The sequence below is a fragment of the Martes martes genome (assembly GCF_963455335.1).
Source record: "Martes martes genome assembly, chromosome: 15".
NCBI lineage: Eukaryota > Metazoa > Chordata > Mammalia > Carnivora > Mustelidae > Martes > Martes martes.
The window spans coordinates 25,049,110-25,118,612 of NC_137903.1; the positions used below are offsets into that span (position 1 = coordinate 25,049,110).

At 55.9% G+C, this 69,503-nt stretch overlaps 1 protein-coding gene and 1 long non-coding RNA gene across 4 annotated transcripts; one reads left to right on the forward strand and one right to left on the reverse strand.

Moving 5' to 3' along the window:
* Positions 1-16,955: 16,955 nt before the first annotated feature.
* CDK18 (cyclin dependent kinase 18) lies at positions 16,956-42,150 on the reverse strand. 3 transcript variants are annotated; one of them, XM_080824571.1, is made up of 17 exons: positions 41,956-42,150; positions 29,594-29,776; positions 26,359-26,508; positions 26,075-26,205; positions 25,375-25,500; positions 24,473-24,529; positions 23,521-23,635; positions 23,237-23,331; positions 22,952-23,014; positions 22,159-22,282; positions 21,907-22,027; positions 21,013-21,110; positions 20,679-20,784; positions 20,505-20,547; positions 19,692-19,782; positions 19,287-19,364; positions 16,956-18,486 (listed from the first exon to the last, which is right to left on the reverse strand). In XM_080824571.1, exons 3-17 carry the CDS (start codon positions 26,480-26,482, stop codon positions 18,452-18,454), a joined length of 1,407 nt encoding a protein of 468 aa, XP_080680697.1. In that variant the 5' UTR covers positions 26,483-26,508; positions 29,594-29,776; positions 41,956-42,150; the 3' UTR covers positions 16,956-18,451. The 3 variants fall into 3 exon arrangements, with proteins under 3 accessions (XP_080680697.1, XP_080680696.1, XP_080680698.1); XM_080824570.1 differs by lacking the exon at positions 29,594-29,776; XM_080824572.1 differs by lacking the exons at positions 29,594-29,776; positions 41,956-42,150 and adding an exon at positions 27,689-27,784.
* LOC308355988 lies at positions 41,945-44,631 on the forward strand. The gene is made up of 3 exons (XR_013968029.1): positions 41,945-42,080; positions 42,407-42,539; positions 43,263-44,631. It is a non-coding gene; the product is annotated as an uncharacterized lncRNA (long non-coding RNA).
* The last annotated feature ends 24,872 nt before the right edge of the window (positions 44,632-69,503 follow it).

Genomic DNA, 69,503 nt, shown 5'->3' on the forward strand with positions numbered 1-69,503 from the left:
CTATAGGAAGATACCCAGGAGAGATTCCTGCCGGGCATCCGTACCAAGAAAAACTGCGATTCTCCTGAATATCCAGTTCTTTTTTATTTTGTGGATGCTGGGAATCATTTGATTAACACCCTTTCCAAGCTGATAGAAGCTGTTGGAAATCTCATGGCTGAAGTCATGGCCCACCTTGATCGCCTGTACAGAATCATATAGTATATGTATCCTGTGCTAACTTGGTTCCTTTTTATTTTCTGTCCTTTTATTCCCCTTTACTCATTCCCCTCCTTTTTCTTTTCTTTTTTTTTTTTTTTTAGTTGAGGTATAATCCCCATACCATAAAATTCACTCTTTTAAAGTGAATGACTCAGGGGTGCCTCACTGACTCGGTTATAAGAGCAAGCGACTCTTGATCTCAAGGTTGTGAGTTTGAGCCCCATGTTGGGTGTAGAAGATTACTTAAATAATTTATTTAAAAAAACAAAGTGTATGAGTCCGTGGTTTTTAGTACACCCACAAGATTGTGTGATCATCACCACTACCTAATTCCAGAACATTTTCATCACCCTAAAGGAAACTCTACCCCATTAGCAGCCACATCCCCTTCCCCTGTCTTCTCAGCCTTTGGCAACCACTGTCTACCATCTTTCCTTATAGATTTACTTACTCTGGACAATTCATAGAAAGGGACTCATATCATATGTGGCCTTTTGGGTCTGGCTTCCCTCATTTAGCATGTTTCCGAGATTCCTCCATGTTGTGACACACCTCTAGTACCCTTTTCATGGCTGAACAAGAAATTCCATCACAGGGCTGTGCCACAATTTGCTTTTCCATTCATCCATCGATGGACATGGGTTTCCACTTTTCTGCCGTCACGAATAACGCTGCTGTGAGCACTCACATACGAGTTTTCACGAGAACGAGGTTCAGGTCTTTCGGGCGCTTACCCACAGCGGATTTACTGGGTCACATAGCAATGCTGTGGTTAACTTTCTGAGACTCTTTCCTCACGGAAAATTATTATTTTTTTTTTATCTTGTTGTACTGTTCGCCTCTCTGTAAGCCTCTACAAATCCGTCTTTCTGGAACAAGGCAGAGTATAAATAAATAAATAAATCCCCAAACACTCCCAAGCCATCTGTTTGGTAATCTGTGCTAGAATTTTGCCAGGATTCTATATTGAGTCGTTTGGTCCGTTGTTTCCAGAAATACCGTCTGTCTCTTTGCGAAAATCAGAACATTGTCTCATCGCCAACGTCCTCTTCGTTTAACCTGGGTTGCTTTTCAGTCTTACCTGCAAGGGATTTCATGACTCGGGTGTCTGATTCCTTGGAATCTGGCCTCCAGCCCTCACATGCAGGTGCATGAGCCTGCCTTCTTGTCTTCCTTGGGATACAATTAAATGTTTATATCCGAGAACATCCTGCACTTGGTTAAAACTACGGCCGACCGGAGGCGCCTACGGTGAACAGCCCTACCTCATCCTCTCCCCTAGTCTCACTCCTCAGAGGCAAACACTTCTACCTCCATTGTTCTGGGAGTGACTTCCGTTATCTCTAAATAATGTGCTTATGTTGCTGTTTCTAGATTTCTCCTTTCTAGACAGCCTCTATTGATTTGTTAACTGGGGAGCACGGGGATGGAGTTCGCGCACATCATCCGTACAACCCTCTTCCCATCCTCTTCCCAACATGGTCAGAGAGCTGTTTTTATTCAGTTCTTCGCAATAAAATGAAAATAAATCTGTTGATTACCTTTGCTGTTTCAGGTAACATATTTGTATCTTATTTCTCATCTCGTCAGCTCTAGCCAGTCGGGACTCGCCATCTTGTAGGCTGAGCCTACCATCACTCCTGCCTTTCCCTTGGGCTCTCCTTCCCAGCTTCTGTCTTCTGAACATTTCCTTGAAATTCTAACTTTCTAACCATTTTTAGGTCTTCACGTTTTGCCTATAGGTTGGTTCTAAAAGTTGAAGTCCAGTAAATAATGTTTACATTTGTGACAATGTAAACACCGACTGTGGCCGAGCCAGCAATGTCTTAGAATTACCTTTCCTTTTATTTGTTTTAATTTATCCTAGAGTTCAACTGTCCATCTCCTTCTCCTGCTTTCTCCTCGTACCTCTCTTCTTCTCTTCACTCGATATTATCATTTCCTCAAGTTTTGTCTTCCAACGTTTCAGCCTATCGAGGATTCTGTTTATGAGGCCCCCCCTTTTCCTCAGGGACCCCGCACTCTCTTATGTTCTAAGTTGGGCAAGTTGGTTTTGTTGTTGTTGTTGTTGTTTGTTTGCTTATTTATTTATCTAGTAATCTTTATGCCCATTGTGGGGCTCAAACTCACAGCCCTGAGATCAAGAGTCACGAGCTTTTCTGATGAGCCAGGCAGGCGCCCCCGGGGTGTGTTGCTTTTCTGTCACACAGTTGTCCATCAGGGACTTCTTCCTTTCACTGATGCCCTGGCCTGGTCCCATTGTTCTCCCTTCCTTCCTCCTTCTCCTCTTCCCTCCCTCCCTCTCTTTTTCTCCTTTGTTTATGCTATCATTTTCCCACACCCCTTTTTATATCTTTTTTATATTTTATATTTATATATATATTTATTTATATATATATTGTATTTTTTAATATTTTATATTTATATCAAAGTAATTTCTTAAGAGGGGGCTTATGGTACATGGATTTTCTGAGTCCCTCCTTTCTGGAAGTGTCTTGGCTCCACCATCACACCTGAATGGTAATTTGGATGGATATAGACTTCGCATTAAAAATTATTGGGGGGGGGTGCCTGGGTGGCTCAGTGGGTTAAAGCCTCTGCCTTGGGCTCAGGTCATGATCCCAGGGTCCTGGGATCGAGCCCCACATCGGGCTCTCTGCTCAGCAGGGAACCTGCTTCCCCCTCTCTCTCTGCCTGCCCCTCTGCCTACTTGTGATCTCTCTCACTGTCAAACAAATAAATAAAATCTTTAAAAAAAAATTATTTGGGGGGGTACCTGGGGGACTCAGTGTGTTAAGCGTCTTCCTTCGGCTCAGGTCATGATCTCAGGGTCCTGGAATCGAGCCCCGTGTCCAGCTCCCTGCTCAGCAGGTAGTCTGCTTCTCCCTCTGCTCATGCTCTCTCTCTCTCTCTCTCTCTCTCTCTCAAATAAATAAATAAATAATGTTTATTTAAAAATTTAAAATCGCTTTTTTCACACAATGTTAAAGATATTATTCTAGCCTTAACTAATGGGAATCCTGAGGCCAGTCTAATTCTTTTTTTTTTAAGTTTTTTTTTTTAAGATTTTATTTATTTGACAGACAGAGATCACAAGTAGGCAGAGAGGCAGGCAGAGAGAGGAGGAAGCAGGTTCCCTGCTGATCAAAGAGCCCGATGCGGGGCTCGATCCCAGGACCTTGGAATCATGACCCGAGCCGAAGGCAGAGGCTTTAACCCACTGAGCCACCCAGGCACCCCTTAAGATTTTATTTTTAAGTAATCTCTACACCCAACATGGGGCTCGAACTCACAACCCCGAGATCAAGAGTCACATGCTTCACCAACTGAGCCAGCCACGTGCCCCTGGTTCTTATATTTTTAGAGGTAAACTTTTTCCCCTCTAGGGAATCTTTTAGGATCTTGTTTTTATCATTGCTATTTTAAAAGTTCACGACGACAAAACTTATGGTGTCTCATTCACTGGTGATTCTTGGTGTCCACTTTATACTCGAAAATTCTGCTCTTTGGCTCTGGGGAATTATTTTATTTCTTTATTTGAGAATTTCTTTGTACTTTTGTTCTGGATAGACTTTTATCATAATGATTTTCTAATTCTCTACCTTCCAACACCGTTTACTGAAATATTTATTTCTATAATCCTAACTTTAGTTTCTGGTAGCCCACACTATTTTCTTTTCTTTTTTAGATTTTATTTATTTATTTGACAGAGATCACAAGCAGGCAGAGAGGCAGGCAGAGAGAGAGAAGGGGAAGCAGGCTCCCTGCCAAGCAGAGAGCCTGATGCGGGGCTCGATCCTCATGACCTGAGCCGAAGGCAGAGGCTTTAACCCACTGAGCCACCCAGGCACCCCTCAATCTAGTTTTTTAAAAAGCACATATAGAGGCACCTGGCTGTCTCAGTACGAGGAGCACATGACCCTTGATCTCACGGTCATGAGTTTGGGCCCCATGTTGGGTTTAGAGATGACTTAAAAATAAAATCTTTAAAGACACCAAAAAAGTAAAAAGTAAAAAGCATGCATATTATACTAAATTTTTATAAAATGGGACACCTGTGTGGCTCAGTCAGTAGTGTCTGCCTTTGGCTCAAGTACGTCTCAAGGTCCTGGGATCAAGCCCCACATTGTGGGGAGTTGGCATCCGAGTGATTTTAATTTTCTTCTTTCTCCTTTTGCTATTTCTCCCCCAATTTTTATGATAAAGATATATGGCTTCCAATAACCAGGAAAAAGTCCTGTACGTTCCTCCTCCACACTGTTGGCAGGACAAAGCTCAGTCCCTTCCACAGGCCTCTGGAGACCCCTGCCTGCATTTCTATCCTCCTCTGTTGTTCTCCATCCCTCCCGGACACCCCCCCACCCCCCCACCCCGCAGAGGATTTGTGACCCCTGAGCAAGGTCCCTTGGCTGTTGTCCCCTGTCCTTCAGTAACATGACCCAGCCTGTCCAGCTCAAATGTCCCTGCTCCCAGATAGAATCAGGGGCGCCCTCCCCTGTGCCCCAGTAACCCACTGTCTCCCTCCGCACTGAATTCCTCATGTGTGTGGCCTTTGTCTTATGAGTCACTGTTCTTCCGGGTGTAGGCCAGCCCCTGACTCACCGCGAAAGCCAGGAAGGTGTGCGCCTCACAGCAAGCGAGTTCCTCGTGCTCCCTCCACCTTCTGCCCTAAGAGAGTTACCGCTGGCTGCGGTCCCCACTTCGCTTTGGTGTCTCCTTTCTGTGTATCAGAGTTTCTGGGGTGTGAACTCGGTGTTCACTGCCTGATCTGGCTGCTGTCCTAGCTCCCGAAGCAGCGTCCTCAGATAGGGCGGCCTCTTCCATGCCTGCGATGGGTGCTGGACCGACCCGTGGTGGTCCGATGTGAGGAGAGGCCCTCCCAGGATGGCGGGTCTGCAAGAGGCGGGGGAGGCCCTTTTCTCATGTCCTTGGAGCAAGTCGGGCTGGGAGATGAGGTGACATTTAGGGCAGAGATTTGCACACCACCCCTCCCCCCACCCCACTCCAGGAGCCTTCCAGTCTTCCTGCCCTCCCCATCCTGGAGGGACACTGGCCAGAAGGGAGGAGATGGGAGTGGGAGGAGTGAGTGGAGCAGGGCCCCACTGTCCGTCTCCTTGCCCAGAGGACTGGAGTCTTCTGGCCATTTTGCAGATTCCTGCAGAAGAAAGCTGCTGCCAGACAATCCGGCTTGTTCCCTGTTTCCCAGCGTGGACAGACCCAATGTTTCACCAGTGGCCCCGGGTGCCCCCATCTCTCACCAAGCCCTGCCCCCAGTTCACAGGAGAGCTGAACTTGAAAGAAATGGCAGAGGTCAAGTTCCTTTCCCATCCATTTCTGCCCTGGCTTAAGGATATTCTCACAGACTCTCCCCTAATCCAGCCAGCGGTGAGGGTCTCAGGCTGGGACTCATCCTCTCGGGAAATCTCCTCGGGGAAAACCCTGTGACGACAGAACCAGGGCTAAGCCTAGATGCGGCAAGCACACACCCTGGGCAGACAAGGGCACTTATCTATGAAGCCCTGTATTTGAAATCCTTCCATTAATAAGCACTACTGGCTATTATTTACCTAGAGCTTAGTATGTGCCAGATATGTTCTGAGTGCTTTCCCCATGTTAAGGAAGTGGGCACGTTGATGACAACTCTGGTTCTGCACACAAGGAAACTGAGACAGAGAGAGGCAAAGCAGGTGGCCAGGTCGCTTGGCTAGTGGATGGGCTAGCCAGGATTTGAGCCCTTCTGCTCCAGAGGCTGTGCCCCTAACCACAAGGCTAAACTGCCCGGGGAGAGGCCGTCATCAGGCTGACTGTGTCTCTCATTTGCAGCTTCTCATGAAGGGCTCATGTTCCCGGGGAGGGCGCGGGTCTGCCTAGTTCACTCCTGGCCGTGAATTGGCTTAGCAGGTCCGTCCCCAGGAAGGACCTGGCTACCGGCCGGAGGATGGCCCCTGGGTTTCTTGTGGGGTGGGTGGAGAATGGAGACTCTAAAGACGGCGTGAGGGTCAAGGAAGAGATGAGAGGGTCCTCGGAGCTGCCTGAGGATGGCGGGGAGGAGAGGGGAGCAGTGAGTCCCCCCAGCTCAGCAGGGACAGCAGCAGGGAAACAAGACGAGGAAGGGCTCAAGCTGACTCCTCAGAGCCTGTGCTCTGAGGAAGTGGAGTGAAGGGGCTTGAGAATGGACGGACAGGGGAGCGGAGAGCGGGCAACGGCCCTCCAAGTCTGACCGGGGCTTTGGAGTCCGGCCGGCCATAGCCCGAGCCCTGACCGTCCCACGATGCCCCAGGCCACTCCACTGGAGGCGCAATTCTGAATTTCAACGCCCCCATCACGCAACCCAGCTTTTGGCTCCCCAGTGGAATGGAGTGGGTCTGAGCCAGCTGGATGCTGGATGCCGGATGCTGCCGGGAGCCTTCTGTTGGCATCGCCTAAAAACCTAGAATAAGCTTCTGCCACCGCACACCCACGGCTGTCCATTCCGTGCCTACAGTGCCCTCCCTGGTCCGCCAAGTGATGTGGGGAGGTGACCCAGATGAACCTCATCTGGCCTGTGCGGACTTGAGGTCAGGGAGGTTGTCACTTGCCCAGGATACAAACCCAGATATGCACACACCAAGGGTGACACTCCTTCCGCTAACCCACAGCTGCACCCCAGGGCTCCCAGCCCATGCTGTAGCTCTGCGGCTTTCCCAGGTCCCCGAGCCTCAGGAGTTCCTTGCCTTCCAGACAGCCTGGGCACTGCTTCCCAAACCTCTATTTGCTTCAGAATTGCCTGAGGAATGTGTTTTAGATGCAGGGCCCCAGAGTTGCCCCCCAAGCTTCTGACTCTGGAGGTCTGGGTTGGGGCTCAGGACTCCAAATTCTTAGCAAAGCCCCAATAATTCTAAAGCAGGAGGTTCCTGCTTGCGCCCAGCTCTGAGAAACCTGTACCCTTTGCCATCTCAGGTTCTCCGAGGAGTCTGTGCCAAGCTTCTTCCCATGGCAGGGGTCCACAAACATCCCAGGGATGAACAGGGACCCCTTTATCCCTGATTCTGTTACATGGATTCCTCTTGTGGGTTTAAAATGTTACAAAGGGCAACAGGGGACTTCTCTAGACTGTAGACTGGCTGTCTTCTTAGGTTCCAGGCTGCCTCTCCTGGGTTTCACTGCTCAGGTAAGGGATAAGTGAGGTGAGAGGGTCACCCCTTGAGGTCTTGGCAGGGGCTTGGAGCTGCACCCATGTTTTCAGACCAGGTTGGGGGTCCGTTTGGCTAAAGTCATAGAATGGAGCCCAGACCCCAAGGCAGTGTTTCTCAGCCTGTGGCCCAACCGCTTCAGAACCACCTGTGTTATTTGGCAAAAATGCAAATTCCCACCACCCACTCTTGCTTTATTAAATGAGAATGGGGGACGGTGAAGGGGGGAATGTGGGGACAGGGCCCAGAAAGCTGCATTCTTAGCTAGCACACGGTCTATTCTTATGCATATGAGTATTTGGGGAGTCCTGCTATAGAACATGGACTTCGCAGTGTCAGAGACATGGGTTCAAATCTCAGCTGGGCCAAGAAATAGTTGTGTGTGTGTGTGTGTGTGTGTGGTCTGGAACTAACCTTTGTGAGACTCCATTTCCTCATCTATAAGAAGTGGGTTATGGGGGGGCACCTGGGTGGCTCAGTGGTTAAGCCTCTGCCTTCAGCTCGGGTCATGATCACAGGGTCTTGGGATTGAGCCCCGAGTTGGGTTCTCTGCTCAGCGGGGAGCCTGCTTCCCCTTCTCTCTCTACCTGCCTCTCTGCCTACTTGCGATCTCTGTCTGTCAAATAAATAAATAAAATCTTAAAAAAAAAAAGAAGAAGAAGAAGATGTGGGTTACTATGTCTGCCATTGGTTTGGTTTGTTTTTTTTTTTTTTTAAGATTTTATTTATTTGTTAGGGAGAGAGAGAGCACTAGCAGGGGGAGCGGCCAGCAGAGGGTAGGGGAGAAGCAGGCTCCCCGCGGAGCAGGGAGCCCGACGCAGGACTACGTCGCTCCTGGGACTCTGGGATCATGACCTGAGCCGAAGGCCGACACTTCACTGGCTGAGACCCCCCAGGCGCCCCTGCCCATTGGTCTTGCTGTGAGACTTCGATCAGACTGTGAGAGAACTCGGCTACTGGCCGCTGGCAACTGGCCGCTGGCACCGAGGGACATCTCTGGAGGCACACCCGGCCTGGGGGTAGAGAGAGGGATGCGTGAATAAATGCCTGTCCTGGGAGTGGACAGCCGGCATTACTCATCCTCCGCAAACCCTCAGCTACTTTGACACCTTCCTGACCTTGCACTTCCTGTGGGGTGAGATCAATGGGGCTTTTCAAAGGTGTCTAGATGGGTTCCCATCCGCAGGTGTGGGAACTCCAAGTTGGAATCAGGTGACATAAACTAAATGACCATTCAATTTGGCTCCCCCTGACCGAGCCCTCTGTCTGCCTCCACCCTCCCACCCCGTTTCCCCTCCACGTGACATTTGCAACCCCTTGCTCTGTGGGACAAAGCCCTCTTGGCAAATGGCAGGTGGGCCAGGAGACGGGTGTCATCCCGTCTTCCTTGCCTCGCCTCCCCCAGTCTGGCTGATCCAAAGAAATGCCAACGCTTTCGAGAAGCTTCAGTCATTCATAACGGGTCAGTTCCCTCCGGAAATGTTCCCCAGCTCTGCTGAAAGCCTGCCAGGCGACTTGGTGACGTCCAACTCTCAGCCCACACAATGGGCACGGGCAGAACAATGCGGACTAGAAAAAACATCCCGCCTGTCCTTAGGCTCACATCCTCCTGGGGACCCCACCCCACGCCCACCCCAGGGCTCCCAGAGCTAGTTTGGGTGGGTCGGGGGAGGAGAAGGAGGGGTGCAGAGAGGGGCCCAGAGCAGCTGTGGACGAGGGAAGGTGAGGAGCGGCTGCATTCTGAACCCGCTGGGCAAGTCAGATTAGAGTCAAATCTGCTTATTCTGGCTCCCTTGCCGGGGCTAGAGGCCAAAGACTCCACGGCTCAGGGCCGGATGAATTAAAGTCCTAGCAGGCAAACAAAGCAGTTCAGGTGTACCTGGTGGGAGGCCTTGTTGTGTCATTTAATTAACCATGTGCGCAAGGTGTTAAACCTCCTCAGGCCTCAGTTTCCACATCCATGGAATGGAGTCATTGTGCCTGCCCTGTCTACTTCACAGGATGTTTTCAGAGCAAAATGGTCTGCTGTGCATGAAAGTACCACCATTGTTGCCAAGGGACTAACTGGTCACCCACAGGCACCATGACCCCAACAAAGCAGTTGCGATGGGGGTGGCATGCCTGGGGGAGATCACACTGAAGACCGCCCAGGGAACTGAGGATCTGAACCCTAGGAAGAGACCTGACAGACACTGGGAACCTGAGTACAGAATACAGGCTGGGAGGGGCGCCTGGGTGGCTCAGTCTGTTAAGAGGTTAAGTGTCTGCCTTTGGCTTTGATCTTGATCCCCACATCCATCCGTCTGGACTCTCTACTCAGTGGGGAGTCTGCTTCTTCCTCTCCCTCTGCCCCTCCCTGCTCATGCTCTCTCTCTCTCTCTCTCTCTCAAATCAATAAAAAAGAATCTTAAAAAGAAAAGAATGCAGGCTGTTAGACTTTCTAGATAGTCGAGCTTGAGGGTAGGACTGGTGGGAGATGGAGAGTGTTGGAGGACGTACCTAGAGGTCACATTTCCATACTAAGCTCTGTTTTTACTCAGGTTGGGCATATTTGGGTGGCTTTTTGGGCAATGAAGCTTATGAGGGGCTGAAACCCCCTGATGCCCTTGCATCAGCATGGGTGCAGCCTTACTTGGTGCCAATAGAACTGAGAACATAAAGAGTGTTCACGGAATTGATCAAGGAGGGCTTTCTGGAGGAGGAGAGTTTGAGGCAAGCTTGAAAGGAGGAGAGGGAAGTGACTCCTACAAAACACTAAAGTGGAAACAGACAGGTAGGTGTAAAATCTGGAGCAGGGAGGACCCTGCAGGCATCCGGGACCCCCCTTCATGATAGGAACAGGGGCACTGAGTGCCAACAAGGGGAAGGCACCTGCTCAAGGCCCGGTGAGTCTGACTGAGCTGGAGCTACTGAGGGAGGTGGAAGAAGAAGTCCAGGCAGAGGAAACATGGACACATACACTCTGGGGGTGCAAAGACTTGAAGGAGGAAGTGTCTCAGGACATGATGGGTCCTTGGTCTAGCAGCAGAGTACAGAGCCTGCTGTGGGCGATGGGATACAAGCCGGAGAAGGAAGGTCAGAGCTGGGGCTTGGGTTGCAGGAACCTTGCAGGAGAAACGACAGTAGGGCACTCAATGGCATGTTGGAGCTCAACCACGGCCAAGTTCCTCTAAGCATCCTGAGGTGGGGGTGGAGGGAGTAGGGTCTGGAAACACCTAGAAACAAGACTGGCTTTACCTTGTGACTGTGAATGGGCACTTATGCCTAAAGAGGTTCGAGCTCAAGGCAGGGGTGGTGTGGGCATGCTCCCTGCTGCAGGGAAGGGCAGGTGGTTGGACTGGGGAAGAGGGGGTTCCAGCAGTTTCCTGATGTATCAGGTGCTTCATTTTTATGTTAATTCATTTTTATTCACTTCCAGAGCTAAACTGAGGGTACAGGTACAACTCACTTTCCGAGGCTTGCAAAACTCACCGGTACTGCAGAGGCCGAGGAAGGGGAGAGGAGGGAGGCTTACCACCCCCTGCCCTCCCCCAGGCGCTCACACCCTCTGGGCTTATCACGGGGCATCTGTGAGGTCCAGATAACAAAGCTCACTTCGAAGCCATTACTGTGATATATGCAATCGGCTTCTCCTTCCCTGACCAGACGGGAGTTCCTTGGGAGAGCGCACTGTTTACTTATTTCCAAATCTTCAGTGTTTCACAGACTTGCTAGGGCCAAGGAGATTTTTAATAACTGTCTGTTAAAGTACAGAACATTTAGGTGGTTTGTTAAGCTTATAGCACTTTGCGTAACACGGAAACTGTCAGGATACGGGAACATGGCAATTCGCAAACTCTGACGGCAGTTTGGGAGGACGGGTACTCCCTACGGACAGGAGGGGTTTTGTTCATTCCTGAGCCCCCACACAGTCCTACTTCTCTAGTGAGAAAACTCTGGCCTCTGGTCACAGCACCAGAGGTGAAAACAGAGGGGCGGTTGATCCCTGCGGCCATCCGCCATCCAGATGGGACACAGATAAGGACACTAACACTTAATGCTGAACTTCTGATGTGGCCCATACATTGAGTGCTTTCCATGTGCTAACTCATTTCATCTCCACACAACTCCTACGATCAGACTATTTTACAGATGGGGAAACGAGGCCCAGAGCAGCCATGTGATGTGGTCCCATAACCAGGAAGTGGGGGAGCAGGATCCAAGTGGAGGCTGCCAGGCTCTTGACCTCCACACCACACCACTCCTTTGCTCGTCCGTCCCAGCCTTCCCCACCGTCTTGAATAGTGAGCTGGGCAGTCAACTCCATCACCCAGTGGGGCTCTCGGCCCGAAGTGCACAGTCACGGTGGCTGAGGATAACCTCTCAAGGCAGGTGCCCACAGCAGGAAATGGTACTGGCCCCTAACCCCTGGGCCTATCCCCTCCTCCCCAAGACCACGCTCCCACTCATCAGCTCCGGCTTCTGGAATCCCAGGTCTGCTTATTACCCATACTTCAGGGTCACTGCCTGCTCTGGAAAGGCCGGTTGTCTTATTGTGAAGTGAGTGACCTCACGGGGAGAGTGGCCCAGCCTCCTGGAATCCAGGCGGGAAGGGGGTTCACACACCAGCACCACCGTGTGCCACGTTTTCCTCAGCTGCTCTGAGCCCTGCTTCTCACCTGTGGACCATCCCGTGCTGCCCTGCCGGGCAAAGTAGAGAACCAAGGAATACGGTCAGACCAGGTACAGATCCGGCCGACCGAAGAGGGCGCCTTCCTCTGCCAGCTGGTGAGACAGCAGAGCTGGAGCGCGCCCCGGGATTCCCAGGCCTCTGCTTCAGCGCTTCTAGGGACAGAGCACTCACAAGCTCAGAAGGCAGCAGACCCACTCTGAGTGACACCTTGACCCAGTGCTTTGATTGTGAACTGTCTTCCATAATGACTTCCGCAGCTACCTTTAAATCCCAAAACGCTGGGTTGAGGTCGTCTTCTAAAAGTCTTGCAAAACCTTTTAGGTAGAATGTGCTTAATATATTCTTACGAATGATCGAGATCTTATCAAGGGTCAGGAAAGCAAGCAAAGAAAAAGTGCCCAGTCTTCATGCCAGGACTGGGATCCCTGGGGGAGGGAGGGAGCTGGAATTCCTGCTCTCAGAGAAGGGTGTGGGCATGGGTAGGGTCTTGATGCTTCCACATTATGAGCATGAGGTGCCTGACCCCTTGCAGGCACTTGCTCGTGAATCCTCGAAATCCTGCAAAAAAAGGGTGTTGCCGCTATCTCTGTTTTACAGAGAAGAAAACTGAGGCACAGAGGTTGAGTAACATGCCCAAGGTGACCCAGCTTGCAAGGAGCAGAGGTGGGATTTGAATCTGTGTCCATGTATTTTGGAGCTCTGTCTGTGCAAGAGTCCTCCTCAAGAACCCAGGACCCAGCTGACCCCTCCTCCAGGGAAAACGTGGATGGCATAAAAAGGTTTTGTTGTCTCTGAAATGTTAACGGAAAAAAGAAAAAAAGAACTCAGTAAATTTTAAAAGAACGACTAAAAGACAACTCCCTTTCCCCCAAGTAACTGAGATCTCATGAGAGGAAGCCAAGACCACATCCTAACTGACTCTGAGACTCTGAGCTCCCCCAAGTAGGGTCTAAGTCAGGGTCAAGTTTGTATCCCGGGTACTGGAAACAGTCTGGCATGGAGTCAGGAGCCCTCAGATGAATAATGAATGAGGGAAGGAGGGAGGGAGGAGTCAGGAAGATGAGGACAGGGCTGGAAGCTCCAAGCAGGGAGGAGTGCTGACTGTAGCCAGCCCGGGGGCGGGGGGGGGGGGGGCGGGGGGGGGCAGAGCCACACCCCTGCCTGCCCCTACAGCCAGGGCCAGGCCAGGCCGTGGCCCCCCATGTCTGTGTTGGCGTCACCAGAAAACCCATGAGGGCAAGAGACAGGATGACACTTGGCACCCGGAGAATTCACAAGGGTCGGAGGCTTGGGGAGTCTGCAAAATCTTCTCCCTTAGGGAGGAGGCTGGGTCTGATGGCTTCTCCCCAGGTTTAAGGGCCCCCCCCCCCCCCGTGAAGAGGAAGGAGGGGAGGGGCAGGAAGAGGGGGTGGTAGGGGAGAAAGGGGCGAGAGAGGTACAAAGGGGGGAGGGAGGGGGAGGAGAAATGGCTGATGGGCAGGGAAGCTGCCCTCCGCCCGGTCCTTCTGCCCCTGGGAGGGCAGCATCAGAAAGGACAGCAGCCAGAGCGCTGGAGCAGGACACGGCCCCAGGGTCCTACGCTGCCCCTTCGGTTGGTGGATGGTGGGAGGTCCAGAGGGTCCAGAGGAGGGGCTGGGGGAGGGCAGGGGGTGTGTGGTGAGGTCAGGGGACAGTGGTTGTCGGCTAACCCTCTGGTGTCCGTGGTCACCTACGCCTGTAGGTGATGGTGGGGGGAGCCGAGGGTGCTGCCCGCAGTCCCCAGGATCCCAGAAGTGGATCTCCGTGCAGACAAGTGAGGTGAAGTGCCTGCGCTAGCCGCCCACATCTGCCTGGGAGGCAGGTGGTGTAGCACAGAGCATGTGGCCACACAGGTGTGCAGACCTGAGTTCAAGTTCTGACCAGCCCGCTTAGCTCAGTGTGGCCAGGCTCACCCCCAAACCCCAGCTGCCTCACCCTGGGAATGCGATGGCCACCCCCACCTCACAGCAGCCCGCATGAGAGAGGCTCCTACTCCCTCCTTCCTTGGCTCTGGGCTCCGTCCTGCAGGGTGCAGATGTCCTTCCCCTCCCCCTCTCATAGCCCTCCTTCTGGGGCCTCTCTGAGCCTTGGAAAACAGAGATCTGTGACTTCCCATCCACAGTGAAACCCAGAGCTTCCCCCCTTCATGGCCCACAAGACCTCACATGAGGGGCCCACAAGCCTGGCTCCACGTTAGGGTCATCTGGGGAGATTTTTCTGGCTACCGATGCCTGGCCCCACCACCAGTGGATCTTGGCGACTGGATCCGAGACAGACCCAGGCATCGGTCCTTCCTAACCTCACCAGCCTGCCCAGCCTCCGTGCCCCAGCCTGCCTCCTCCTTGTGCACGCGTGTGCATGTGCACACATGCATGCACACATGCACACACGCCTTTCAGGGCCTTTGGGGAAGACTCTGTCCTTGGGGGTCCACATGGCTCCCCACCACTACTCACTGCCCCCCGATCTTATCAGAGAGCCCCCAACCTGGGCCACCACCTCTCTCCCGACCCTGCTTCATTTGGCTTTATCACACCGCTGACCCCTTGATGGGCCATATGTTTATTTGGATGACATCTCTCTAAGCTCTAGGACACTAGGGACGTGCTGGTTTATTCAGTGTCCCATCCTCTGGGCCCAATACAGTGCCTGGCACACAATGGCCGCTTGACCGAAATCTGTGTAAAGGAAGTCCCCCTGCGCCCCAGGCCTGAGCTCCTGGAAGGGGAAGGCAGACTCATGCATCTGGGCGTCCTGGCGCCCGGCACAGGACCAGTCAGTCTGGGGCCAATTCATGGTGCTGCTGGTTTGCTCTGGAAACAGAAGGGCTGGTGGAGTGCCGAGGAGCGTCAAGACCAGAAGGAGGGGTCCGAGCGGATGGAGGTGGGAAGATGAGCCGCAAGGCGCTGTGTGGCTTCAGGGAGGAAAAGGAGGAGGTCGGGTTGAAGTGTTGACCACTTAGCTGGCCTGGGCAGCCGGCAGGTGAAGGCAGTGGTGGCCTGTGGGACAACAGCCCCGACCACCGGACCATGTGTAGGGGCAGGACGACAGGAAGCCCACAGGAAGGGAAGGGTGCGGCAGGGGAAAGCCAGCTCCAGGCCCCACCCCAACCCCTGCAGCCGACATCCGTGAGGATCTTTTGTCAGGCAGCTGTGGGGCTGTTGCAAACCACCAATGTCCCCGGCCAAGGCCAAGTGGGTGTGGTAAAGGGAAAGGCCAGTCGGGACCCGGGGCATCCCTGACCAAGCCCAGGAGCAGATGGCACTGGGGGGGCCGGCAGGAGATAGAAAGGACTCCCCAAGGCGTGCCTTTGCCCAGGGCTCCAGCAAACGGGCAGGTTCCTGCCTGTGAGAGCCGTAAGGCTAAAGGACATGATGGTGCCGGTGCCCAGGGAACACGGGGCTCCAGGACCTGGGCCACGTTGTTTAGTCTGGTCCCCGGAACCCTGGGGCCAGCCCTTGAAACCCATCTGCCCCTACACCTCACAACCAGTCACTGGGCCCTCCCGCCTCCTCCTGAACTACCACTTCTCAGCTGAAAGGTTTTGAGCACTAACTATATACAAGGCCTGGGCGCCCCAGGCTCTTCTAGGGCAGCTCTGGCTGCCTTGCTGCCTCCACAGAGACCTCCAACATCCCCCCAGCCAGGTGAGCCTCCATACCTGTTCTTAAACGGGCAGGCACCTGGGTGAACTGGTGGCCGCCACTGTCTGCAACACAGTGGGGACCCAGTGGCAATCTCTCTCCTGGAGCCCCCGCAAAGCAGCCTCTGCCCCCAGCTCCTTCCTTGTGTGGTTTCCCTGGCTCTCAGGGCCCAGGTCTGCACTCCCCCCTTGTCTCGGCTCCTTCCCCTCCTGCAAGACCAGCGCTGGCAGGACAAACAGACCTGGGATTCTTGTTTGCTACAGGACTCTGGGGAGGTCATTCACACTCACTGTCCTCACCTGCAGTGGGGAGAGAAGTGGGCTGTTGTGAGCGGTCAATGAGATGATCCCGCACCATGCGGGCACGTAGTAGGGAGCCTCGCAGACCTCAGGTCTGTCCTGTCTCCTTCCAAACTCTGATTAAAAGGCCTGACTCCAGTCCCCACCACTGCATTTCCCATCAAGCACTAACTGTCCTACCATTTGGTGACCAGCTGCCTAAAACAGGTGAGGAGGTCTGGGCTGGCAGTGGTCGTGCTGGGCCGAGAACCTAGCCCCGGTCTGCCCCTTACTTTCATGACCTCGGAAGACATCACCCAACCTCCGCATTAGCTTCCTTCCCTGAAAGCAGCCAACCCATGCATGTCTTCAAATTGGAAAGTCCTTATGGCCGGCCAGGAGGCTGCTGGACAGGTAGGGTCAGGAAGAATCGTTGGGGGCCTGGCATTCTCACAGCGCTCTTGGGAAAACAAACCTGGACACTGAACTGGAAAGCAGAGCAAGACATGGGGAGCTCTGAGAGGGAGCAAGGAGGTTGTTTGCCCCCAAGGTAAGAGGCAGTCCGGGCAACAGAAGGTGGAGTCCAAGTTTGTAGAAATTGACGGATTGGATTAGGAGCATGTGCACCCTCGTTCTGGGCCCTGGCCTTGGCCACCCCCCCCACGTCGGCCCTCTCTTAAACCTCCCCTTCTTCCCTCCCAAGAAGTCAGGGAGCTGTTTGGTTCGGGGAGCAAGAGGGCAGGTACAGCAGCCGGCCCCCCAGACCCCTCCCTGGAGACTCCCTCTTGCTCTCCTGGCTGGCCCCACCCCTCAGGCCCTGTCCCTGGTCCCTGGGTGAAGGCCTCCTCCACGCCTCCCCACAACACCCAGAGTGAACTTCCGGTTCTGGAAGAAGCAGCTTCCGGCATACAGCAGGAAGGGTGCGGGCACCCTTCCCATGCCCAGGGTGGGTTCACAGATAGACACAAACCAAACTCTCTGTCCACTTTATACATATACACATACAAGCAAGCCCCACCCACACTCATGGGGCCTGGAGAAGGGTCTTCCGTCCTCCATCTTTGGCATCAATCTGTCAAAAATCAGCTTTTCTGTACAACATGAATTAAATATATTATTTGTCTTTGTGCTGAGTCACGGGACATTCACAGTACAGTGCGGGGAGGAGGGGAAGGACTCGTGCAGAGGCCAAGACCCTCTGGGGTTGCTCCTCAGGCTTAGGGATTGGGCCGGGCAGGGGGGCTTGTGGAGAACAGCCGTGCCCGGCCTCCCCTTGGCCTTGCCATTTGAGATGCAGGCAAGTGTTGAGGAGACCGTGGGAATATAACAGGCGTGCTCGGAAGGGGTGGTGAGGGGCCTTCTTTGGGGCTGCGGCCCCTCATGCTCCCAGCTCCCCAGGGTGGGGCTCTCGGGCTCAAAGCCTGTGCGTGCTGTCCCACCTTCCTCCACGTCAGACTGTGGCATTTATACCCTGCCCTCTGGGGTCATGGGGAGGCTGGTGCCGGGTCGGGGTAGAACATGGACCGGGCTGTGGGGGCTGGGAAGGAGGGAACAGGGGAGGCTGGGTGAGCCCCAAGGAGCTGAGGCTGGTCTGGTACCAGAATCAGGGTGACCCTGCCTATCGGGGTGTCGTCCCCTGGACCCTGGCCCAGGGCTGGGTTATCAGGGCCCAGGCATGTTAAGCAGTAGCCGCTTTTGGGGAAGGGTGGACAGGTAGGAGTTTGGGTCAGGGCTCCAAGGGCAGTGATGCTCTACCTCCTGCCGATTTAAGGCAATCCCATTCAGGCTGGGGGGGCGGGCAGGGGCCAGCTGGTGGGACCAGGCCGCCTCTGGACTCAGCCGGGCAGCCAGCAGCATATGGGGCCTCTGGCCAGGAGAGGGAACGGGGACAGGCTGAGGATGTGGAGAAGGGCTGGGCTGCTCTGGGGACACCTGCCCTCCAGGTAGAGGCTGGGCTTTGGCGCCCACAACAGCACCCAGGATTCCAGGGTCCCAGACAAGTGCCCTGCGCTTCCTGCTCCCAAAGAGGAAGAAAGAGAGTGACGTGTGCCAGGCAGCCCCTGGCGGGAGCTATGGTGGAACCCACATTCAGTGCACCCTGCTCAGCCGGGCACCCGGATTCTCCCGTCCGTGTGGGTCCCACACTGGTGCCCAAGCACCTCGGGGTGGGAAAGGGTCGGAGGTACCTCCCTGCCCCTCATCTGCTCCCAGGAAAGCAGCTCAGGCCCAGCTCCGGGGCCAGCAACAGAGGGGTGGGTGTCGAGGAGAAGGCCACAGGGGAGGCATGTGGGAAGCAGGAAGAGGAAACAGCCGTGGCCAGCAGGGCTGCCAAGAAGTCTTCCGGGCCTGCCATTAGCCCTTGCTTCTCAGTCCTCCCAGGGCCACACAGGCCCCCTCCTGCCCGCCGCCGTGCTCTCAGAGAACTCTCGTCTCTCGTCCCTGGGGCCACAGCAGGGTGGGCCCGGCTCAGAAGATGCTCTGCCGCCGGCTCTTCCCTCGGCCTGGAGAACAGGGGTGGGGGGGTGTGGCTGCAGAGAGGGGGCTGGGCAGCAGGGTGCCCCCGGGGACCAGAGGGAAGGCAATCTCGGGGGCTGCTCTGACAGAGTTAGCAAAAGCATGCTCCCAGAAGCCAGTCGGTTCTGGGTTCAAATCCCATCCCTGCTACTGACCAGCTGTGTGAAACTGTCCTCACCTCCCTGTGTCTCACATTCATTGATGATGAAACGGGGACCATGAATAGTATCTATTTCAGGGCTCCTGGCTGGCTCTGTCAGTAGAGCCCGTGATGTGTGATCTTGGGGTCATGAGTTTGAGCCCCACATCGGGTGTAAAGATTACTTAAAATCACACACACACAAAGTACCTACTTCAAAGGGTGTTTTAGGATGATACGAAATAATGTACTTGTCACATCTGAGGCCATCAGCTGTTCTAGAGACAAGGTATGATTCTCCCAGAATGGAGGTGGGAGAATTCCAGAATGGAATTCTGGAGAATTCCAGAACAGACAGAACCCAGAATGGAAATGGGTTTGCAGACAGAATGTAGCCCAGAGAGCGTGCACCTTCCTCAGGGCTCTGTCAGATGCTGGGTTGGGCTGACAAGGGACACGCTGGGGGAGGAAGCCTGGGCAGGAGATAGGGAAACCAGTCCCTTCCCTGCTCTCCCTGGGCCCCCCAAAGGGAGGCCAATGTTGGGGGGAGGCCATGCTGATTGCCCACTCTGTTCTTCAAGAGGGAGGAGCAGCCTGTCCTGGTCTCTTCTAATAAGGGGCGGGGGCGGGGGAGGCTCGAGCCCCTACCTGGCTGCTGGAAGGCCAGGCCCCGATAGCCCGGGTCCTTCTGGAGCTGGATCTCCTTCAGGGAGAAGATGGACGCCGCTGTGGGGAGAGAGGAGAAAGGTAGGGAGAGGGCCGAGCCCCTGGGGGGTGCCCCCACACCCACAGAGAGCCCCCTGGCTGGGGAACCCCTTCATTCAGGACTGCCCCAGGAGCACCTAACTGAGCCTTTTAGGCAGCTTCTTAGATCCCCCAGTTTTGCCCTTAGTTACAGTCGGGAACCCAAGGAGGGGAAGTCCTGTGCCCAAGCAGCTTGGCTGCGTGGGGGGCCTCCAGCCCCTTTGCTGCACCTCTTCCACCCACACCTGCCGCCCCATTTCTTTGGCTCTGGGGTGACCCTGGTCCCTCCCCCAACCTCCCCACACTCACTGTCTTCAAGCTGGTGCACACGCTCTCCCAGAGACCGGAAGTAGGGGTGGTTCAGGGCTGCCTCTGCTGCCAAGCGACTCTTGGATTCGTACTGAAAGGCACAGGGTGGGCTATGGGGCCCTGGCTGGGGGACTCTGGGGACCCCTCAGTGCAGCAACTCCTACACTGAGTTAGATGGCCAGCATGAGGGGGGCCCGAGTCTAACCCAGGAGCCCACAGGGTCTGCTGCCAGCCTCCCCCTGCAAGCCAGCCTGAGGCAGTCTCCGGGCTCAGCTCCCAGATCTCCGGGCTCAGCTCCCAGATCTCCAGCCACCAAGAGAAAACCAGAAACGGGACTTCCAGAGACTGACCTCCTCTTGGGATGGAAATCCAGAGGCTGAAGCCTCTGTGATCATAACATTAATAACAGCAATACTAACATGTCATACCAACAACTCCCCTTTACTGTGTGCTTCCTTCAAGACAGGTCCCACACTAAGTGTGTTCCATAATCTCAGTGTATCCTTGTGACCAGCTTAGGAAATATGAATTATCAATTCCTCTTTGCAATGGAGGAAATGGAAGCTCAGGAAAGTTCTAGAACTTGCCCAAGGCTACATAGTAAGAGGGTTTGAACTGCGTTTGAGTTCAGAGTGTGCCCACTCCCACCTCTGTGTGGGAACCAGTGCTGGGGAGCAGGGGCTGGGGGTAAGGGGATGGGGTGGAATATGGGGGAGGGTGTGCGCTGTGAGCTCAGAGGCGGGTGGAGGGCCCAGGTGGGGTCTCGGGCCTTCGGGCTGCCTGTCCCTGGGCCCCGCCGGGGGCCACACTCACCAGGAGGAGGCTGGTCAGAAGGTGGATGCCATCAGTGTCCAACCTGCAGGAGGAAGGAACTGGCACAGGCCTGGCCTGGGTGGGGGGTTGGGGGGCTGGGGTCCCCCGTGGCCACCTCCAGGAGGGACAGCCCGGGCCAAGACCAGGAGAGAAGGTGTGGAGTGGCAGGGCTACCTGGGAGCGTGGCTGATGAGTGGCTGCGGGAGGTACCGCGGGAAGTTGTAGGCTCTGAACTCGGACAGGGCCATCACGCCGGGCCACGTCTCTTCCGTAGGGGTCCCTGGGGAAATGAGAAGGCGTGGGAAGGGCACAGTGAGGGGCCAGGGCCACGGGCGACTGGGAAGGGTGCAATGAAGGAGGTGGGGGCAGACAATGGCGGAGGCCACAGGGGTCGCTGCCCCGTGGAGAGCGAGTGGGAGCCCCTCTTCCCAGTCCCTGTGTGAGCCTGGGCTGGACGGAGTTCTGGCGCCCCCTGGTGGCGAGAGGGTGGGAGCGGCCGGAGACTGACCGAGGAGTCGGAAGATGAGGTGCAGCTCCTCCTTGACCGTGGAGCCGGGGAAGAGGGGCCTCCCCGTGGCCATCTCGTAGTGGATGCAGCCCACGCCCCTGCGGGGAGCAATGGGCAGGGGCGGCGTCAGGCTGGGCCTCTTCGCACCCGCCCTTCCTAGGACTGTTCCACCAGGGCACCAAGGACGCCCTGTCATCCTGCCATCGTGGCTCCAATGGTCCCGGCTCTGGGGTGGGCAGCCCAGGACAGCGGAGGCTAGCACAGCCGCATCCGCCCCTGGGGCCTCTCTTTGGGGCTCCTCTGGGCTCTAGGGCGCTTTAACCTCTCCCCTCACCCCACAGAGTTTGGGTCTGCACCCATGTAGCAGTTCCTCAAGCAGCGTTATCTCAAACTCTGTCCCACGAAAGAGGCGAGTCCGTACATCCACTCTCTTGGGGACCCCGGGGCACAGAACACAGTGGCATTCATCAGAAACCTGGGTTTCAGCTTTAAAATTGGGCTGTTTTTTTTTTCCCATTCTACACCAAATCATATGCATGATAATTTTAACACACACACACAAATAATAGATCCCTTCCAAATTTTTCAGTAGAACTGATGCTTGGGGAAGATTCGTCGTATTCACTGTGGCAGCCCTCCCGCACCCTCTGGGAACCTCCCAGGGATCCCTGGGGCAGTATTTCAGAAGCAGAGCCTGGGAGGGTCTACTTAGAGCCAGGGGAACGCTAACGGAGTCCAGACTTAATTCTTTCCCATCCGGTTACTTCAGGAGGATGTCACATGGCTTCTAGTCAAAGGAGGTTGGGCATTTTTTGGCAGAGGGCCTTGAGGCAGCAAAAGGGAATGCGGAGGTGTGGGAACCCCCCTGGCCCTGGTCCCACGGCGCTCACTCACCACATATCAATGGGGGTGGAGTACTCGGTAGACCCCAGCAGCACATCAGGGGGCCTGTACCACAGGGTCACCACCTCATTGGAGTAGGTCTTCGTGGGCACTGACTTGGCCCGCGCCAGTCCTGGAGAACGGACACGTCACTGAGCCTCCCAGCTCCCTGCCCCACACCAGCAACCAGCTCCTGCGAAAACCGGGAGGGACCCGCCCCCTGGCCCAGACCCGCCCCCTGGCCCCGGCGGGCCCCGCCCTCACCGAAGTCAGCCAGCTTCAGCTCCCCCCTTTCGCTAATGAGCAGGTTCTGCGGTTTCAGGTCGCGGTGCAGGATTTTGCGGCGGTGGCAGTAGGCAAGGCCCCGGAGCAGCTGGAACATGAAAATCTGAGGGAGGAGGGGATGAGGAAGGTGACCAGTGGAAGGCAGGTGTGTCTCACCTGGGAGAATCTGTTTCTGCCCCACGGCTGGGGTGGGGTGGGGGTGGTGCGGTGAGGTCCCTGGGGAGCTACGCTGGTTCACCACCCATGCTGCGCCCCCTCCTGGGCTCCGTGCATCCAGGGAGTCCCATCCACAGGGGAGAGCCCCAGGTGTGTGGAGGAGTCAGCAGGGTGCTGGAGGCCAGAGGATTGTCTGGCTGGGAGCTGAGGGGGGGCCACGCAGGGCCAGGAAGCCCACCGGGGAGGGGAGCCATGCACTTGGTTCTCTCACAATGGCCAGAAGGGGTCTTTCCTCCCTTCAAGCTTCTCCACAAGCCTCCTTTCGTCCATATACCCATTTAACAGATGGAAAACTGATGCTCAGAGTTGGAGAGGGAATTTTGTATCATCGGCTAGATGGTGGCAGAGGGTGTGTATCTGCACTGGTGGGGTGCTTAGCACAGTTCCTGGTATTCCCTGAATGACAGTGACTTTGCACGCCCTCATACCTTTGAAGGTCTGAGCAACCTCACAGCTGGGACCCTGGTGGTAAGAACGGTGCCCGTGTTGGGCTTGAGAACAGATGGGGACCGAAACGGGGCGCCCGGGGGTAGGCGGCCCTTACGGAGGCCCTCACCTTGACATTGTGCATGCTCATAAGGTTTCCGCAGTGGTCCAGATACTGCTTCAGGTCACTGTCCTGGAACACAGAGCCTGGCTCAGCCCTGACCTGTCTTGACCTCTGGCCGGAAGCCCCTCCCTGGGCAGGGCCCAGGCTCTGAGCTGCCCTTACACCCCCTGGGCCCACTCCTGCGTGGGAGCATCTGAGAACCTGATTCTAGAACAAGGCCTGGGCTGCCCCCCACCCCGCCCCCGCGCCCCACCGCAGAGGGGAGAAGCCGCTAGCTCCAGCCCAACTCACCAGGTACTCAAACACCAGGGTGAGAGACCGCTCCGTGTGGATGAGGTCATGCAGGGTCACAATATTGGCATGCTTTAGGTTCCTCAGGAGAGACACTGTGGGGTGACAGGCCTGCCTGGGTCCCTGTGGCCCCACACACCCCTCACACCCTCTCTTCCTGGGATCAGCCCTAGGAGACCCCACTCCAGCAATGACCTTCTGCCCCGAGGCTCCCACTGGGGCTCACGTCAATGAAGCCCTCCTCCCAGGAGCCCCCAGGAGCTCAGGACCCTAGGGTGCTGTACCCTCTCGGATGGCCGTGCAAGGTGCCCCCTCCTCGTGCTCCAGCCGGATCTCCTTCAGGGCCACGAGGTTCTCCGTCAACTTGCTGCGCCCTTTGAAGACTGTGGCGTAGGTTCCCTGGGGACAAGAACCCCCACAGCGCCGGCCACACTCAGGGCGCACACTCCTCTGTCCAGCGCCCTCCTCCTTGTGTGTCTGCTTGGGCTGTGCCCTTCCCCCTTCTTCTCCTTTCACTGAAATTCCATGTTTGCTCCAAGGCCCATCTCTCTCTGACTCCGTCCCTCCCTCCTCTCTGTTCCGAATGAAACATCCTTCCCCTGAGCCCCCAGCAGGTGAGGCGCCCTTCTGTTAGAATGCCAGTTTTGTTCTTCCTTATGTTGATGTTTACAGGTAGGTCTCCTCTCTGGGTTCCTGGAGGGAGACGGCTGTGTCTTCCTCCTGTCTGTAAACCTCTGGCCGCCCCGAGGCCCTGCCACAAAGCGGGGCACAGTGGTAACAGAGACAGCTAAAGGCCCACAGGGCGGACCCTGTGCCAGGCATGGTGTAAGCGTGCATGCAAGCTTATTATAGTAATCAAGCCTGCCCTCACGACAGTCCTAGGACACACAGCCGTTGCATCTCCATTTGACAGAGAAAAAAAAAAAAAAAGGCACAGAGAGGTCACATAACCGGCCCAAGGCCACAGAGCTAGTAAATGGCAGACACAGGATTTGAACCCAGAGAAATACTTGCAGGAAAAACAGACAAACTGGATTATGCCCAGAGCCCACGGGCCCCACGCCATCCTCACGCCCTCCTCCAGGACCTGGGCCCCCCTCAACGCCTGCAAAAGGCTGGGCCAGATTGGACGGCCCAGATGGTGTGCCTCCCCGGGGCAGGGGCAATGAGAAGACAGGGCAGGGAGGGCACGGGAGAGCCCGTCCCTGCTCCTCACCGCCCTGCCCAGCCTCTTACCTCCCCCAGTTTGTCCAGTTTCACATACGTTTCCAGTTTTCCAAAGCCGATATCTGACTGAGAGGGAAAGACACAGGTCCTGTGAGCACGAAGGCCAAACAGCCCGACGTGCATGACACCCCCCCAGCCAGCCTCCAGGAGGGAAGGGAATGAGACCCCCATCAGGGAGAGGTAACAACAGAGCCTAGCAGGGATGAGGGCAGCCACAAGTCCTGCCTCTTGGTCTCTCCCCTCCGTCCCCATGATAAAGGAAGGAACCCTTGGAAGTATGAGTTTCTTCCTCCCCTGGCCGTGGAGGGGGCGGAGTCAGGGACCAGGCACCTGGGATTGCCACGCACCTTCAAAACCTATCCGTCTCCACCTTGCTCGACTACTAGAGCCTCGTGGGCAGAAACCGTGCCTTGTTCCCCACTGTACCTCGAGTGTCCAGTTCAGAACCCGCCTCCCCAGCAGTCTCTCTCATCAGCATATTTCCTCTAGCTCAGTGGTACCTGACCCTTAACAACGGAGTTTCCTGGGCCCCACCACCCAGAGTCTGACTCTGTAGGTATCTGGAGTGGGGGGCCAGAGTCCACGTTTTGCAAGGGGCTCCCAAGGAAATATGATAAGCAGCCATGACCGGAAAGCACATGCCAGCTGGTCTAGGGGTCTCACCGCAGTGGAAACCGTGGGGGCCCAGAGAGGGCTAGGGGCTCTGCTCCAGCCCTGGTGGGACTCACCTAGGGGAATGCAAGTCGCTGACCGAGGACTACAAGCTTGCGAATCCGCTGAGGCCAGCAGGTGGCGCCAGAGGCCCACAAACTGCTGCAGGCCTCCTCCGGGCCAGGCAAACCCCATCTGATGTGTCCAAGCTGGGGAGACGAGGGTCTCCCCTGGTGACCTCTAACTCTCTCGGGACTCACCAAGGATGCTCGGCGGGACATGCGACTGAGTGGTTTGGGCAGGTCCGGACTCTCCAGCTGTAGCTTCTGCAGGAATTCCTGGGGCAGGCGGATGTCCATGGGCAGAGACAGCCTCTTACTGATGTCCTGCAGTGGCCGGCATAAGAGGGGGACACCTGTGTTTGCTCCAGGTTACCTCGTGCTGTGGGACCCTCACTCATCACCCAGGGCTTGGCTTTCCCTGTAGAGCAACCCCAGCAGGGCCAAACCACGGGCTGTGACCCCAGGCTCAAAGCTGCTTCAAAGATGCTCTCAGAGACATGTGAACACGCAGGAGTTGCTGTGTGACCTCAGGAGGTCCCTTCCCCTCTCTGGGCTGCAGTATAACCATCTAAAGAATGAGATTCCAAGGATAGAAGCCTATTTTTCTCATACGTGGGTCCATGCCTACAAGTCATAAGAACAGTAGTCAAGTTGTCTAGCTCCACTATGTACCAGGATTGTTCTAGGCACTTGGTATATATTAACTTGCTTAATCTTCCTGATGACCATTTTAACACAAGGAGACTGGTATGCAGAGGTTGAGACACTTGCTCAAGGTCACAGAGGTGACCAACAGCAGAGCTGGGATGTGAATCCATGAAGTCAGGGTCCCCGGCGGCCACCCTCCTTGGGCATATACTGTCGCTGGGTCCCCAGGGGAGAGCCCATCGCCCCTCACCTCCATGGAGAAGCGGCGCTGGTTTTGCCGCCGGTACTGCATGCCGGGGGACAGCTGCCCAGGGTCCTCCCCACTGTCCGTCGGGGAGAAGGTGCTGGACTCCGGCTGGGGGTCTCTGCCAAGCTGCAGGTCTGAGAGGGGGAGGCGTCAGCGGCCCACCCTGCCCCGCCGCCCCAGGGCTGGGGGTGGGGGGAAGGGAGACTGCCTCCCACCTCTGTCCTCCCCCAGCCATGCGGGCCGGGTCAGGGAGGGCCAGGGCAGGGGCGGGGGGCCGGACCCCTCACCCTCATTGCGCCGGTTGTGGAGCTGGTTGAACTGCTCTGTGAACTCGGCCAAGGACTCCTCGATGGTCTCGGTGCGCGGTACGGACAGGGAGAGACGGCGCTTGAAGTTCTTCATCTTGTTCATGGTCAGCAGGGCCCAGGTGGTGGGGCCTGAGACGGGAGAGGGGGGGCAGAGTGGGTGAGAACAAGGCACGAGGCTGAGCTGACAGCAAATGCGACTTCTGGGTCTGGGTCTCCACTGGCCCATCGAGCTCCGGGGCCTGCGCTCCGGAGGGCCTTCTTCACCGAGACCCCAGGACCCAGCCCTCTCCCTCCCTGTGAATCCCACTCCCCCACCACTCCCCCCGCACCCCCCCCACCGACCTGGGGAGGTAGTCACACTACGGACTAATCAGTGTAGCAAACCGCTGCCTGTTAGCAGTATGACATGCCAGCAAGATCCTGGGGGCCTCCCCACGGCCAGACCTTTGAGCTGCTGGAGGTCTAGAGAATTCTCCAAGAGGCCTGGAGTGGCAGGGAGGGAACCAGAACTCGGGCCAATAGCTCTTCACCAACTTGTGTGTAAGAGCTTGAGTATGTCAACAGCCAGTAAGTCTTACTGACGCCCAGCAGCTGAACCCCAGCTGGGCCCGCGGCCTTGTGACAGAGGCTGGTCCAAACCCCACTTCATCCTCGCACTGACACCTGGAGGTCCCTCTCTGGCTTGTCCTAGGCCTCTGGGAGGCAGGAAAGGAGAAAGGACAAGGGAGGGGACGTGTGCCCCTGAGCTGGCCCCGTGCCGTCTCTCCAGCTGAAATGTGGGAGGTCAGGAGCAGCTGAAGGTCTCAGGGGAAACACAGAAGCTTGCCGGGAAAAGAGGGCCCCAGGGACAGGAGGCTGAGGCCCTCTCACGCCAGAGCCCTGAGGGGGCAGGGTGTCCATGCCGCAGAGAACATAGTCAGGGGAAGGGTGGGCTGCTCTGTTCCCCTCAAGGCCCCTTCCCGAGCCAGAAAGTGTTTCCTCCTGTGGTTCCCCAGCCCTCGTGCTCTGTGAGCGAGGGGGTACCCTGCTGTCCACTCAGTTAGACTGCCTGTTCCTGCACACCCCTCCTTCCATATCTTGCCCTGAAAACCCACCCGCCTCTCCAGTCACCACCCCACCCCCACCACACCCTTCCATGATGTCCTAAGTTCTCGGTGCATCTGCCCCTGGTCCCGCTCAGCCCACACCTCCCTGGTGAACAGAGGACGAAGAGGCGTCCCGAGCGCCCCACCGACACCAGCCAAGAAGGCACCTAGGGCCGGTCCTGTGATGGGAGGGGAGCCACCCCGCACCCCCTCCCAGCTTTTACCTGAGCAGCCGGGCGGGCGTAGCCCTTTCCCAATCACCAGCTGGTAACCTGAGGCCACAGACCCCTTCTGAGTCCTCCTGGTTTAAGGGGTTCTGGGTCATAACATGTTCGCTTTGCTTCGTGGTCATCCTCTGTCCTCAGCCAGCCTGGAGAGGCTCTTCCCTGGGCCAGCAGGCTCCTGGCTGCCTCCACACTCCCGGGCAGCTACCTACAGCAGCTCTGAGCGCAGAGATGAAGGGGAGTGGCGACCAGGCCCTCCTCCCTCAGGCTGGCACGGGCAGAGCCATCTCTGTCCCTGGGCCCCAGAGTCTCCCCTGTCCCGTTCAGACTGGTGAGGACCGAGTAGCTACTACGTGCTGGGTCACACGGGGAGTGAGTGTGGTCCCTGTTCTCCAGGAGCTCAGGAGCTCCTGATGCCCCCTCTAAGAAGGCATCCGAAGCTCTTCTTCCAGATTCCTTGGCAAAGCCCAGCACCTCGGACTTTCCTGAGTCCCCGTCCCTAAGCTCATTCCTGCCCGCCAGCCTCCGCCGCTCCTCCTGGCCCCCTGCACTCACAGGCCCGCCGTCTGCAGGACGCACGGACAGATGAGAAGCTCCCAGTGGGCGCTCACCCTGCCTTACCCTGCAGTGTGCAGCCGGCCGGGGGCCAGAGCCTGTCCCCTAACAGAAGCTTCGTGACAGCGGCCGCACATGGGTTCCAGGGACAGGGGGACCTAGATGTGTCCTACCCGTCACCGGACATTTCCCAGCAGGACAGGAGAGTGGAGATGTCCCCACTGGACAGGTCAGTTGTCTAGAGAGTTGGCTGAACCTCAGTAGCACCAGGGAGGATTTTTAAAACTTCAGATTCCTGGGTCTCACTCTGAGTCTAGAACTGAAGACGGTGACTGTGAAAATGAATTTTTAAAAAAAGCATCCCCAGGGGCGCCTGGGGGGCTCAGTCAGTTAAACATCTGTCTTCAGCTCAGGTCATGATCCCAGGGTGTTGGGATTGAGTCCCCGTCAGGCTTCCTGCTAAGCAAGGAGCCCGCTTCTCCCTCTGCCTGCCGCTCCCCTCTATTTGCACCCTGCACCCTCTCTGACAAATAAATAAATAAAATCTTTAAAAAAAAAAAAAGCATTCTTGGTGATCTGGACATGGAGCCTTGGGGAGAAGCATCTGAGGTCTGGGTAAGGGATGGTAATTCACCCAGGATTCTAGATTGCCCTACTGCGCTGAGACAGGGTATCCTCCGAGCTGGGGAGAAGGAGGGCAGATGGCAGGCTGAGTGCAGCAGCAGAGCCCCCCCTCCCTCTCCCAACACCCCACCACCCAGAAGGGGAAGAAACGTCTGCCCTGCGGACTGATGTCTCAGCTCCGTCATGGTTAGCCTAGGGCGATGGGGGGAGCCAGGCACTTGGCTCCTTCAGGTCTGAGCTCTGCCAAGAGGGACTAGGCACGCCCCCTTCTAAAAACAGGGCTCCCCCATAAAGCCGTCCTGCCGTCTGGGATTTATGGGATGGCATGTTGGGTTTGTGTTCAGGAATCCACCAGTAGCAGCCATAAATCTTATACCCTTGCTCTTGCCTGTGGGGGAGGGGGGCTCATCAGAAGCTTTCTAGGAGGGAGACCCCAGATTTCTGCAAAACAAAAGCGAGCCAGCCCTGAGTGGCACCTGCTCCTGCCGTCCCCTCAGCTCAGTTGGGAGCAAGGGGCCACCAGCTGGGGCCTGGGGCGGGATGGAGGGTGGGCTGGGGAGCTAGAAAGAGGGCGAAGCTGAGACGGCATCTCAAGCAGGAACGCAGGGCCCGGCGATACAGAGCGATGGAGACCGGCTGTCCTCCACCCACTCGAGAGAGACCCAGAGGAAGCAGTTTTCCCTGGAGCAGGACAGGGATGGAGGTCAGATGTAAGGATGGACTTACTGATGGCGACAGCAAGGCAGGCGGCAGGGGTGGTGACCACAGAAGAGAGTGGACGCCTCACTCTGCTGGGGACAATCGGGGTATTGAACCCGGCAGGGTCTTGGGTGTGACAGGGCAGACTGAGTCGTGAATGCTCTCTGTTGTCCCCTTGCTCGAGACATAAGATGCCTCTGTCACTTTTCCCTGGAGAGAATCAGCTCTTCAATTTTGGGGGGTCAAGGGGGAAGGGAGACAGGAAAAAGGCCTGTCACCTTGTTGCTGTCTGCCCCTCACCCCCATCTGGGGACAGAAGGGCTCAGTGTGACCCAGCCTGAGGCCAGCCCCAGGCCGGGCACAGTGTGGCCTTTGTCCCCAGGCCAGGGAGCCATCTGGGGCTGTCCTCGTGCAACTGGTGCCAGGGGAAGAGGGAGCTGGGCATCCAGGGATGCTGGCCTGGCCAGGCCGGCCCGGGAGGTGTTGGAGGAGAAGAGGCCCCCTCAGGAACCATGGGCACAGACCTCCCCGCTCTCCACAAGCAGACCCCGCAACCACCCTTCCCTCCTGCCCGCCTGCCAGGTGAGCCTGCAGTTCCCAGCGTACCTCCTGTCATTTCCTCCCGGGCACACACAAACCAGGCCAGAACTTCCTGCTGGTGCCAGAGCAGCGGGTGGCCCAGGAGAGGGAGAAGCCAGGCCCGGAGGGAGCTGACACTTGCCCAGAGGCCATCATGTGCCCGGTGAGAAAGGGCTGAACGCCGGAACCGCAGCAGGAGAAGCACTTACAGACCCAGTGCCCCGGGGAGGGCACTGAGGCTCCCAGATGAGACCCGACTGGCTCAAAACCATACAGCGATTTCCTGCTTGTTACTAAGGGCCCAAACTCCGTGACCACGTTGCTCCCTGCTTCTCCTAACAGGAGCCCTCCCCACCCTGCCCTTCCCTGCGGCCTAGGCTCTAAGAGCTGTTTCCCGTTCCAGGTCTTCTGCACCCCCACCCCGAATTAAAAGCCAAATTCAAGTTCTGGTGCCACTCTCTGCAGGGCTGGAGGGTGGCACTTGGGGTATATAATGTCTCCCAGCTTTGGCGCCAGTCCCTCATGTTGGCAAGTATCTATTAACAGAATCACATGCCAGTCACTGTTGTAGACCCTGAGAATCCACGTATGAAAGAATCAAACGTAATTTCTGCCCTCATGGCACTTCCATTTGAATGGTGGGGAGCAGCACAGACAAGAAAATAAATACATAACCTGCACAGGAAGTTAGATGGTGACAGGTACAAAAGAAAGCAGCAGAGAAGGATGGGGGTGGGGAGGGTGGGGTGCTGCAATTTGAAACAGGGTGGTCGGGAAGGTCTCCCTGGGAAAGTGACATCTCAGGAAGAATTCCAAGAAGGGGTAAGCAAGGGAGCTAGTCATGTGGAATCTAGGGCAAGCAGATCAGTGCAGAAAGAGGAGGTGCAAAGGTCCTGAGGCAGAAGTGAGCTTGGTACGCTCTAGGAACAGCAGTGCGGCTGCAGAGGAGGCCATAGGGGAGCACAGAGCAGACTGTGTGGGCCCCTGCAGGGAACAGGAGGGTTTCAGCAGCTGCAGGATGTGGTCCCACTTAGATTTCAACAGGCTCCCTCTGGCTACTGTGTTGAGAACAGATTGTGTGGGCAAGGAAGGAAGCAGGGAGCCTATCAGGAGGCTACTGGAGAGATCCAGGTGACAGAAGGTGGTGGCTGAGAGCAGTGTGGGAACCGTGGAAGCGTCTGGCGTCTGGTTATATTTTGCAGGTGGAGCCCAAGGGATTTGCAGAACGGGGTGTCAGAGAGGAGCTGAGCAAGACCCTGAGGGGCTCTGGCTGGAGCACCTGGGAGGATGGAGTGACCACCGCTGGACACGACGAATGCTGGAGTGCAGGTTCAGGAGGCAAGACCAGAAGCTGGGTTTGGGGCCAGTGTTTCATGTCCAGCAGACATCTGAGTGCAGACGCCGGGTGAGCTAACATGACACAGCCCTAGCACGAGGAGGACACCAGAACACCTTGCACTTCCCTCCTCCTCTCGCAAGCTCCGGCTCAGACGCAAAGATGTGCCGGAAAGGAGGCCCCCGATAACACAGGAGACGTGTCCCTCCCAGACCTCCTTATAGCCTAAGAAGTGCTGTGGGACCCCCCGATGGAAAAGGGTGGGAAGCCGGGCAGTCCCGAGGCACCCGACTAAGAGGGAAAGACTAGGCGGGCAGGGTCTCCCCCCACCCCGACTTAGACTGACAGGGCAGAGGACCCCAGCCTCCCAGCTGACGGTTCTCAGCCCCAGTCCTTGCAAGGGAGAAAGCTCCCCAGAGCAGGCTGGGCCAGCCTCCAGGCCCAGCGTCCAGGGAGGACAGACACAGCCGGCTGCCCCCAGGACAGCCTCTGCCAGGTCCCAGCCCTACCTGCCCCAGGCCCGGGCCACCTGCCAGGCCCTGCCAGCGACACTACGGAGGCAGAGAAGGAGGTTGGCAGAGCCTCCAGGGAAGCTAGGCAGCCTCTACCTCCCGGAAGGAGGTACGGAGGGCATACTGGTATGGAGGGCAGCAGCCAGCTTCCTCCCGTAACCTCCAGGGAGCCAGGCTCTGAGAAGCTTCTCTCAAGCAAACCCCTCTGAGAAGCCCTTTCCCTCCTCCCTGAATGAAGCCCCAATTCACAGCCTGCACCCACGGTCCTTCAACCCAGCCTCCTGCCTCCGACAGCTTTGGTCTCCCCGCTTCCCACAACCCAAGCTCAGCTCCAGCGCCGGTACCCCCGCCCACATTTAGGCCAGCTCAGGCCGGGATTCTGGCAAGGCTTCCCCGACCCCCAGGGCCACCGGGCGGCCGGGAGATCGCATCCTCTCCCGGGCTCCGGCAAGGACTTTTCAGGTGCCTCTGTCCCCGGGGCCACTCTGCTCCGTCGGCCTGGTGCTGCTGCCAGACATCACACAGGCCCACGGTGAGCACCTTCTGGGCTCCAGGAACAAGTCAGGTGCTTCTCCAAGTCCCCCTGTCTCAGTCTCTGAGGGCCCAGGGGCAGGGCCTGAGGCTCTAACTCACAACTGCCCACTCTTGGGAGCCCAGAGGGGCTGAGCCTTGGCCTCAAAGGCTGATCACTAGCCAGGACACCCTCTGCCACCCTCTCCCTGCCCCCCCCCACCTCGGTCACTCTGTCACTTTGGGCCTTTGGGCGGGTTTCAAAAGAACAAGAGGCCACGGTTGACCGAGCTTGCAGACGTCATGAGCTGGGACTTCAGAGACACTCCCTCCTCCCAGGGAGAACCGAGCCTCAGGGAGCCCTGGAAGATAGCATCTCTTCCTTCACCCTGCAGCTGACCCGGCCCAGGGGGCCTTGGTTTCCCTGGCTTGCGACAAACCTCAGGGGCAGTCAGCAGCAGCAGCCCCGGGGCCTCATCGCTAACCTCGCCCTGCGCCAGCTCGACCTGGAGGAGAGGCTGCGAGCCTGGGGCCTCCTGGGTGGCCGGAATCGAGGAGCACAGAGAGGACTGCAGCCGGCCAGTGAGCAAGTGCTTCCCACTGCCTCTGTTGGGAATGCAGGAAGCAGGCGGGGGAGGCCTTCCGGGAGCACACAGCGCTAACCTGCAGGAAGCGAGGAAGGAGGGCAGATGTCTGAGGCTCTGGGATGCCCCTGCTCCTCCAGCAAAGGTACCCCTGTGGGGTCCTACCTGATGGAGGGCCACATGCTGGCCAGGCCTGCTCTCCAGAATTCTCTGCTGCTTGGAATATGGGAGAAATGTCAGCTTTCCCACTCACCAGCACCGTGACCTGGGAAAACGCCCCATGCCTCGGTTTCCCAGTCTGCTAAATGGGGAGAATATCTAATCCCAGATCCAACTGTCAAGAGACTCCCACACTTAACTTTCTTGGTTGCTTTCTGACGATGTCACTCCCTCTTTAAAATCCTTCAACCTAACACTGCCCTCAGACAAAAGTCCAAACTCTAGGGCCCAGCAGACCGGGCCTCTTGTGTTTTGATCTGTCTCCTTCTCGAGTCTCGGCTCTCACCACTCCCTGGAGGGTCCAGTTTTATGGGGTGCACTTGGCGTTCCCAGAGTAAACCACACTCGTGCCCCACAGCTCTGCACGTGCCGTTCATTTGGCCCGGGACACCCTTCCTCATTGTTCCCTGGGTAAGACGACTTCCAAACTCCAGTGTCGCTGCCTCCGCAGAACCACATGTGACCACACCTCCTTCCTTTAGGTAAATCGGGATGCTTCCTCCTTGTCACGGCTAGACTAGCTTGTGTACATTTGTCACTAGACTACGGCGCCCTCCAGGACGAAAGTGGGGTCTCGGTGAGCTGTTTGCCCACCGCCTTACTGGAATGAATGAGGCCACAGGCCACTGAGCCCCAAAGGCTTATTTAAAACTCTTTCCTCTACATACGTATGAGGCCCACTGAGGACAAGGGCGGTATACGCTGGTTCTCTTCCTCCTTCCATCCGGCCAAGGCCCCGTTTCTAGGTTTATCTCACGAGGCCAGCTCCATACCTAGTAGGTGGGTCTTGAGCACAGCTGGGATGGGCCCAGCCCTGCCCTCTTTCTGGGCAAGCAGAGCAAGGCCTGCAGTCCAGCGAACCAGCCCGAGGCCCCGGACATCCTTGGTTCTCCTGAACGGCGGGACTGGTGGGCCAGAGACTGGAGAAACCCAGTCAAGTGCCCGCATCTTCAAGGCTGGAGAAAGGCAAGACGTCTTCCAAGAGGCCTTCTGTGAGGGCTGTCACTTCTCTCCTGGCCTGAAAGCCCACTGGCCCCAGCCTATGGCATCCTGGACATCCCCAAGCAGAGCGCCTGGCTCGCAGGTGTCCCTGTTCATTTGTCCAGCCCACTGGTTTGCCTGCGAGCACGTTAACAGCAAGGACTGGGTCTGACCCATCATTATACCCCCAGGACTGGCACTGAGTGAACCCTCAAATGGCCAGCAAGTGAGTATCTGAAAGCTGCGAGTCCCAAGTTCTAGGGGCTACCTGGAGACCAGAGAACAGCCAGGAACTGTCAGTTGCCTTCTGGACTCGAAGCCTTAGCTGTGACCTAACCCACCTTCCCTGGCCGCTCTTGGCTCTGATGGCGGTGGGGGTGGGGGGATGGGGCACCACTGAGGCACAGGGGAAGCTGCCTGTTGGGCAGTGACTCCCTCAGCGAGGTCTGTGGAGGTCTCCTCTTGGGCAGATGACCCACAGTGAGGGACGGACTGGGGATGGGAAAAGTCCTAATGCTAGGTTCCCACCAAACACCATTGAGTTGGGGTCTACGGGGCTTGTGGGGAGCGGATTTGACAGGGCCCTGAGGCCTTCCTCAGGGGTTCCCATTCCCTCAGGGGCAGATTCCTAGGACCTCACAGGTCAGGTGCACTACCTGGGACAGACCTTGGCCTTGACCCCTACAGTTGACTTCTCCTGAGTCCCTGACTGTCCACTTCTAGCCCCACGTCAGCCCTGCTGATACTCACTCTGTTGCTCCCTTTGGCTTCCTAAGGCTCAAGGAATGGAGGCCCATTTATCACCTTCTGCTTTTTTTTTTTTTTTTTTTTTGGACCCTTCCTCAGACCTAGCTAAGTCTGGTCTGCAGTCTTTGGGGAGGCTCTGGATTTGCAAGTGCTAAGATGGAACAAGGTGCCCTCCCACCAGCTCTGGTCCTGGCTGTGCAGAACATTCTAGACCAGAGGCTGCAGCAAGGGGCAGTAAAGGCAAAACCCATCCCCACATCACCCTGCCTCCAGACTAGGCCCGCCTTCCCTCCCATGCGGAGGAAACCCTTTCCTTGCTGCTTCTCACAGGTTCCGCTGAAGACCCTCACGGCAGGTCCCTCAGCCACCTTGCTCAGCGTTTGCGAAATCCCAAAGTCTGGAATCTTTTCTGAGGTCAGTCCCAAAGGAAACAGCTCACACCTGTCTCCTCACCATTTGCTTAAGCCCAGGGGCTGGTGCCCACCATCTTCTACCCAATGAAACGGAGGAGAAATAAGGCGGACCAAGTCCGCCCACCCTCTAGTTCCCCCTCGGCCATGTGAGAAGCCAGCTTTCTTGGTGGTCGTCATGGGATCTTTGTTAACTTCAAGTGCTGGCATCCCTGGGGACCTCTCAGTCTCAGGAGCAGGGAGGGTGGGAGGGGAGCTTTTTCAGCGTCTCTAGCCTGCAGTCCTATTTATAGTCCGCTCCCAGCACCCCCCCCACACCCGCTCCAGTCTGGCCCGCGTTCCAGCAGGACCCCCACCAATATGCTCCAACCTTTAGGGCAAGCTGGCCTCCTCAGGCTCCGCATCCCGCCAGGCTGGGCCCAGGTAGCCCCCTTGGCCCTGACCACCTCCAGCTCCTCCCTGCCTCCAAGGCCCCCTCTGAGAAACCGGCACCTGCTGCCCAGAGCCCAGGCTCCTCGGGGGAGGTGCTGGTTTCTCCTAGTCACTCACTCATGCCATAGGTACCTGCTGGAGGGGGGGGAGGTGGGCGGTGGGCAGCCACTGTCCTAAGCTCCAGACCCTTTCTTCCCCTCCCCTGGCCTCCTGGCTCTCCTCCTGCTTCCTTCTCCCTCCCCCATCTCCCAGACTCACTTCCTCTACCTGTCTCTCAAAGCTGGCACTCCCCAGAGTTCCCTCTCTGGCCCTCGCCCTCGGTTCCTCCCCTCTGAGCACTCTTCCTGGTGACCTCATGCTCTCCCGTGGTGGAAACCGCCAGCCTCGTGCTGATGACTCCCAGACCCAGAGCTCTGGCCCCAGCAAGCCCCCAAGTGGCAATAAGCAGGTCCGAAGGATTCCCTGCCCAGCTGTCTGGACATCCCCAGGGGTTGTGACACACTAGGATAAACCTCACTGGGTCTGGAGGAAGCAGACAGTTTGAGATGTGTTTTCAAGTGAGAAGGGCAGACATGTACAATTGTGACGCTCCGTGCAGGCTAGGTATCCACACACTGTAGACTCACACTTATAAACACGGACACTGCATACAATCCAGACAGATACAAGATAAACGGCTAACAGCAGGTCTCTCTGGGTGGCAGAACTGGGAGTGACTCTAGTATCTCCTTTTATGCTTACTTGCTTCCTCCAATACTTGCATAATGGCCACTCGCTGCTTATGTTAAAAGAAGTAACACTTCTTTTTAAATGAAAAGAAAAGTATTTTTAGATTGAGATTCCAAAACTCTTTAGTGCAAGCCTGGGGAGGACTATAATTATCTCGAACGGGGATTGGCACACTTGTTCTGTAAAAGGCCAGATAGTCAATATTTTCGGCTTTGGGGGTCATCCGCTGCAATCATACCACTGCACCCCCCCCCCCGCCCCCGCCCTTTGTAGAAAGTGCCCGAAGACAAGATGGACACAAAGGAGCGAGGCTGTCTTCCGGTCAACTTTAACTCGTATGCAAAAATCTGAATTTTATATCATTTTCAGCGGCACGGAGTATTTTTTTTTTCCTTCTTTTGGAATTTTCCCCAACCGTTTAAAACCGTACCAACCATTCTCGGCTCGCGTGCCCTCACTCCCGGAGGCGTGCCCCTGAGCGCCCGGTGTCTGCACAGGGTTTGAATCCAGCACCCGCTCCCTCGGGAGGTTCTTATCTCCTCTTATCTGACACGAGGAGGCCTCCCAGGGGTCATCCGAGTCACGGCAGGCCTTGGCTAGGGGAAGCCCTTGTCTGGGCTCCAGAGTTTAAAAGAACGGAAGGCGGAGTCCCTCCCAGAGTCCCAGAGCCCAGCTCACCTTAGCAGCAGGACTGGCAAAAGCTGGAACCACAAACCAGTCGTCTTGGATGGAGCTTTAGAAATTCCTTGGTCTGTGCCCTCATTTTTAAGGAGAAGAAGGCAAGACTCAGCCAAGGGGATGACCTGCCTCAGGCCATCCAGCCTGAAGGGGCAGAGCTGAGACCAGAACTGAGGGCCTGTGACTGGGACTTCAATGCTCTCTTTGCTCCTTCGGGGACTTCGAGGACCTGCCCAGAGGTCCCCGGGCAAGCCCACCCAAGGACCACTCTGCCTTGGGAAGAAGCAATCTCAGCTATGGCCTCCGCGCAGAGCAGGGCACCCAGCCCAGCCACAGTGGGGGGTACTGCCAGCTGGTATAGGAAGGGGCTCTGGGACCCCTTCTCTGGCCTCATCCCATGCCCGGGTGGCAGAGGTGGTCTGGGGATCCAGCACTGCTGACGTGATGAGTGATACCTCGGGCACAAGACCTGTCTCCTACCTGCTACCAGGCACTGGATCCTGCCACAACCCGGGGAAGGACAGAGCAGGGCCTGGTCCCCCAGCAAGGGTCTCCTTTGCTGGGGCCGGAGGAGAGAAGCAGCCTGGATTCCTGAAGGGACCCCCGCCCTCAACCCCCGGCCCCACAAAGGCAAGAAAGTGTAGGTTTCTTGAGGGAAGCAAGGGTGTAAAGAGAGAAATCATTCTGGAGTTTTGTCAGAACTTACCACCGTAACAATAACGCATAGAAGGTCCTTGGAAGGAGGGAGAGTGGAAACGTTTTAAGGATAGTCCCCTTCCCCCATGTGAGGCCTAAGCTGTGGTTTCTACAGGGACAGAGCAGAAGTCAAGCTACTGAGAACTGCCACGTGTGGCCCAGGGACCCGGACAGCCACCAGCCCTCGCTAATGACACGAGGCGAGGCAAAAAGCCAGGAGTGTGGTGTCTCACTGTCATCTTTGCAGCATCTGTAATGCTCCCACTCTCCCCGTTTTCTCACGGAGGAATCCAAGGCTTGGGTGAACGAGGTCTTGCACCCGAAGCACCTCACTCAGCAGCAGGGCAGGACCGGAGCCCACCCCGAAGTCGCCAAACCGCCCCCCATGCTGGACAGAAGGCGGGCGCTCGCATATAAATGAAGGAATGCCCCAGCTGGCCATCACAGAGTCCCCTTGCCTATCCCCACCCCTCTAATTCGAAGGCAGACTCAATTTAATGTTGGTAGGTGGGAAGGCAGCGCACGCAGGGTGAGACCCTGGTCCACAGTTCCAAGAAAGAGGGTCTCACCACCGTCCCTTCAAAAGTTCTGGCCCATGTCTTTTCACCCAGGGGGGCCCTGACTCACCAGGGACACTCATGTCTGCAAGGAGCTTCAAGACCCTTTCTGGTTGCAGGCCAGTCCTCACACTTGCCTCCTGGTCCCTCCTCCCCTGCAGATAAAACTGAAGATTTCAGAAGCAGATGGGCTCTCCTTCAGACAGGAGTCCTGGCTGAGATGCGCCTCCAGTGTCCCCCCTTCTTGATCGACTGCCGCAGCCCTGGCCAGCTCCTGCCGGGCCCAGCCCCCAGCTCTGTGGGGGATCCAGGCCCTCACCCAAACTGCTCTTAGCCTGGCCTTAGAGCTGGGTTCCAGGAAAATGCACACAGCTGTGGGGGCCAGGACAAGACAAGCCCAGCCCTGGGGAGCTCCACCCTCCCGAGATGGCGAGCCGCCCACTCAGCAGCTGATGGCAGGGGCAAAGGCAAAGGGTCCAGGGTTGGCGACAGAAGGGGTGGGGGTAGGACTCGGGGCTACAGAAGAGAAATGTGACTTGTTCCCAAGGAACGAGGTGACGCTAATCAGATAAGTTTGGACCCAGGCCAGCCACTCCCTCACAGTGGCTGAACAGAGGAGAACAGGGACGGCGATTAATGAAGTAGGGAGCGAGGGTCCTTTTACCCCAGGGCAAAGAGGCCCGGGCCGGAGACTGCTGGATGCCCAACTTCCAGTGCCCACTTCGCTCCTGCTAGAAACTAGAGGGCAGAGTCCCCACAACCCAGATTCCTGGTCCCCTCCTGGCAGGTTTCCAGCCACCCCTTCCTCCCCAAGCTGGAATAGCAGGAAAGATGCTCAGGGCCCAGCCTGCTGGGATTAGGAAAGCCTGCCTGGGTCTCTACCCCAGAGACAGGCATGGTGTGATAACTGGGAAATTTCCTTCCCAAATAACCATGCACGATTCAGCTAACAGTCCCTAAGCATCTGCTACATGCCAGGCACTGTGTGTTATTTCATTTCGTTCATCTAACAACCCGACCTACGAGGATTCCCATTTCAGAGACCAGGAAACTGAGGCTCAGAGGTGTCTGATGGGGCGGGGGGACTCAGCTAGTATGTTCTGGACCTGGATTCCAACAAGACCCTGGTTCTCCCTGCCCTTTAGGTCTCAAACTCAGGGAAGGAAAGGAATCGGGAGGGATGGATAGAGGTGCTATGCCAAAGTCACAAACAGGGATCCCCCCCCCAAAAAAGAGGCACAGTTGGGGTAGAAGCTGGGAAGACCAACCCAGGCCCTGCCCTACAGCATGGAGCACGTTGACAGATGACAGAGTCTGGGTCTACAGAGAAAACAAGTGCGGTCCAAAAGGCAGCATCATGACCCCAGGGACCCAGGGTGTGGCTTCCTGGGCAGGCGGCTGGATCCCAGGAGATCTCAGACCAAGAACCTACTTGTAGATTCCTCGGATCTGGTGTCTCCTCTCCTGCGACCCACAGAAAAGCCTGGCTCTGCCTGGCACAAAACAAGTGGGAACCTCCTTACCCAGAGCACCACACCCATCCTTCCTTCTCCTGGGGACTGATGTCAAACCAGAGAACTCTGGAGCGGGACAGGATCTCCCCAGATGGGGCAGGGACTATCAGCAGGGAGCTCAGGTTCAGATGGAAGTGGGCTGGATCCCACTTATGTGAAACTGAGGGAAAGTTGGTCTCTCATAGCCTCTGTTTTCTCGCCTATAAACGGGATGGCAATGTCTACTGTATCTGCTGGGAACCCAGCAGATACTCTCCAACTGGTAGCCAACAAGGCATTCAGAATTCAGATGTCGCTTACTGAGTCCACTCTGGCTCTGGAAACCCCCATAAATATGGGAAGAAGGAGGGATCCATTCTCCTGGAGGGGCATGGTTGGCCAGTGGGGACAGTCCCAGGAACCCAACAGGCTGGTGAGGTTGCAGGGGTGGGGGGAAGCTAGCCTCGCTTCAGCTACACAGGAGGTGGCTGGGGCAGAGAGAGTAATCCGAGCCAGTAGCTTTGCTATGGCAAGGTGACCCTCTCTCTAGACAGCCTTCAAGATGCAGACCCGAACCCAGAAGACAGGGTTGCCTCGAACCACCGTTGCCTCCCCTCGACACTAAGCCATGTGTCCCAGCCCCTTCCCAAGGCTAGACTAAAGGTAGAGGATCTCTGTGGGGGCGGGCGAGCCCATGAGCCAGTCCTCCCAGCATCCTCCAGGATTCTGTGCCACCGGCCCAGTGTCCCAGAATGTGCTGTGTGCCCATGCCCAGTGGGAGATGCCCCCTGGCCAGGGGAGGGGGGGGGGGACAAGCTGGAGCTGGCAGTGAGTCACAGTGCCCAGGCCACAGTTGAGGAACTGCAGAGCAATGGGCGAGGGGCCGGGATGAGATTCTGGGTGTGCTGACCCCCACCCCTCACACAGCCCTAACTTTCCTGCCCCTGCTGTCCAGAAAGGGATCACCGAGCATTAAAGAGGCTGCTGCTGCCTAGGAGGGTGCTGACCCCACAGCACAGAAAATCGGTCACTGTCTGAACAGCCCGACGCCCACAGGGCCTGCAGACAGCTCCGGGAACTCCCGCCGCTGCCAACACGGAGAGAAGGGAGGCCTCCAGCCCCTACAGACTCCCTATCCTCTCCCCCCACCCATCCCCTGCCCCCCATGCAGCCGAACGCTCACCCGCACAGCTCAAGAGGCCACCAGCAGCCCTTCCCCACGGCTTTATTAACCCTTTGCTTACTGCTGCTGCGGACTGGGAGCCACTGCCCCTGTGGTCTCCTGGGGGGCAGAGAAGAGGCAGCGATCCCCAGAGGCCCCAGTCCGCCCCCAGCGCCCCCACGCTGTCCTTCCACCTTCACCCCAGGGCTCTAGTCTCCCACCCTCCAGCCTGTCCCTCTGGAAAGTTCACCAGAGCCCAGAAAGCCATTCAAGGTGCGATCTGGCCCCACACTCGCGCGGGTTCTCCCGTCACCGGAGACTCCCGACGCTTGCCCTTCCCAGAAGGAAGGGCGATGAGAAAGCGCCTGGTCTGAACCCGGGTTATAAACTTTGCTTCCTAGGGTTCAGGGAGCCCGGGGGCCAGAGTGAGTCTCGGCGCAGACTCCCGGGTCGGGGAGGGGGGCGACTGCGAAGGTGAACCGGCGCACCTGGAACTTGGGAGGGGCCTGCTCGGGGCATCGCCCACCCCCAGCACGCGAGCCAGCGCGCCTCGTGATCTCCGATCTCCCCGCGGCGCTCCGGCACTGCCCTCCAACCTCCCGCCCCAGGGCAAAAGCAGACCGGCGCCTTTAAGAGCCGCTCCGCTTACCTTTGCTCGGTTTCCCCGGCGCCGCGGTGCCCCCTCCTCCGACCGCCCCCTTCCTCCCCCCCGGCGCGCCGCCCGCCCAGCCCTCCGGACACTGCGCGTCGCCCGCGGGACTCACCGCGCGTGTCCTGGGGGCCGCGGCGCGCCGGCTCCCGCCCGCGACAGCCGGGGTGCCGCGGGGCTGGGCGCCGTGCCCTGCGCCCTGCTGGGGTCCCTGCCCGGGCTGGGGGCTGCTCCGGAAAGGTGAGCGGTTCCCCAGAGAAGCTGCAACCTGAGCTGGAGGAGGAGGAGGTGGAGAAGGAGGAGGAGGAGGAGGAGGAGGGAGAAGGGGAGGGGAAGGGAGGGTGGAGGAAGGTGGGGAAGAGGAGGGAGGGGGAGGAGGAGGAGGAGGAAGGGAAAAACCCGGCCCCCGCCAGAGTTTTTCACGTGTACAAGTTGACTCCTCCCCCGTCCCTCCTGCCCTGCCCACAGCCACTGCCAATCCCCAGGGCTCCCTCTGCCCGGGTGCCCACCCCTTTCTCCCACTCTGGGAACCAGGGTCCAAGTGCCTCTTCCGGTTTCGTTCCTAGGCCCGGCGTCTGCCAGCCTTCTGGGGCTGGCCCCGAGAGCCTTGATTCTGCGCTGAGCCCCTCTGGATCGGAGCACCCCAGGACTGGGGCCAGATCACCAGGGGTGATTTACTGACAGTGCCTTTCTCTAAAGGTAACTTTCCCACCTTCTGAGTCTGATCCTGGATCCCAGCACCGGGCACCGCAGGCACTAATGCGCATAGGCCCGTCCTGTTGGCCATCGTGGCCTTTAGTGTTTTTGCAGCCGTGGCCCTGGGGTTCTCCCTCGGCCCAGTCCAGTGGGACTTGTCACTTACCTTTTGGGACCAAGATCCCACCTGGTTGATTCCACCTCTCTGGGCCTCCATGAAGCTTCACCGTTAGCCATCACCCCCATTTCCTACCCTGAAGGATAATTCAGTTTGTTCTTTTGGAATTAAACCCCACAGGCCAACCAAGAATCATCCAAGAAACCTTACAGAATAGCTAGCGCTAGTCCAGCTTTCATTTTACAGAAGGGGAAATCGAGGCCCAGGAAGGAGATCGGACTGGCCCAATGTCCCACAAAGAGTTAGTGGCAAACCACAACCAGGACCCAGGCCAAAGGCCACACCATCCAACTTCAGGGGTCCAAGGGAGACTGGGAAGCAGGGAAGGTCACAGTGGCCCCATCTGGACCCTGCCCAGCCCCGCTACCTCCTGAAGACTGTGAGGAGAGGGGGGTGGCATCAGATCATATGAGTAGCAAACCAGAGAGGTCTGTGTCCTCTGCCTTGCTGGTGAACATGACCCCTGAAGTCTCTTGTTCTCATGGGGTGCGGGGGAGTGTGTCTTGAGGTGGGTGGTCCACAACATAGATTTGTTTCCTTTCTGGAAGCCACAGGTCTGAGGTCCCTCTCTCAGGACCACCGCCTTCCCTCTGCCACGAGCCCACATCTGTCCTGCAACACGGGATCACTGGAGACTTCAGGAGCGCTGGAGATGCAGAAAGAAGGAAGACCCCGGGTGCTTGCAAGAGAGTGACTTTTGGCTGGTCCACAGGAGCACCCCACAAAGGGCCTCCCAACTCCGCTACCTCTGTTTTCTCTGCCAGGGCATGCAGATTTCCTGGGCACATGCCCTTTAGAAAAAGAAATCTGCCTAGTGCTTGAAGGGGTACAAAGATTGGATGGATCCAGAACCTCCAGGCTTTGGGGACAGCAGGCTGCAGGGCTCCATGATCCACGTGTATAATAATAACATGGGAGGCACAGAGGCAGGAAAGGACAGGGAGCGCAAGGGAGAGGGCTATGGCTAAGGAACTGTGGGTATTAGAGGATTCGAGAAAATGGACCAAAGTGTAGAGTTTCAAGGAATCAGGGGAATGGATGAGGTCAAGAAGTTTCAACAAAAGTTTTCCTAGTATGTCTTATATGCCCAACAATAGCCAGGATGTTGGGCACAAGGGATGGATAGAACACAGTCCCTCGGGGAGCTCACGGTCTAATGGGACAGGGAACAAGAGTCGGGATGTTGTACGACCCAGCTTAGAGCTGGGGCTGCCCGTTTGGGGTTTCTTGCTACTTGCACTGAGGGTCTCGTGATGAGAGGACAGCGAAGGGCAGGAAGGGGTTTCTATTTTCCCAGGAGGGTAGGTAACACCTGTGCAGAGTTGAGGGGTGAGAGGCCAGAGCTTAGAGGGGCTGGGACTGGAGGTGACGTCATAGAGGGAGCAGGTGCTGGGTTCTGAAGACCCTTCCCACATTTGATCTATTCGGAAATGCGGAACATTTCAGGGGAAAGAGAAATCCCCAGGTCTGCGATGTAGGATGTTCCCCAGCCAAGAAGGGGACGGAGGGTGGGGCACATTGGGAGACAGGAACCCCAGTTTGCAGGCTGATCCCAGTGAAGGCTGATGCCGGCTTAGGCTGGAGCAGTGGCAACAGGGAAAGGGGAGGGGGCTGACTTGAGATTAGGAGCCAGGATCACAGAACTTTGTGTCTGTTTGAGTCTGTAAGATACGGGAGCAACCTCTGGTGTGATAGACCAAGCTGGATGTTTCTTAGGGTAGCTGTGATTCCTAGAACCACCTTTTATTGGTTGTATGACCTTGGGCAAATGACTTAACCTTTCCGAGCCCAGTTTTTGCAATCTGTAATACAAAGATACTAATATTCATCTTGCGTGGTTGTTGTATATATTAAAGATAATGTATGCCAAAGCATAAGGCTTAACTCCTAACAGGAATTCAATAAATAGTAGATGTAATTACCATTGTTTGTCCTTGCCACAAGCCTTTGTTGAAGATCTGACATGTGCCACCAATTTTCCTCAATCTTTGGGACTTAAGTCTCAGTCCCTATTCTCATGTAGCTCCCCATCCAGTATGGGAGAGATATGCAGAGAAACAGTCATATAGCAAAGCAATATGGACTGGAGCAGAGGAAGAAATGGTGCTCAAAGATTCAGGGACAGCTTCACAGAGGAGGGGTGACAACTTAAACAATGTAGGGCCAGCTGTCTGTTCAGAGAAGGTCCCAGCACACCCCCTCCAACCCCCTACTCCTTGACATGGGATTGAGTTTCACAATCTGAAATGTTCGGTTTGAACGCATTTGTCATGCTCCTTGGGGTTGGGAGAAGGGGATGGACTGCAGGGGGGTGTCTATGTGGAACCCAGGGAATGGTCTGCAGAAACTTGGCAGCCCCAGGGAAGGGCACGAGCAGATGGGCAGTTAGAGGAAGGGACCGAGCTAAGAGCGAACGTGGCCATGTGGGCAGAGCTTGCTAGCTGTGTGTGTGTGCTCTTTGGGCCATCCTAATTTTTCTGTTTCCTGTCTTTGCCCTTCTAAAAATTCCCTGTGAAACCATTTGGTGTCCCCCGCCTTGCCTCCCATGCCAATTTTCTTTCCATATATTTCTCAAGGAGCCCGGCTTAGAAGAAGCAGCCCTACCTGGTCCTCCACGAAGGAAGGACTCCCGCCCTCCTGCCCCACCAAGCAAGACCTTGGGCTTTACAGCCACAGACTGTGACCCCTCTGATGTTCCAGTCTGTAACGTAGAGACAGCAATAGTCCCTTTCTCATGGGGCTGTCGTGAGGTTCAAATGTGATGGAAACTCGGCACCCAGTCAAGGCTTGTTTCTCTTCTGATAACAGCCTCCTTGCAGAGGGTTAGACAAGAGACTCTCAGTGAGCGGCGTCTGGCGCTCCGGCTTCCGGGACCCCTCCCCTCTAGACCCTGCAGGCCCCTTCCCCTCTGCTAGCCTAAATGGCATCTGGGGATGACCCTGGTCACGGTAAGGCAGTGCTGGCAGGATGACAACGGGGTGCCCCGGGCGCAGCCCAGCCCACTCCTCCGCTCCTATCCCTTCTCTCCCCCCTGCTGCGGATAAGATGCCACTGCTCTGCGGAGAGGACAGGCGTCCCTGGGTGCCCGAGGGCTGAGCAGGGAAGCTGGAAACAGCTCTCCCTCACAGACTGTGTGGGCAGTGCATTCGAATAGCTTCTGAAAAACCAAAGTTCAAGCCCGCCCCCCTTTCCCCAGGGAGGGGCAGCGTCCAGACAGCGAGAGTTCAGCCAACAGAGAATCTCCTTTCTGCAAATTGCTGCAGGCTGTCCTCCCTTCGGGTCCTACCCACACACAGGCAACAGTCTTCCAAAGCACCGCGGGGACACTGGGGACAGCCAGAGACCTGACTCTTTCCTAAGGTGCAAGAGTCGTTTCATTTATCTGGGCCTCAGTTTTCCTCCTCTGAAAAATGGGAATGATGTGGAAGCTGCCTCTCAGGAGGGTTCGGTGAGAGGGTGAATGTGACAGTACTTTGTAAACTCTAGAAAGATCTGCATGTATTATATGAGATCATTAGTGTTTGGCCAAAGAGACCTTCTTAGGGTTCTTAGGAGACAAGTGAGGACAAGAGAAATGAGAAATGAAATAAGATCACAGAGAAGATCTCCCCAAGAACCTCAGGGAGGAGAATGGCAGTGGGGACCTTAGCCCATGGACCAAACCCCCTGAGGCCTAGCTCCTTCCAAGTGTGCTAGTCAGTCGGGACAGCAAGACTTGGCTGGACGCAGCCAATTCTTCCTCCTCCTCTGAATAAATCCAGACCACTGTTTTCCAGTGACTTCCGGAGAGTGGGGATGACTAGGAGACAAATGCCATTTACCTGGTTCCGGTGTGATTCCACTAAAGAGCCCGGAAGCTGCCACTTGGTCACTGCACGGAGCATCACACCCTCTCCTCACTGCTTGTGCTAAATGTACAGGCATGGATGTCCTTGTGCATGTGAGCACGCGTGCGCACACACACACACACACACACACTCACTCATACGCGGTATGTACAACCGTTCCAGACTTCAGATGGAGCAACAGCTGCATCTCCAGAGGGTTCCAGGAGAGGGTGGGCACATAAACAGAGTAAGCCAATCACAGCCCTGTTGACCCTAGCAACCACCAAACCAATTAGAACCCCACCCCTGGGTCCAGCAGTGCCTCCCAAACATACCACAGACACACACAACCTGCACTGCCATGGCAACGAAACCATCCCACAAAGCAGGGAATATGGGAAAGTGGCCCTTAGCAACAAGACCAGACCAGCCACTAGGGCGAGCATACAGGCAACAGCTGGCTAGCATTGGGTCACTAAGGGGAGAGGGTTGCCACACAGGGGGGGCAGGAAAAAAGAGTTAGTTCACCTGTGCTTCCGAAGTCCATTTTTGTAGCCCTGAGCCTCAGTTTGCTCACCTGTAGATGGGGTCGAAGACATGCTCAGTGTGTGTATTACAGAATGGGCTTGTATTATTATATCATAGTGCAATTCCTTTTCAACTACTAAATAAGGATAGGAACCATAGATTATCTTTTCAGAAAACCCTAAGGATTTTGAGACTGCTGGGTGAAAGTAAGTTGGCTGACCCCCAGAAAGACGCTGAAGTCCAGCTTGTGAGCTCATTGTACAGGTGGACCCCAATTCAGTCTAAAAACATTCCCTTGGTGTTTACCATGTGAAAGGCGCCGGTGCTGGCTCCAGCGGGGGCCAGGTGGACTGTGAGGAGCCTGCAGAGTGTGCTGGTGGAGACGTCTGGAAATGTCGGGGAGGTCTGTCGGACGAGCCTGGAAGAGGGCTGAAGACTGCCTTGAGGAAACTTTGCTCGGGGCCAGGGAAGAGGGCTGAAGCTCAGACCCCGCAGGCGTCCCTGGCGACCTGGCTTCTGGCTTTGACACGTCATCGTCCTGCCTTTGGTCAGTGACCAGAGAGCTCTTAATTCCAAATGAAGATTTGACAAAGGGCTCCCCTGCCCGCTGCTTCTCCTGACGGCTCCCTAACCGTGGGCCTTTGGTCCCCTCCTTCAGAATCTGATGGAAGCAGGGGGACTCCTTTCCTCGAATCAAAAACATCCATGTCCAGCATTTTCCATTCATTTCTGGGAGCTTTGGGCCTCTTGAAGCTCATTTGCAGACTTGCTTGGGAAGAATGGCACAGGAAGCCCCACGTGGCCGGCCTCTGCCTCCCTCCTCGGCTTACTCTGCCCCCACCACTGGCACATGCCCAGGCCACGTGGAACTCTGTGCACGCCCCTTGCACGCACCTCCGCACGTCACTGCTTCGTGCCTTCGCGCGAGTCATTCCCACCAACTGGAGAGGCTTCTTTCTTCACCTGTTACCTAGTAAACTCCTGCTCCTTCTTCAAAACCCTGTTCGGGGGTCCATACCTCAGTCTTTGGTGCTGGCTGGACAGGCTTGATCACTCCTCAGTGTGAAATATTCCTCTCACTGCGTGTCTCCCAGTACCTTTACTGGGTTTTCCTGCTGCCAGACGCTGCACCTTTAGTCTCTATATCCCTAGTACCTAGCACATCACAGGTCTGGAGAACCCAAACAGCAGGACCGAATGGGCAGAGGAAACAGCTGGACGGAGGAGAAGAATGTGTAGGCCTGGAGTTGGGACTGGAGCCAGGAGAGGAGAGAAGGTATCGAGGAGGAGCGAGGTGTCAGGAGGAGACTGGAGGTCAGGATGGTTAAGGACTGAGAGGCATCATTGAATTTGGCAAGGAGGAAGGCATTGGTGGTGTAACCAACTGCCCCAGTTTGCCCGGGAGTCTCCCAGTTCTGGAATTGGAAGCCCCAGGCCAACGGAGGTGGTTGGTCAGCCTGGATCACCGACCCTAATGAGGGCAGTTCCGGAAGCAGGACTGGGGCAGAAGCCTGTATGCGGTGGGCTGGGAGGCAACTGGGAGAATTGGGGACTGCCAAGCCAGTGGGCTGGGCCGGGGAGGGAGGGCAGCAGGAGCCTACGGATGGCACCAACCTCCCAGCCCATCTGTCCCGATCCCACTGCCCCACAGAGAAGACAAACAAGACTGGCATCGGGAACATCGTGTACACCTCGACAACATCTTCTCGAAGGCTACAATGCCACCGCCTCTGTCCCCTGACCGACCCTACCCACCATCCCAGTGCCTACAGCACCGGTGGCCCTCTGTCCTGTGTCTGTGATATTTTGTCCGGTAAGCGCAGTGAATCCCGCTACTGGTGGACTCTTCTCCTGGGCTGTTATTTAAAACTTTTAGTTTGTGTTTCTTGTCCAACTAATTCGATTCTGAGCTTCTTAAAGGCAGGGGTCATGCCCTCCCTCCCTGGGTCCCTTGCTTCCCTCTTTCCTTCCTTCAGTAAACACTAATTAAAGCACTGTTTATGCGGTGGTTAAGGTGACAGACACCGTTCCTACCCTCAGGTATCTCTGTCTGGGTTCAGGCCTCCTACACGTGGAGAGCTTCATACCCCTGAGTAGGGGCGGGGCGGGGGGGTCCACACAGGGCTTCAGCGGGTCTGTGAACACCCGTAACGTCATATGCAGCAGAGACATCCAAAGGGATCCTGGTGCCACCGAATGGTATGTCTGGTTTGGTTTAACACGTTAGGAGAGACCAGAACTCCATTTCTCCCAGTTAGGCAAATTAAAGAGAGAGAAAAAGAAGAAGGAGGACGTTGCTCTTGATTGCGTGGAAAAGCGATAGCCTGCACAGCTCTGATCACAGAGCCTGCCTCCGTCAGCGGCCGGGCACCATCTCATTAGCCGGGGTGCCGAGACGCCGCCCGCCCCGCCGGGAGCCACCTCCTTGCCGAGTGTCTGCTCCATAATTAAACTCAAACTCCTCTCCCTCCTGTGGGGAGTTAGGGGGGCAGTGGGGAAGGGCTGGGCAGGGGTGAGGCCTTGCTCTGACCCTGCTGAGGGAAGGGACACGGAGGGTTGTGAGTTGTGAGTGGGGTTCCCCAGGACCCTGCCCAAAGCTGGGGAGGAGATTTGGGAAGTTCTTGGGAAAAGGAGGTGAAAGGGCATGGAATGAGAGGTGGGACCAGGCCTTCTCCCCACCCGGACCCCCAGGACCCACGGATGGCAAATGCACCACACCGGCTTCTACAGAGACTTCTGAGCTACGCACGAGGAAGTGAGGTTCTAGAAAGAGAGGTGTCGGAAAGTCTTTGCTCCAGGTTTGTCTGAGAACGTGTAAGCACCCACACACCACACACATGTTCCTGCCACACACATGCACACGTGCACACACACGTGCATAGACACACACAGACATGCCCACCATACAGCTCCCCACACGCCCCCCCCCCACACACACACCACACACATACACACACACTCCACTGCTTTGTAACCAAAAGGGGGCTGACGGGGTGGATTCTGTGGGGAGGGGGCTGGACAAGACAGTCCCCAGAGACTTCCACAGCCAAAGCTGGAGGAGGGAGTGGGCTAGCTGGCAGGTGCCCAGACCACCTCTGGACGTATAACAAGGTGTGTGTAGGAGAAATCATTTGACAAGCCCTCTCAGGGTAGAGGTGAGTTCTCCTCAGGGTTAAGTCTGCTCTAGTGGCAAGATGGTGGGGTTGGCCAACCGTGGGGTTTCTGCTTTGTGCAGCGGGGAGCACACACTGATTGGGAAAGCCAGAGGTCTTCCGTGCCCACCCCGACCCAGCACTTGGCCTCTCTGCTAAGTCCACTTTGAACAAATACTGAGAAGATATCCCGGGCACCCCTATGTCTCTAGCCAAACCTGATCTCCAGCCGAAGGGCAGAGACCATGCCCTCCACCAGTGTGACTGCGCGGGGAGGGCCCCGTGTGAGGACGGAGCTACGGGAGACAGAGAGAGAAGGCGGCTGGCTGAGGCCCGGAGAGGGGGTGCCTACACCCCTCCAGAGTTATCTGGTCCCCTAATGGAGTAGCCTGGGCCTCAGTGACTCCATGCTCCAAGCTCCGGCTCCGGCAGCTGGATCCTGATGGAGGACAGACCCGCAGAGCAAACCAGTCTACACAGGCCAGAAGACGAGTTTATCAGGGGCAGAGACCGGGAGACCCAGCAGCCAGAGCCTCTGAAACGAGGGCACAGAGAGGAGTCGTGCGTGCTGTTTGGCATACTTTCGCGAGACATTAACAGTGAAAACAGAGCAGTTGGGTGGGTGGCCAGTGCCCAGCGGCCGCCCAGGGAGCTAACTGCCTGCAGTCAGAAAAGCGCCCAGAAACCCCTCCGACTCCTGGCCCTCTCCCCTGCGGTCATCGTGACTCTGATCTACCCCGGGTCGGCAGGGTCAGCACCACCACCCCCTATCTGGGGAAAGGGGAAGAGGCGAGGACAGCCTTCCAGCGGTGACTCACGGCTCTGGCCTCTGAGGCTAGCAGGGCCCTGAGAAATGCCTAGACAGGAGCCGCCCGTGGCCTGCTGCCATCAGCCGGGAGCCCTTTGCCACCCCACCACACCGCCCCGTGTGAACCCAGCCCTGGAGTCACAGCTCATTTCCTGGGGGCCCCTCCCAGACCCACTTCTCCTTTTCCTGCCGCCTGGGAGGGGTGGGACACCCAGAGCCGCCAGGTGTGGCCTGAGGGATGAGAGCCTGGTGAGTGGCAGCGGTCAGGAGGGATCAGGAACCAGAAGGAATCTGGATGGGCCCGGGGTTGGGGGAGGAGCAAGAAAGGCATGAGAAAGGGTTTACTCAGTCCTCTGTCTCTGGGGTGAGCCCGTGACCAGCGTGGTGTGAGCACCAGGGGCTCCCAGGAACACCCTATGTGAGTGAATGTGAGTGATGGAGCAGATACTGGGCCCGCTCGGGTTGGACGCCCCTGAATGATCAGCTGGGGCCTGGGGGCCCTCTACCTGAGCGAGCAGGTATGTCCAACCCAAAGACATATGACTAGGTCAGGAGCTACCCGGGGAAATACACCTGAGCGGCCAGGCCGAGGGGTAAGTCTAACAGAATGAACAGGTACAACCAGGTGCGGTATCTGGAAGCCCAGACTGCCCCAAATCAGACTAGAGCGCTAAGTGACCTGGCAAGCAAGACCGATTCCAGGCGACAGGCCGCTCCAGGGGACAGCCTCGCTCGCAGGCAGGTATCTGGCAGTGCCTGGCAGAGCCGGGGGGGGGGGGGGTTGGGGGAGGGAGGACAGGAACTGTGAACTGTCTGGACCCCCAGGCCTCCTGTCTGCCCCAGGGAGCTGGCCCACGGTCCCCCCAGGGTGTTAATACCACTCAGCATTTCTTTTCCAGGATCCCAACCGTTTGTGAGCTCACGACTTCGCTCTTAGTTAAACAGCTGGTGACTGAAGCAGATCCAATATTTACTCCTGGAGAGAGGGCAAAGGGGCAGGCGTCACCCCAGGCAGCCTGAGGCCACAGTTGGCTGGGTTCTGGGGGAGGGGAGGGGAGAGGAAGGGAGAAGTTGCTGCGTTTTCCCAGGTACTAGGGTGTTTCTCAGACCTTAGGAGTCCCCCAGCCCAACCATCTACCTCTTCTTCCTGCTGTGGGCTGGGAGGGACTTGAAGGAGACTTGGTCCTAAAGTCAAGTACATGAGGGGCCTAAGCAGGGAGTTGCCAGATCCCCAGGCCTCTCCCGGAGAACAAGGTACTTGGGTCCTGCCCCGGTACCCAGTTGGAGGCCTCCAGGGCAGGAGGCCTTCCTGTAGGAAGGGGACTGCTCACTTTTCCCTGGAAGGGGATAGGGGCAAGGAAAGGAGGTGCACGGCGCTGAGACCCCACTGAGGAAGGAAAACAGGCAGACACATGTGTCAGGACCAGCAGCTGCCACCCCCAAGAGGAGTCGGACCCACCATAACCCTGTAAGAATCTTGAAACTTGGTCATTTACCTACATTTACGTTTTGATTGTTCCTGGCACAATTAGCAATAAATCAGTGCACCCTGCCGCCAGGTTATTTAGGGGAAAAGCAGTTGAGGAGATCTCCCTGGCCAGCCAGGCCCAGAGGAGAAGCCCTAGGGACGGAGGGAATTGCCACCTCTTCTTGGAAAGGTAGGGACCAGGTGGAGAGTGGGGCTTTCAGAAGAGAGGAAAGCCAGGCTGGGGGACAGCCGATGTGTTTACTTTCCTGGGGGCCTGTTATGTGTCAGGAACATAATCTGAATCACAGTTAATCCTCATGATAACATGAACTCGTTATTGTTATCCCATTTTACAGATGAGGAGACTGAGGCCAAAAGTGGCTAAGTGGCTTTCCTAGTCACGGAGCGCAGTGCAGAGCTGACTACAGTTCCAGGTCCATCTGAGTCTGGGGCCTGTGCACGGTCCGCAGGGCCCTGATGCTCCAGCTCGGCTCTGGGCCCCCTGCAGGTGCCAGCATCCCGGCCCAGGCCGGCCGCACTGTGCAGGGAGTCTCTGCCCCACCTCAGAGCGCCTGCGCTTGAACTCCGGGATCCTGGCAGCCCCTGGACGCTGCAGATCAGGGCCAGCACCGCTCGAGAAAAGACACAGGCTCTGGCCTTGGAAGAATCTGGGTGTCGTTAGCACTCACCAGCACGTGTGACCTTAGCCAAGTGCTTTAACTTCTCTAAATTGTCTCATCTGTAAAGAGAACCTAATCGTGCCTACTCTGTAGGGTCGTTGGAGGATCACAGGAGATGATGTATATCAAGTGTCTAGCACATAGTAGGTGCTTAATACATGAAAGTTTTGGGCACAGTTGGCTTCACAGATGAGCGATCATGCAGTGCCCAGGGGGTCCCATAATCAGAAGGCCCCACACCTGGCTGAATGCTTTATTGTTGCCTTTTTTTTTAAAGATTTTATTTGACAAGAGCAAAAAAGCACAAGCAGGGGAGCAGCAAGCAGAGGGAGAGAGGGAGAAGCAGGTTCCCCACTGAGCAGAGAGCCAGACACAAGGCTTGATCCCAGGCCCCCGAGATCATGACCTGAGCCGAAAGTAGACTCTTAACCAACCGAGCCACAGGCGCCCTGTATTGTTGCCCTCTTGAAATTCTTCATGCCTTTTGAACAAGGGGCCCTGCGTTTTTGTTTTGCTTTGGGTTCAGCAAATTATCAAGCCAATCCTGCTTCTTTGTTTGGGTTCAGTTCCCCGAATCCAGAAGGAACTGACTGTGCCCCAAACCCAAGAAAGCCACTGCTTCGTCCTTTCCTGATTCTCCGTGCCCGCGAAGTCTCTCAGCCTCTCCCCGCATCTTACTGTGCGGCTCCCAAGAAATCAGAGAGCCAGCCAGAGCCGTTCTCTCCGTCCACTTCTGGCACCTCTGTGGTGTCGGGAGAAGGTCACACTCTTCTTTTTTTTTTTTTTTTTAAGATTTTTATTTATTTATTTGACAGACAGAGATCACAAGCAGGCAGAGAGGCAGGCAGAGAGAGGAAGGGAAGCAGGTTCCCCGCTGAGCAGAGCCCGATGTGGGGCTCGATCCCAGGACCCTGGGATCATGACCTGAGCCGAAGGCAGAGGCTTTAACCCACTGAGCCACCCAGGTGCCCCAGAAGGTCACACTCTTGCTTGCTCTGACGAGAGGGCCTTTTGGGGAAGAATCTCGAGGCCTTGGCATCTGGTGGGCGAGTGAGTCCCCCCCCCATGCTACCAGCCCCCTGAGGTATTAAAAGCCCCACCCCCCATTGGGAACCTCCATCTCCCCCAACTCACTTCCTCCCTGGGGCTCCAGAGGGTCGCAGCCCCCTCAGCACCCACTGGGGTGAGAGCTGCAGCCTGGGGCCTAGACAGAGCTGTGAGCAATGTCGGGAAATGACGGCCCAGGCAGGCACTGGAGACATTGATGTCCCAGGACTGGAACCCGAGGCGGAGCCGGAGCCCTGCCTCCCTCCCTCCAATGCTGACTGCTCTCAGGCATCTGACCTCTACAGCGTCTGCCCCGTAGCTGTTTTTAGACTCCTGTTCCCAGGGGCCCAGAGTTGGCTAAATTGGCAGTCTGGGCCCACTTACTGACCCCTGGGAAGCATTGCTGCAGGGGAGAGGGAAACTGATAGGCTGCGAGGCTGTCTGTCTCCTCTTATTCGCTCTCGAAAAAGACTTATCCCTTCTCTAGACCTAGGAGCCTTTTGCAAGGATGCTGGGTGGGGGACGATGAGGGAGAAGCCAGTGGAACAGGAGGCTGGGATGGAGTGGCGGGACTGGGGGAGAGGAAGCGTAAGCCCACCCAAAGACCATGAGATACCAGAGCCCGGAAGGACCTTTGAGGAACAGATCAGAGAGGGAAGGTACGTCACGTAAAGTCACAGAGCCAGGATTGGAACTGGGGTGACCTCATGCCTAGCCCAGGGTTCTCTGACTTCATTTGACTTCATGATCAGAGACAAATTGGGGTAGCTGAGGAAGTGAGGGGTGGAGAGACGGTCTTCTCCCCCTATGCCCGTCCTTCTACACACACACACACACACACACACACACACACTCACAAACACCACGGTTCTATTCTATTCTATCTCTAATTCCTCCTGGAGACTGGTGGGGACCCAGATCAGGTAAAAGGGATCAGGGTTAGGGGGATGTGCCCTCTGACCCTTCTGTGGGCATGGCCCCTGAGATCTCTGACCCCTGAGCTGGTCAGCCGTGCTCCGCTTCTGCCTGGACCCTTCTCCCAGTGGCTGATCTGACATGGCTGCTATCACTCTGGGTCTCCAGGCTGAGACTATGGAGCATCCTCATGGGAAGTAAGGGGGGGGCGGGTTCTCATTCAGTGTGGGATCTTAAAGTTACTGACACTAATTGCTCATGTTTAAGCATTTTCTATATGCCAAGCACAGTCCTAAGAGCTTTTCATGTATCAGTCCATCCAATGCTTACATAGCCCTATGGGTAGAGATACTATCATTGTTCCTATTGTATAGTTGAAACCGAAGCAGAGAAGTTAAGTAACTTGCCCAAGGTCACACAGCTCGTAAACACTAGAGCTGGGATTTGAACAACGTAGGCAGCTTGGGAGCGGATCATCATTTGGGGGCCTTCTCCAAATAAGGGCTGCCCTTTGGGCTCCCAGGTCAGTGCTGTGGGCCAGATAAAACCTGCTTCATCCCATCCAGTGAGTTTTTAGTTGGAAAAAGCTAGCTATACTTTCTACCTAACATATACATACACCTTTTTTTTTAATAAAGATTTTTATTTATTTATTTGACGGGCAGAGATCACAAGCAGGCAGAGAGGGAGAGAGGAGGAAGCAGGCTCCCTGCTGAGCAGAGAGCCCGATGCGGGGCTCGATCCCAGGACCCTGAGATCATGACCTGAGCCGAAAGCAGAGGGTATTAACCACTGAGCCACCCAGGCGCCCCTATACAACACCTTCTGATTCAGCTCCCCTCCCCTCCCATACCTGGCCCAGCCCCACACCCGACCCTACCTGCCCAACCAGTAGGCAAATCTAAAGTCTGGGGGGCCTACTTCTCTCTTCTCAGCCCCTTTCCTGCCCCTCCGAAGGTTCCTTAATGGCCTATGCTGCCACCTCCTGGCCACAAGGTGTTAAGACTTGCCCTTTGGGTGTTTTTCAGGATTCTTTTCCTCTACTTCCCTCCAGAGATGTCATCCTCTCCCAGGGCTTTGTGACCATCTGTATGCTGCTGACTCTCAAATATATATATATATATATAATTATTCCAGGTTTTGTTTTCCAATCTCTATTGAGATGTAATTGACATATAACATTATAAATCCATGCTATACACCCGATGATGTGAGAGACAAAGCTACATATTATATATAAATGATGACCGCAATAAGATCAGCTAACACATCCCATGGCCTCGCAAAGTTAAGTTTTGAATGGGGGGAGTGAGAACATTTACGATCTATTCTCAGCCCAAATATTCATCTCTTCTGAGATCCAGGTTTATGTGTCCCAATGCAAATGGCTCTAACGCTCGAGCACCCCGTAATTCCCCCCAACTTCAGAGCTGAGACAAGATGCCCGGTGTCTTGGCTCGTAACTCAGTTCTCATGTCTCCGCACCACACTGCTTCTCCAATGACACAGCACGAGACACGGACACAGTTAGAGCCCCGGAGAAGGACAACATAAGGATCCCATGCCGGCTGGGGCCAGAATCAGGATTTAGACCCCTGTCCCAGGGGCAGCAACACCGGCACGCTTTCTGGAGCGTACCGCATCGCCGCTGGCGCTTTGGAGAAGGAAAATGCATTCTCAAATGCACAGGTAAGGGAGCCTCCTGTAAGCTGGAGGGCTGGCGAACCCTCAGAGCTTTTACATGTTTAAATGGTTGAACACACATTCAAAAGAAGAACATTTTACGACACCCCAAATCACATGAAATTCAAACGTCAGTGTCTGTCGGTAAAGTTTTATTAAAACAGAGCCGTGCTCATTCACTCATGCATTCTCTAGGACTGCTTCCTTCTACAGGGGAGGCTTGAATTCTAGCACAGACCATATGACCACGAAGATTCAAATGGTTATTTGGCCCTTTGTAGTAAAGTTTGTGGATCCCGACCTTAGAGAAAAAGGGCCTTGAGCCACACGATCGGCCCCCATGTTGGAGGGGAAGCAGCCTGGCCGCTGGGTAGGGAGTGGGGGTAGGGTCAGGGGTAAAGGTGGGCTTTGTGGGGCCAAGGAGCAGAAGGAGGAGGTGGGCTCTTGGGAAGCCTTTGCTAGAGCCAGCTGCCCTGATTCCCCGATGACGAGCCTGCATCTTCCCAGCTCCTAGGTAGCTCTCTAGTGGAATCCTGAAGGGACCTGGACCCCTCCACACAGCCTCTGGACAGGAAATCCCAGCTCTACCTGTATGAACTCTGGGGCTTATAACCCTAGGATTTTGTAAGAAGGGGATGATAACATAGAACTTGGAGGACTGTGGAGACTTCTCTAAGGAGCCAAATCTCATAGCACGGTTCCCGGTGTGCACGGCCGCAGACCCCCCCCCCCCCCCCGTCCGTAGACCTTGCTCCTGTTCTGGTAGGCGGCTCTGCCTGCCTTCCGGCTGCCGAAGTGGGTGCACCTCCCAGTGATGCCCACTAGAGGGCGGGAGGGCCCTGCTGGCGCCAGGAGGGTGTCAGATGGAGTCCGTCTGCAGCTTCCCCGCGTGGGGAGAGGTGCCATCCCCGCTGTTTACAAGCCTGGCCTTTGATCAGCTCCTGCTCCCCCCACACCCCGCTGAGGGTCAGACTGGCGCAGGGCTTCTTAATAGGGGCAGGTCAGGCTTCCTTCTTGCTCTTTATCAGGCAGGCTGGGCTGAGACCCGACTGGGTAAACACTGGGTAAACACTCCTTCTCCCACCTCATGTCGTCCTCTGGTGCCCCTGGATGCAGGCAGAGCTGGTGGGATAATGTCATCCCAGGGAGGGAACTGAAGCTCAGGGAGTGGCGTGACTTGACCAAGATCTCCCTGCTTGTTAGTGGGGTGGCTGGGATGGTAGCTCATAGCATGTCCTCTGATGCCAGGCGTGGCTCTCTCCTGGGTGATGGCCGCGCTCTCCCTGAGGCTCCACCTGCTGCAACTTCTCTCCGTGTCCCACTCCTGCTGGTCAGATCCCAGACCACTCCTCTGGGGGGTCGGGAACCTTTCAGGGGCTTCCACACGCGTGAGCTCATTTTCAACAAAGAGCAGGTTCTCCCAGGGGATGTGAGGCAGCACCTATTCTGTGTGGAGGCTGTGGATACAGCTGGGAAGACCAGGGCAGGCTGGCACACATGCTTGCAGACGGGAGGCTCAGCAGCGGACTGCGACAGAGGGGTTGCTGGGCTCAGATGGTCAGGGAAGGCTGTCGGGACGATGGCCTTCCAGAAAGGGCTGGAAGCAGAGGGAGGGGGCAGAAAGGCTCAAGGTCTCTCAGGGTCTGAAGCGAACCAGACGGGGGCCTGGAACAGACCGCAGAGCGGAGCACAAAATGGGAGGCCATGACGTTAGAGGAGGCTGCTTGGCGAGGAGCCTTGAATGCCAGGCTAAGGGAAGAGGGTTTGGTCGTGTGGGCAATGGGGAGAGCAGAGAAGGCTTTGGAGAAGCAATGGTGTTTCAGGAAGGCTGAGACGAGAGTGATGAGGAGAGGGGGCACACTGGGAAGGAGGCAGAGGAGGGTGTTTCTATGGTACAGGCTTAAGGTGACTGTGGACACAGTCCACAGTGGAGAAGGCCATGGGTTCCAGACAGACTGTCAGGGTGTGGAGGATGACAGGATGTGGGAGGCCGAAGGAGGAGGACCAGCCTCAGTTAGGATGAACGGGAGAGGTAAGCGGTGTGTATGAGTGATGGGTCAGTGGGAGGGAAAAGATGATTAAGTCTTTTTATGTGAGGATGAATTTGAGGACATCACATAGAAATGCTCTGGGAGAGGCGCCTGGGTGGCTCAGTGGGTTAAGCCTCTGCCTTCGGCTCAGGTCATGATCTCAGGGTCCTGGGATTGAGTCCCGCATCGGGATCTCTGCTCAGCAGGGAGCCTGCTTCCTCCTCTCTCTCTCCCGGCCTGTCTCTCTGCCTACTTGTGATCTCTCTGTCTGTCAAATAAATAAATAAAATCTTAAAAAAAAAAAAAGCCTCTGCCTTCAGCTCAGGTCATGATCTCGGGGTCCTGGGATCAAGCCCCACATCGGGCTCTTTGCTTGGCAGGGAGCCTGCTTCCCCCTCTCTCTGCCTGCCTCTCTGCCTACTTGTGATCTCTGTCAAATAAATTAAATCTTAAGAAAAAAAAAAAGAAATGCTCTGTGAATACTTCAGGATACTGTAGCCCCCCCTTCTTTTGAGTATTGTCAGTGGGTCACAGAACCCTCACGCTGGGTCACAGTGCCTGTGTCATTCCCTCCGCCTCGGCTCATCACATAGGCTTTTTATCATCTCACAGCATTATAGGAAAGATGAGTACAGTACAGTGACAGATTTTGAGAGAGAGACCCCATTCGTATAACTTTTATTACAGTCTATTGTTATCATTGTTCTGTTTTGTTATTATTGTTGTTAGTCTCTTACTGTGCCTAATTTATAAGTTAAACTTGATTGGAGGTGTGTTCATACAGAGAAAAGCATCGCATACATTGGGCTCCGTCCTCTCTGTGGTTTCAGGCACCCAGCGAGGCTCTGGGGGTATATCCTGCGTGGATATTGGAAGAGAGAGCTCGAGACATAGACAGGAGGGAATTGGCCACATGGACATGACCTCTGGAGCTGGGAGAGGGAGTATTGTTGCCAGTGTGGGGGAAGGCTGAGGTTGGCAGGGAGAGAGGAGAGAAGGGGCGGGCCAGGGGCTGGGTGTGTGTATGGGTCTCCCCGGTGGTCAGCCCCCTTCCTCATTCCAGCAGCTCCTGAGTGGGGCACATGGAGCCCCTCTAGCAACCACGATTGGTCCAGGGGGAACATTTGTCCTAAGTCAGGCCAATCAGAGAATGACAGCACTTTTGATGGACAGTGGGACAAAGAAGCTCTTTCCATCAGTACATGAACAAAGAGCCATGTCAGACCAAGAGAACTTGACCCCCATCAGGGACCCCCAGAGGAGCCAGCCTTAGGCTGAGGAAGACAGCGGGAGAGGGAACGAAGCTTGGCCCTCGGTGATGTCCTGAGGTTGTCCCATTAATCCTTGCCTGAGCCCTTGGTGAATGAACCAATGTCCTTGTGGTTTAAGCCAGTAAGGTAGAGTTTTCTGTTTCCTGCTAAGGGAAGATCCCTAATTCACACAGAAGAAGGAGAACCTAAAGAATACCACTTTTTGGTAATCGAGGGAGAAGATTTCAAAATGAAAGGAAAACGAATAGTACCAAATGCTGAGGGTGTCGGGTCAGAGATGTTTTTCCATCCAAAAATTGCGTGACAGAAGAGGAAACAGTGGGTCAGAGAGGTTCCTGTAGTCAGACTCACACCCCGGACTCAGGACGCACATTCAAGTTCATTACCTCAAGAGGCAAAGGGGAGCTGAGTCTTGGAGAACTATTCCTGGGGTTTCTGCTCAAGCACAGCTTCGATAGAGCACCTACCCCAAACCCCCACTCAACTCCTTTCCGGAGAGTTCTGAAGGCTTAATGGCCATCTCCCTGCCCTTTTGCCAAAACTCCACTCAGCTAACTTGTACCTCAGGCAAGAAAACCGCTCATACTTTTAAAACTCTTCAGACAAACAGGGACCACATGGCTCCTTACTCAACCACCCCAACCCTGGGACAGTTCTTCCACCGTCTAACTGATTCCTTTCAGTTGAGAGTGACCAGTGCGCCCTCCCACTGACAGGGGCTTGCTGGTGGGCGCGTGGGGCATGGCAGGTGAGGGGAGCGGAGAAGGGAGACCAGGAGGGAGACCGGGAGGCAGACCAGTAGGCACGGCTGCACCCGTGGGCGGGCTCCCGGCCCCAGACAGGAGGCCCCTGGGCTGGGCTGGGCCGGGCTCTTCCTGAGCGGATTACCCTTGTGGTCTGAGTGACTGAAGCTGCGGAGAATGCTATTGTAGCAAGAGGCTTACCGAAATGCAGACACCCAACCCCGGCAAGTCCCGACACAGAGGGGAGGTAAGCTCCCAGCTCTAAGCCGCTCTATTGTCGAGCTTGTTGCTAAAACACCTTGCTGAGTTCTCTGCCAAGTGCCGCGCCTCCCTCTAGAACAGCGCTGTGTGGCCCTCTGGGCTCCCCCTCTCCTAATGGAGGGAGAGGCTCCCCCCAACAGGAGGTGAGGGCGGTAGGGCCCAGAGCTCATGTCATGCATGGTACAGAGGAGACCCATGCAAGCGACTGTGCTGCCCAAGGTCACATGGCGAGGCGGCAGAAGGGCTAGGATAGCATCGAGGCCTCCCGGTCCCCAGTGACGGGTGCCCGCTGTGCACCTCGGGTCCCCTCCCTTCCCAAGCATGGCCTGCCCCATCTCCCACCATAGACCAGGGGTCTCCCCTCCAGGTGCCTGCTCCCCTGTGCACACTGGCGCGGGGTCTTCCTCAGTTTGGCGCCAGTTGGGTTATCGGGGGTGGGGTCACAGGCCACGGTCGTGTCACGTAAAGTGTCCCGTAAAGGGAGATAACGTTCTGCAGCTGCCAGGGGAAACCAAAGTGGAAAAGTCCCATCCCACCGTCAGGGGGCAGGCAGGAAGTGGGGGAAGGTCCGCAGCACCCCTCCAAAGGAGGCAGGGAGGGGCCCTGGGAACCACAGGGCCCTGGAAGGGGCTTTCCAACAAGCTGGTGGCTCTGGGGCACTGTGGGAAACTGGGCAGGGGACAGTGGTTGGCTGGGGGAGAGGGCGGGGTGGTGGTGGGAGGAAGTGGGACCTGGGAGGCAGCAGTGGGCCTGTGGGACATCACCACCTGGGTGTCCCCTAAAGGCATTTCAGGGATAGCATGTCCCAGCCTAAGCTCTGGGGCTCCCCACCTTTCTCCTGAGTTCTGTTTCCCAGCTAGAGGAGCACGGCCCTCAGTACGCAGCCGGAAATCAGGAGGTCCTCCCCCCTCCACCCCCCGCAACCTCTTTCCGATTCTTCATGTCCTGCCATGCACCTCATTGTGCCAAGTTCGCCTTAGCCTATCTCAAACCCAGCACCCGTCTCCCACCAACCTGTTTCCCTCTCCTCACCTGGGTTGCAGGAACACCTTCCTCCTACCGGCTCTCTCTGCCTCACCCCCAAACCCATCCTCCACGTGGCCTCCAGGCTACCCCCTAAGGGGCCGTGCTGAGCAGCCCTCTGTCCCATTTAAGTCTGCAGGATCTCCGCATCCCCTGTGGGATCATCTTGGGCTCCTCAGCATGACCACAAAGGGCCGAGGGTTTGACCTGCCGGCCAAGGCTGTGCCGTGTGTGATCAGAGGCACAGAGGCTGGAGCCTGACTTCCTGGGTTCGAATCCTGCTGGCTGCTGCCTAGCTGTGTGACCAATGGCAAGTTACTGAACCTCTCTGTGCCACAGTTTCCCAAATCAGAATTTTAAGACTACTGGCCTCATAGACTTGTGAGAATTAAGTGAGTTTTTCTGATGACTGGGATGGTTACCACCTCCTCCTCCAGCCACCTCTCCTGCCACCTTCCCGCCTCATGGATTTGCTTCAGCCACTTGGCTTTTCTTATAATCCTCCCTCTCCTCCCCCGCCACATGAACACCCCCTGCAAGTTGTGTTATTTCTCATCTCCGTGTCTGGGCCCCTTCAGGAGGTGACTTCCTTTTACCCTCCTCGTGGCACTCAACACAATGCTTGTTGCTTAGCCCATTGGCTTGTGATGGTCTGTCCATCTCTCCTGCTAGCCTGGGAGTCCCTTAAAGTCATGCCTGCGTCCCTGGTGCCAAGAACTGTGCACGTACACAGTGTACCCTTAATAAGTATGTACCGAGCGAGTGAACGAATGAATGGAATGATTTCCCTGAGAGTCGGGGACATGGGTCCTCACTGCAGCGAAGGGGCCGGTGTAGAGGATTTTGCTGGTGTCAGTATCTGTGTCCCTCCCCAGGCACATGTCCGTTCCACTACGATGGGCATCAAGAACACACCGATGAGCCAAGCTGGAGGAAGGGACTGCAACCTTTTGGGGTCTACGGACATGCTGCCAGAGGGACCAACAGAGGGAGAAGGCAAAGAGGAAGGAAAATGGGACCTGGGATGGCAAGAAGTCTGCTGTCGCCTGACTCTTGTGATGCTGGGGACCTGCCCTAGTGTGACTCAAAGAAGTTCCCTGGGCTGGAGTCAGACAACACTAGGGTGTGGCAGCTCTGCCCTGCCTCTGCTCTGAACCCCTTCAAATGGGGGATGATATTACCTACTCCACCTTCCTGGAGGGATTGTAAGGCTCAAATTCATTCACTCACCCCATCACCCACCCACCCATTCATTCAGTGACTTTGCTGTGTGTCTTCCACAGGAGGCAAGCGTGGCTGGGAGCCGGGAGCATGACCTGCAGGAAGACACACACGGCCCCTGCTCCCAGGGAACCTGCAGAATTACAAGACAGGCAGACAAACCATGAAATGGTGAAGTTCAAGTGTGGTGAATTATGACCACGAAAGTGCAGAGCATACTGGGAGTAAAGGAAATCCTTGCCAGGGTCCCAGGACTGCCCCCTGTTCATGCAGGGGTACCAGCTGCCAAAGACATGGGTCTTGTGGTCCCTCATGGTCACGGATTCCTGGCACCTTGACCCTGCCCCCCTATACCATGGACCACATTGCTGCCCTTCAGTTCATGAAAAGGCTTTGACCGTTAAGGGCTTAATATTGGGAGACTCAAAGCCCCCTTTATTTATTTATTTAAGTAATCTCTCTACTCAACGTGGGGCTTGAACTCGGGACCCTGAGGTCAAGAGTTGCATGCTCCTCCTCTGCCTGAGCCAGCCAGGTACCTCCCACCCTTGTGTTTAAAGCCAAGTTTTCGTTTTTTCTCAGTACCCAGTAGTCCCTCCCCCCTCCTCCAGGCAGCTGAGATAGCCCCTGTGCGTCTCTCTCCTGTACTCCTCTGGAAGCAAACTAACATTGTTTAAAAGTTTCACTCTAGGGGCGCCTGGGTGGCTCGGTCCGTTAAACACCCAACTCTTGATTTTAGTTCAGGTCACGATCTCAGGGTCGGGGGATCGAGCCCCGCATCGGGCGGGCTCCGTGCTGGGTGTAGAGCCTGCTTAAGATTCTCTCTCTCTTCCCTCTGCCCCTCCCCCTCTAAAACATAAATAAATATAAAAATAAAAGTTCCACTCTGGAGGTGGATGGCATGGGTTTGAATCCAGCCTCACCCCCTGCACCAGCTGGATGACCCCGGACAAGTCACCTAACCTCTCTGAGCTTCAGCTTCTGTCCTTGTGATAGCCATGCTATGGCGTCGTTGTGAGACTTCACGACTTAACAGAGGTGTGTTTAAACAGTAATTGCGCAAAAACGAACAGGGCTTGCACCCAGTAAACTCTCACACCGTGTTTTACGAGCTCTAGTCTTGCTCTTACCACATGTTACGTGTTACCTGTCTGCTTCTCCCGAGGTCCCCGAGGGCAGGGACCCTCCGAATTCCTTACTCATCTTGGTCTCCTCCGGACCTGGCAGAGTGCCTGGCCTAGAGCAGACGGGCCAAGGACATTTGTTGGGGGCCGACTGACTAAATGGTCAGTAGGAGCGCTGGGATGGGCTGGGGTGGAGAGCCAGTGCTGCCCGGACAGGAGCAGGGCTCTCTGGGGGCAGGGTCCAAAGGAAGATGGCAGGGTCACGGGAGGCAACGTCAGGGCATGCCAGGTCCCGGCGCCTCCCTTCTTCTTTTCCTGCTTTCAGCTCCCGAGGGCGCTGTGGCCATCTGCTGGGGCGGGAAGGGCAGGTGCCCAGGGAGGCAGAGTCCGGAGCCAGCCAAGAGGATTTAGTCTTCTGCCCCTGAGCTCCTGGACCGGGGACAGCTAGAGGGAGAGTCCACATGGCCTTGCAGAATGTGATGGGGCAGCTGGGCCGGCACTCCTGGAACTGCTTGGAACTGTGGGGGGTGTGAAGAAGGAGGGGGTGGTCGCGGTGGCTGCCAAGGTGTCGAGAGGAGGACAGCTGTCCCGTGTTGCACAGGACAAGGGAGGTCAGTGTCAGCAGACTCCCAGCCCCATGCCCTTACCACACTGGGAGCAAGCGGGGCCCTGCCCAGCACCGCCCAGCGCTCACACTCTGGTCACCCGTGGGCTTCCCACGCATCGCACAGACTCAAAGGAGACTCGGTGCTGCGACTCGGAGTTAATCCGGGAAGCTTGGCAGAGCCCTGGGCGGCTGGGACCGGGGACTCTGAAGTCTCTGTTGAGTGGGATGATGAGTCACAGATAATTGGATGCACATTCTAATGGGGATTATGCTCTAAGGTGATTAAGACCTGGTCTTATTGGTAACGGAAGAGAAAAGTTCTAAATTACTGGATTACGCACGTGGAGGGGTCGCTCTACTCTCTCAGCCTGCTCAGAGTTGGGTTCCTCTCTCTCCTCTCAGCCCTCCACCCCTGCGCCGGGGACCTGCCCGGCAATGAGCCACGGGAGAACGTTGGCTAAGCCCTCGCAGGTAGGAACAACCCGCTGAAGGGACAGCGTCCGCTTCATGGGCCCGGTGGAGACACGAAGGGGGCAGGGAGGACCTCCCTGGATCTCGGGTCTCCGGAGGTGGTCCCTGCCGCTCAGAGCCTTCCCCCCCCCCCGCAGCACCCAGCGATTCTGTTGTTAGATTCCCCGGGGCTCCTACACTGACTCCTGCTTCACCCCCCCCCAACACACACACACACAAACATACACACACCACACAAACCATACACACAAACATGCTCACACATGCACGCTTCCACGCTCACACATGGGCACACCCTCACACACAGATACACTCGTATTTGCACACACACGCACACAAACACATGCACACACTTTCCCACCCTCCCCATCTCAGGGACACACATACACACACCACTCTGCTCCCTTCTCCCACTGAGATAATTCCAAACAGAAGTGCCTGTGAGATTGGGGATTTATTCCCAGTAGCACACGGCGACGATTTGTCGTCAAGCCTTTGCCTGCGGCTCTTTCCCATTCATTCAGTTACTCACGTGTATTTCTATGTCGATCGAACACCTGCTACGTGCCAGGCCCAATCCTGGGTTCTGGTGACCTTCCTTTGGGTTCCTTGAGGAGGGGGCCTTGAGGAAAGAGCTCTAAAGAAACTAAAAGGCTTTATCGAGGTATCATTCATTTACTGTACAATTCATCCCTTCACAGTGTATACTTTGGGGATTTTTAGTATAGCTACAGAGTTGTATAACCATCAGGACACTGAATTTAGAACATTTTCATCACCCCCTAAAGAGAGCCCACAGCCCTTAGCAGTCTTTCCCTGCGGTCCTCGCTCCCTGCCCCCCGGCCGCCGTGACTGGGCTTCGTCTAGAGATGCACCTGTTCTGGACACTCGGTAAGAATGGAATCATACACCACGTGGCCTTTCATGACCGGCTTCCTTCCCTGAGCACAGCCACCCACGCTGCAGCAGAGGCCAGCATTTCCCTTCGTGTTTCTGGCTGAATACTATTCCCCGTATCGATCTGCACATTTTGCTTCTCCATGCATCAGCGAGTGGTCACTGAGGTTGTTTCGTGCTCTGACTATTCTAGATTATGCTGCTATGAACATGTGTGCACATATGTTTTCAGTTCTTCTGGGGTCCACGCCTAGGAATGGGATTCCTGTGTCATACGGTAACTCCATGTTTGACACTTTGAGAAACTGCCAAACTGTTTTCTAAAGCAGCTGGGCCATCTTACATCCCCACTAGCAAGGCATGAGTGATCCAATTCGAGATAAGAGTTTAACTGTACGATTCTATTTGGGAAGTGATCCCAGGAAACACCAGTAGGAGCATAGGGGAGGGAAAAAGAGAGGGGAAGGCAGCCAATAAAGGATTATTATCAAGAAAATTACCACTGAGAATAATTGAAGCTTAAAGGCCACTGCCTAACTCTGGGAGTCCGTAAAGAACTTGGACTTCAGAGCCGTCCTACCAGAGGAGAAGGGAGCAAGGGGATGTATAAGCCGATTCCCAGCAGCCTTGCTTGAGTGTTTCTGTGTGTGTCTGCATCTCTGTGTTAATTTCCTGTTAATTCCCTTTTGCTTGATGCAGATGCAAGCAAAGCGGGCCCAGCAGGAACAAGCCATCATGCAAAGAAATGCAGATGCTCGCAGCTGGAGTCAAATCTGCTGTGCAGGGCTGGGCCAGGGCAAAGGAGGTGAGCTGGGACACCGGTAGCACCTGCTACCTTGGGGGAACCTAGATTCCTGCCCTCATGGAGCTTATAGTCGAGTGAGAGAGCTAGAAAGGAAGATCTGCGGTGCCTAGCCAGATGACACCTGGGTAAGGAGGTGGCGGGGCAGCAGGGGGGCTGTGGTAGCTCAGGTGGTCCTCTCTTGGAGGAGATGACATTTCAGCTGACACCCGAAGGAAGTGTGAGACGGGCCATCTGAAGGCTGGTTGAACGTGGAATGGGAAATAACACTGGAATCAGGTCTGTGAAAGAGCACGTGCTAAGACCCGGAATGGGCATAACATTGACAGTAAGCAGGGGGGATGGCAAGAAGCCCAGGGTAGCTTTGGAAGAGAGAATGAGCCAGAGTAGGAAAGAACAGAGGTAAAGGCAGAAGTTGCGAACACCTTGTTGCTGGGCATCTGGACCCAGCCCCGAGACATCCACTCATTCCACTTATTAGTTTGGGCACCAGTCTGGGTGCTGGAAGTGCTCCGGTGAATGCGTGTGACGGAGCCCTGCCCTCACAGAGCATCCATTCTGATAGGGTGATGAGTAAACAGCGTAAGTATGTACTAGAGGCTATTAATATGTAACTCGTATTAGAAAATGACTGATGCTTCAGACTAGAGAAAAATGAAGTAGACACAGGGAGTCCAAGAGTGCGAGGAAGTGCTTAGAAATTCCAAGTAGAAGGGTGAGGATGGCTTCTAGAAGGGGCTGACAACGCTCAGCACCTCTGAGCCTGGTGGGCTCCCGAAGACCCCTCCACACCCCCAGGGCATGTATCCAGGGACACCCTCCCCCACACAGTGCAGCCCGGGAGGGAGGGCACGACTGGATCTCCAGGTGAGAGAAAGAAGAGCAGGGACCCCAGAGTGGAGGGCTGGGGTGTGTGCATCAGTGGGTCCTAGCCCATAACCTGGGGAAAAGAGGAGGAGCCAGGGTGGGGGCAGGGGAGGGAGGGGGTTGGGCCTGCCAAGCCACAGGGGAATATTGATGAGTTTTCTGGCAAGAAGTGACGGAGCTGGTAGGGATGGTGTAATGAAGACGGATGATCCCAGGCCAGCTCTGCTCATCTTCCTGCCGGAGGAGGGAGAGTCACAATGAGGGTGCGTGGTGGTGGGAGGCCTGCCAAGTGCCTGGGTGCCCTCTACTCTGGTACCCCCATCCTCTCTCCTTCTCCCTCGCCACCCCTCCTCCCTGCTGCTATCATAGCATCACAGAGGAAAAGGAATGGAACTCCACCCACCCAGCCCCTGGTCTTTCTTCCTAATTGTGGTGAAATACGCATAACATGACATTTACCATTAGGGGCATTTAGTATACTCACAGGATTGTGCACCATTGCCACTTTTTAATTCCAGAAATTTCATCACTCCAGAAGGAAGCTCCATACTCATTAACAGTTACTCCTCCCTACCCCCCCCCCCAGCCCCGGGCAATCATTCACCTGCTTTCTGTGTCTATAGATTTGCCTGTTCTAAACATTTCTTGTAAGTGGAATCATACAACGTGCAGCTTTTTATGTCTGGCTTCTTTCACTTAACAATGGTTTCAAGGTTCATCTGTGTTACAGCGTGTACTTGTACCTCGTTCTGTTTTCTGATTGAATAATATTCCGCCGTGTGGTTATACCACATCTTGTTTATCGATTCATCCGTTGATGGACACTTGGGTGGTTTAGGCACTGGATTTTGAGACAGAAGTCCTAGTATTATGTCCCACACCACTTCTACCTCTGTGGCCTTTGGGAGCCATGTAATGTCTTCCAGCCTTACAATTCCTCCTATGCAATGAAACCATAATGTTTTAAATCTCTAGTGTGCTTTGAGAGCATCAGAAAAATGGGAAACTCCCTCTCCCCTCTCCCTTTTTGTACTCTCTTCCCATTTGCTATTAAATTTGGGATAAACATCCAATAAAAAGATTCATACACCAAAGCCAGGTGGACTGATGTGCAGCATTGTGTTCTCTGTTGTTCAAACCATCTTGCTGATCTTAGTATGTGTTATTTTTCATATTTAAGCATCTTTGAAATCAGCTCACAGTGTACAAGCAGTGGTTGCATAGTGATTGGCAAAGCTCTTCACTTTTTTGGTGGTTTGTAAAATAATTGTGCTTCTATTGTGTGGTCCGAGGTTTCTGTAGCACGGTAGGCACAGTTGAGTGGACTATCAGTACTAATCATAGGAGAAATAAAAACTGATTCC

Bases quoted from the DNA above. Each gene is read 5' to 3' on its own strand.
- CDK18 (XM_080824570.1), bottom strand. From the start codon at position 26,482: ATGAACAAGATGAAGAACTTCAAGCGCCGTCTCTCCCTGTCCGTACCG. The intron at 24,530-25,374 runs GTGAGTCCCGAG...TTTCCCTCTCAG, and splicing joins TGTCCCGCCGAGCATCCTTG to TCAGATATCGGCTTTGGAAA. The intron at 20,785-21,012 runs GTCAGTCTCCGG...TCATTTCCCCAG, and splicing joins CCTCATCTTCCGACTCCTCG to GGACCCCTACGGAAGAGACG.